This window comes from Gopherus evgoodei, chromosome 9 (assembly GCF_007399415.2).
Source record: "Gopherus evgoodei ecotype Sinaloan lineage chromosome 9, rGopEvg1_v1.p, whole genome shotgun sequence".
NCBI classification, from domain to species: Eukaryota; Metazoa; Chordata; order Testudines; family Testudinidae; genus Gopherus; species Gopherus evgoodei.
In genome coordinates, this window is record NC_044330.1 from 98318048 (window position 1) to 98390136 (window position 72089).

Sequence of the window (72089 nt, forward strand, 5' to 3'; positions counted from 1 at the left end):
CTCTTGCAGAAATCTGCAAGTTCTGGGGAAGGATGTATAACAGAGAATGATCTTCCCCATTACAGTAGCCAAGAATTTTGGGAGGTGTAACCAAGTAGGAAAAAAACTGTCTGGGGATTTGTCCTGCTTTGAGCAGGGGGTTGGACTAGATGATCTCCTGAGGTCCCTTCCAACCCTGATATTCTGATTCTATCTCAGACTCAGGAGGTCCTACCTCATCTTTACAGCAGTCAGGAGGCACCAATGCAGGAGAAGAAACAGAAAGCCCCTTCTCCCTTCCAGCAGTTTGTGGGGACTGGATTTTCAAGTTTATCAGACAGCTGCAGAGCTTGATATAAAAGACTAAGATGCTGAATGCTGTCAGCACCCTTTTAAATCCATGGGAGATGTGTAGCACCCAGGACCTCCCAGGCTTGGGCTCAGAAATAACAGACACTTAAAAAAAAAACAAACTATGAATTTTTTTTCCTACTAGGAAATCAGATCAAAGACATCATATAATGCAGAGGTATCCTCTTTACCTTCCAGAAATTTAGCCAAATGCTGCACACTTTGGTCCTTAGAAGTAATTCAGATTCAGTTGGTTAGTAAAACTTTGTACATAAAGTATTTCAGAGAGAATTTTCTGACCCACTAAAACAAAAATACTCAGGACCAACATTTATTCCAGCACCACTCCATCAAGCTACCATCCATCATTTGAATTTTCCAGAGACTTTTAAAAAGTGAAGTGGGAGAAAATAAGGTTACTTTAACAGCTATTTTACACTGAATTTACAATCCAAACGCCAAATACTGAGGACTTACAATAGTAGACACTGATATTTTTAATTTCAATTGTTCAAATATTTTTTAGTAGAAATGATTTTCTCACCTGCTTTTGAGTAATATCAGACTATATATTGATCTTTCATAGATCATTTCAGAAAGTTAAACACCTATGACACACAATTTGTATAAGCATTCATGAACATCACAATAGTGAATGTGTAACATTGGCATTACATCATAATAGGATCCCTTTCAGAAAATATAGCATCATAATGAGAAAATGAGCACAATTGCTGATATCAAGGGTAAACATAACATCTATTTTAATATGCAATAAATTCTGCTAAATGGCTGAGATTAATAATAGGTTATTGAAGATTTCCTCTCCATGGAGCTGGCTCAAATCCCCAGACAGCTGATAATGACTCAAAATGTTTTCCTTTTAACAGCCATTCAGTGAGTTTGACTTAGTCCAGCTGCCAGGTTGCCACATCACAAAAACCAGCACTCTTATTGGCTTCTTTTATCAAAGAGATCAATGTTTGGCTCAAGTATGGTGTCTGAACTGCCCTCTTTCAGACACAATCTGCCCAGACAAAGGTTGCAGTACATTGCTAGGGCAGTGTGGGAAAGCTTATACCACTTCTATGTGGGCTATAATGTTCCGTGTTTAAAGAGGACAGTTTCTAAAACTTCCTTCTGGTCTCCTTTTGAAAAGCATTTTTTAAAAATAATTTTCCAGTAGAAATACTGTTTAACTGGCAACAAGAGGGTCCATGAACCATTTTTACCTAAACGCTACCTGTTTAATATTGGAAACCTTGTAATAGTTGTCTGCTTTCCATGGAGAACACCGAATCAGTGTGCCAGAGGCAAAAACTAACCTCACATGGGGCCAAGCATACATATGGATATCAAAGAGGATCCAGCTGGCAAATAGAGAAGGGATGACATTTTTAGAAGTGTCAAAACCCATTTTAACCTTCAGATCTGAGATATGGTCGGGTGGCATTATGTCCACACAAGGGGCGTAGATACAAAGGCAATAAAATGAATATGCTAGTCTGCAGAAAGTGATGGTTCTTAAAGATGTTCTTGAAGGTAAGCACTGCCAAATTACACTCACACAGAGTGCTTCATTGGAAGTACTTCACTAATACTTGTGACCAATATAGCATCAACTGATGCCTACATTCCCCAGCCCTCCTCATTATACTAGAAATTCCCCCAGTGGACAGAGAAAGCTACCTATAACTTCTTATACATGGACAATATAAAGATCTCTTAATTTTGCGTTCTTTGAAGGTGTAGCAGGTGCATCTACACTAGCACACTACACATCTGTTTTTCACCAGGGCTACCAACACTGAAGACTAGGCATAGACATTTTTACTGCCATATCATCTAGCCTTATCCAGCTAGTAAAAACACCAATTCAGCTGCACATTCTGAGGTCTAATCCTCAGGGAAGAACAACTTTTTAGGATGAACCTCTTCATACTTGAGAATGCATTTTATGTATGGGGAAAAAAACCAGGAAGAGAAAGGCTTTGAAAAAGATTTACTTAGCAATGTGCTGTACAAAAGTCCCAGTCAATAACGACATTCCTTTAAAGACTATGTGGACTGCATATGTGCACTGCTTACAGCACCTCCTGAAGAGGAGTATTACAGTAGTAATTCCACAGGCACCGGTCTGTGACTGGAAGCTGCCTGATTTAGGATTTAACGAACCACTCTGTTTATTCTTTTTTTAATTCTCTATAAAATTGCAATACATTTCACACTTCTAAATTTCTTGGTAGTTTATCATTTTATTTAATATAAGATGTAAATATTGGGAGCTGACTACAGCAGACTTCCATGAAGCTAAACATGCAGAACGGTGCACAGTTGGGTACTGATACACTATTAATGGCATAACATTTTATCCAGCTTGTATCTGCTCTTCAAAACAATGAAGATTTCATTCACAGAATATTTAATACATTTTACAACTAATAGGCATTGCTCTTTATTGCACATCCAGGGATGCAATCCTGCACATCTAATGTAGGCAGTGCTCCTACAGAAACCAGTATGTTTTGTCTCAGAAACAACTTCACATTTTAGTCCAGATGAATTAGATTTGATGTAGGTTTTAATAAAGGCTTATGAAAAGTGCTTAAATACCACGGGGATGGGTGCTATAGAAAACCCTCAAGTAGATATATAAAAAGAATCATTTTAATTCAATGTAGCATGTTAATCATGCAGAAGGATCATTGTTAAGCAATTCAATGCATGTCCAACCTGAACCCTACTTTCTTACATGGTAGTGAAAAGAACTACTAACCCTAAGTTTAAATAATTATTCCACTCTACTTTTTAAAATATATCATTTAATAAATATTCCTTAAATATTTTAACTGTCTTGTATTTTGTTTCTTCTCTCACATCAGTTGTGGCCCAATCCTCCGCCACTGAATTCAATGGAAGCTTTACTACTGACTTCGCTGGGCAAAGGATCTGCCCCTTGGTCACAATGTATGCAGGATGCTAATAATCACCACCCAGTAATCCATAGCCACACCAAGAACAAAGAAATTCACATTTTTCAGAACCTGAAATATTTAACTTCAAAGTAACCCTGAATTGCAGCATCTTTTCAAAATTATCTGAGTGAAAGGGATCCAAGATGGTAAAGTAATTCCTAAACCTTGCCTCCTCCCCCCTTTCTCTCTCTCCTTTTTAATAAACCCTAACCTGCATCTTGCTGAAAATGAATGAACCCAATCTCTTTTAGTTTTGGTCTGTTGATTTTATAGATCTCTTATCCTAGGCCTGATTTAGGAGATCTTTCAATGAACATACCAGACACTGTAGTAATATGTGCTGACCATTAATTTATAATCTTATTTCTTATGAGAGCTAACATGAATCACTCTGTAAACTAGGGGTTATCCACCTCAGCATGTTGCAAACCTGCTATCCCAAAAGGTGAAGATCACTGTACCATTGAGTAAGAAGGGTAGCATGAGATATTTTGTTTAAACACTTAGGTCAAACCCTTCTCTGCAAACCAAGCCTTAGAAAATGGCCTTGGAACAAGTGTATTCCTCAGGTATAGAGCTGCATGCTGCACATATCGCCTCAAGAACAAAAAGAAGCTCAGTCCTCCTGCATTACCTCCCCCTCGCTTGGCTTCACCACATCCCTTCAGCTTTCTTTGCAGAGACAAAGAAGGGTAGTGGTGGTGGTGGGTAGAAGTGATCTTTGGAAAGAACATGACCAGCCCAGATGTAATTCGAACATTACACTGCTCTTATTCTCTCTCCCTAAATTTGTTAACTACTACAAATCATTAAAGCTGACCATTTACTTCTACTGAACTAATACTTCCTTGCTGAAAATAAAATAAAAAGTCTGGGATTATTTTTTATAAATAGGACAGGAAAACTGGAAAAAGACATTTATTCTTCAGACAGTTTCATTGCAGATTTGTCAGTGACTTTCTCCCCGGAATACGAAATGTTAAAGTCTTTTGCTTTATCGATGGTATCCTGAATATTCAGTAGGCTTTGGTTCAACGCCTTTGGCAGCAGATGCATTATTTGAAGTGCAGTTGCAATTAGGGCAGTGATGGTAAGATGGAGTTCGGTGATGAGATGATCTTGACATTGAAATGGCAGAGGCTGCTGCAATCATAGGCATTGAGAACCATGGGTTACAAAATGGCAGCAAACTAGCCCAATGAGCCTGCATAGCTGATAAGTCTGGATACATGTTTGGGAAGGCAGGAAGCCCCATCACAGGTCCAAAAGGACTATTTGATACAGGAGGTATGACATGATACAAAGAAGTTGCAGATGTAGTTGTAGTGGAATCTATATCATGGGTGCTGACTCGAGTATGGCTGTTATTTTGGGATAAGTGGAATGGAGCCAGCTGATTCAACTTCTCACAGTCTTCTGCTGTCACATGTTCCGATGGCCTCAGTGAAGCTGCTGGTGATGAAGCGTATCCATTTCTGATTCGGGCAGTTGCTCTGGCAAGTCCCTTATTTACTGTAGGCTTTCTTAGTGCACATGTTTGCATGTTTTCCTTTGGAGCAACAAGGTCATTTTCCTCCATGGAAGCAGTTCTGAAAGCAGACTGAACATCTGAACTTCTTCCCTCATTCTTTAGGCAGTTTTCACTGAATTCCTCATCTAATGAGAAAGCAACCGGTGGTGTATTTTTTATGCCAACTCTTCTCTTACATCTTACAAGGAGGTGGGGAGAGCCTCGCTTAAAATTCGGGTTATGGTAGAACTGTAACTAAATAAAGCAAGTGAAAAGATTTAATCAACTCTGTGAGGATAAAAAAACAAGAATCAAGTGTACATTCTGGCTAAGATTTTGTCTACATAAAACAGTCAAACATTAACATTGAAGGGACCCTGGCAGGCACTTTAGGTCCCAATTTTAGTCTGTGAAGATTTGATGAAACAAACAGAAGCATTCTCATAACATTTAAAATCCATCCTTGAATTTAAAAACATTCTTCTGCAGCATTGTGTTTAGCCCTTAAACCAGGAAATGGATATGAATAACTTAGCTTCATGTTAGAAGCCAAATGAAGTGCAAAATGCAAACATGGCAGAAATGGTGAAATGTAAATTTGACATTTAAAGGTATTATTAAGAATACAGGCAAGGACATTTTAAAGTAATATTTTTAATGGATTATGTCCCTTTAACGGTCTACCCTCAAAAGAGAGTTTAAACAGTAAGGATGGATATTACCTAATGATAGGAGGTTTTCAAAAGCACTTACGTGATTTAGAAGTACAAGTCCCATTGACTTTTAGTAATTTAAGTGAGGGCCATAAAGATTTAGTCAGTAGCACATGGGCCATATCCACCTTTCTAGCATTCTGCAAATGTCAGGAGGGAAAGAAGGCGGTTCAGATCTAGCACCAGGAGGAAGCCAGTAACCAGAGAAGAGGTAGGAGGGGGTGGGAGGATCTCTCTCTGTTTCACTGGCTCAGGCAGGTAGGAAAAAGCCACACTGAAATGGTCACTTCAGAGCAAAAACCAGTAACCATATATATTTTACACTCTTATTGTTCATGAGAATACCTTGAGAAATTATGGCTGTCAGCATATCCTTCACAACCCTAATTCCTAGAGAGTCTCTTTATAACAAGCATAAAACAAAAAACTTATTTGTACATGCAAAAAACCCATTAACATTTTAAAAGTAATAGCATCTTTAGTTTGAGAAACTATATTGACATTTTACCTTGCTAAAAGCAGATGCTGCTTTTTCTTCTGCTAGAAATTCAGCTAGCGAGGCAGACCTTTGAAAATCTTGTCGCATTTTGCTAAAGCCATAGAGATTAAGCTGACGAATGAAACTTTTCATGCAATCAGTTTCAAAAATTCGCAGAGGTCCTCTCCTTTCCAGCACCTCCTTTTTAAAGAGCTCTTCATCAATCACTACACAATTTCCATCATCATCCCACCAAAGTGACTTAAATTGATCACTTTCAACAATTTTCCATAGTTTCTTTGGAAAGGTGAGGGATAAAAAATCATTGTCTTCAGTGGAACTATCATCACAGAGAAGACGTGGTCTTTTTATCCAGGGTCCATCACTCAAAACTTGAAAGGCATTTTCTTCTATTATAGACCTCAAGGCAGAGTCACCAGTTGCTGTTTTATCACACAGTGGAATAGCAGACGAAATTGAGACAGCAGAATCAACCATTTCATCCTGAGCTGAAACATGTGGAGTTTCTGCTATAGAAAGGTCCATCTCCAATCCTCCTTTCTCGCTTTGACCTTTTTCAGCTATAGTTATTTATGCTATTAGTTGAGCTTCATGCTCCTTGACAGAGGTATATTAAAATGATGCTAGCTTATAGTGAACTTCAATAAAGAGTTCTAGAACATCATAATGATACCTGTGGTGTGCGGCTGTGACATAATAAAACAATTGGTTTCCTAGCAAACTGAGGTAATAATGGCCAGGCAAGTTATAGCATTTATATTTCATTTACAAGAGATTAGATCTAATCTATAAAGGGTTTGTCTCTTGATGTAATTAAAGCATGTACTGACTGGACACAGAGCTACTGTCCCATCCCCCTAGAGGCAGTCATTCCACAAAAGGGAGGAGGGAAGCTTGTACTGTTGCTATGGTTGAAAATGGAGAGAAATTTGTCTGATGAGTCTTTCCATTGGGCCTCTTTCACTAGTGCAAGAATTGCCACAATGTGTGTTCTTCTGTCAGACCCTGCCTGCAAGAAAAACAAATATGAATACAAGTATTTAAATTACATAAAAACTGTATATAAAAATTTCAAAATGAGGATTTACAATTCCATTTAGCTGCAGCAAAGGAGACCACCTCCAGTGGTCTCTGGCAGAAGCCTTTTTCTGCTCCAAAGACTGGAGAAGGAGGTATGGATAAAAACCAGAGGGACAGAATCTGAAATTGGCAGAGGTTGGTCATCACTGTCCACCTTTCAAGTGATAACAACAATTTTATATCAAAAGAACTTTCCTGCAAGCACTTGTCACAGGGATAGCAGAGAGAGAAAAAAAGGGAATAATGGAGGTTGTCTGCTAGAAGCTGACTTCTCACTGGTTCTCCCTTTTGGTGACACTGGGAGAATTCAACCTATGCCTCTCCACTGCTGCTCTGTTTCAGTAGGGTAACCTATTGGACAAATGGAAGCTCCTTTCCTCGCCGAGTCTCTCAAGTAGGAAGTGTGAGAGCAGAGCATTGTCTCTTAAGTCTAAAGGACAACGATGGTGGGGTATTCATGGGTTAGAAGGCTGCCTCTAAACCCTATTTCTGCTGCAGTAGAGAAAGAAAGTGGACTATATTATCGTCCGCCATTAATTGCCCCTTACAGGAAAAAAATAAATAAATAAAAAGGAAGAATAAAGGAACAGGCCACTACGTCCCATGGAGGCACGTTGGGAGCATTTGCTTCACTAGCACTAGCATTAGCAGAACGAACATATTTCCTACTTCTGGCACAATCGTGGCTAGTAGCTATGGTGAAGAGATGGAATTTCCACATTCCTTTAATTCCTGCACCAGTAATTTTTTTCAGAAACACAATACTGATGGATATCAGAGTGTATACTTACCATTGAGCTGTAAGAGCAAACAGAAGCATCTCCTCGCCAAGGAGAACAAGCTACAGTAATATGAATTTCAGATTAAACTCACTGTCCCACAAGTATCCTCAGTAAAGATTAAAAAAGCCTGTCATCCAAAAAACTCACGACAATGTCAAAATAAAACAGAAGCCTTTATAGAATTTACTATTTTAAAAATGGCACAACTCATTTTGAAGGGTTTAATAAGTTAGACTGACTGGTGTTTTACACATAAGATTGGGTAATGATGCAACAGTACAGTTTTGATATTTATGACAGCTAACCAATAGCTGCAAAACTGATAATCCACGAAGTCTCTAAGCATTGAAAACAAGGTATAGATTTTGCACATAATATAGGAGAAAATAGTTTACTGAACAGCTGAAGTAAGGGGCTAATGATGAATAAGTGTGTTGCTTAACAGTAAAATGTGACTACAGAACTGGAAAAAGCAACAAAGTTAACATTTACCCCCCAAGTCAGTGCAAAGGTTGTGATTATTTACACAATAATTTACATTAAGTCAAATCATGTAAGCTGTTACACATTCTATACAATACAAAAGCCTTCAAGTCTTGCCTGAGGAAAGAAATGCTCCTGTGCCTCTGTAGTTACAGATAGTGTTCATGTCTGAATAGGAAAGGCATGCCAATATATGCCTAAAGTAGCAAGAGAGGCCAAGTGTATAGTTAAGACATGAAAGACATCCTCTGTAATAGTCTATGCATTTCATACAGGCTTTTTAAAAAAATACCTTTACATAATATTTATACTGTACAGAACTAGAATTTGAACAGAATATATTACATTGCTAAAATGTTTGTATAAATACTATACAGCCAGGCACATAACCAATCCACTAGGAAGGTTCACATATTAGACAACCACCTATCTTCATGGACAAAAGAACACCATAACACTAGAAACGCAATACTTAGAATGCTTAAATGAGATGTAGGAAAATATGAATTTCAGTTACGGGAGGTCATGTTACAGAATATTAGAAATTTTCAATGCCCAGTTCACTATAATTGATGTCCCCATCTGTGTATTGGAGTAATTTCCCTGGTAATGACTTTATAGGTACATTTTTAAAAAAGATTGTTTCCACCTGTGAATCTTACTATAGCTAGTGTTCCCACTGATTTGCTACCATGAGATTTTAAGCAAATATGGAAAACTCTGAAAGAAATCATATTTTAAAATCTCCAACATCCCTAAATTACAAGCCACTAACTGACAAATACCTATCCTTAAAGAAATTAGAACAAGGCATGAGATGAAATACATTTGGCTGTTGATTCACAGTTCCAGTTTTGTTGTCAGTTGTCCACATTCTAAATGATTCTTAATCTGGCATGTCAATGCTTAACTTGGGAGGTGGAATAACATACTTTCCAGGACTCTGCGTAATGACCACTCCAGTCTTTTTTCGGAACATTGGTGCAATTTTGGGGGGTTCTGGAACAGGTGTTTCTTCCAGTTCTTCATTATCTTCATGATGGAGATCGTAGGAAATATTTCCATATTCTCTCAAGAATGGGAAAAGTTCAAGTAGGAATTGACAGAAGTCTTTGCGAATTCCAAACCACCCTGGACAAATAAATATTTATTAATAGTTTCAGTTTTACTCCAGAAGAAAATTTAACTTTAACAGTAAAACTCTCTCATTTCATTTGATTTAATTATTCAGACCACAATCTTTTATATAAATAGATATTGATAAGTATTGTTTACAGAAAGTTACTTACAATGTGTAATATACATAGTATACTCTAATAGCAATACAAATTCAGTTTATGTCAGCCTGCAGCTATGCCAGCATATATTGAGATGCCAACAGATTTCACAAGCTAAGGAGCGTCAGATCAGCATGTGGATGGGAAGAACATAATGGGAGCACCAAGACACTAACAAATGGTGCTGGTGACTCAGTAGATGGTGCCCTTCCATTAATTAATACCGCAGCATGGTGTACAAGGGTATTATGCCTGCTAAAGCCAAATCTTTCACATGAAACACAGCCAACGTCCTGACTACTTGCCATTAAAGATCCCATGATATTCTTCTCAAGAGATGTTAAGCTTGGTGACCAGTTACCGTATTTCACCTTGGTAACTGCATTTCAGTTGTGGAATTAAGTATATTTGCTTGTTAAGCACTTTGGGTCCATTTGGGATGAATGGGGTTATATCTCCTAACCTGTACTCATAAAATAAGATCTACAGCCCAATGCTAAGATCTACAGCATTCAGCCTTCTTGCAGACTGAGCCAATTCTGTCCTCAGCTACACCGCAACTGCACTGTGGTCACAGATACAAGTGAAGACTGACTTGGGCCCTTCAGTGCTCCACACTGTCCTTAGCAAGTCTGGGATGGCAAATTTAGGATTAATGGTCAAAAAAAGGAATGAAATGAGATTGGTTAAAAGTTATATAACTAGCAGAAATACAAAGTTAGAAGTCTGATGCTATTCAAAGTAATCATATGTCAGACAGAAGTCTAAGTACATTAACTAGATCTTGGAGAGCAACCTATGCTGGAGATGCTTGGATGAAACAAGCAGCTACAGGCATTGAGAATGTACTAGCTGAAAAGAAATTAATCAATATTGTCATGATCAAGTCCTCACAAGGCACTCTTAAGTCATATTAATAGAGAATATGAAGCTAAGATATTCCTTATTATAGGGCTAAATGGGGTTAATTATTAGTGGTATTATTTAAGGACTGACAGTTTCTCAGAATCAATACACGAATAGCTCAAACACCAGCTGAATATGAAAAAGCTACCTATGATTTAAGAATAGGTTAAAAAAAGTCTTAGTGTACATTGCGATTAAAGAGACCAAAAACAAGAGAAGCCAGTTTACAGTAACATTAATACTAATTCTTTCAACTGAAAAGATCCCAAAGGGTTTTTATAGTCTATACACTCACTGCACCATTAAACAAAGCTATCCTTGTAGTGGAAGTCACAACCAACTGGTACACAGCACAGCAGTGTGTGATTAACGGAGAAACTAAACACTGGCTAAGGACACCAGGACAAACCCACCTTCTTACAATAAATGTTATGGGATCTTCAGAGTCCACATCAGGAAAAAAAAAAACAAAAAAAAAACCCCACCCTCCACAGCCTAAAAAGCATGGAACCCAATTTACTGTGGAACGATTGAGGGCTGAGTTGACCCTCTTGGGATTTAAAGTTGTGGTTCTAAGGGGTCAAAAATCAAGCTTTTAGATAATTAACAACAACAGAAGATATTCGAAACAAGGGATACATACACAACATGTGACTCACAAGGAAAAAAAAAACTGTTTTAAGCTGCAAAGTTCCTTCTGACTAAGCATACTGTGTTCATCCCTGTTTAGTTTGATTGGTGTCCACTAAAAAAACACCAAACAAAACAGACTCCTTTGATGTAAAATGTAAGCCATACTTTCTACTCTACTGAAAGAGACCCCTACAAAATTCCTCAGTACCCAAAACTGAAAATTTTGCATTAAAATTGTCTCAAATACTTCTCATTCCTACCCTTTTGTCTAATCTCTCTCTCCCTTTTTTTTTGGGGGGGGGGGGAAGGGGCGGGGAGAAGGAGATATACATATAGCATGTAAGTGTTATTTCTGAAAAGGATCGATAAAAAATAGGCTAAAGCCTGGATTAAATATTTGAATTCAACATGAGTTTTTTCCATCTAATACTGCGTATTTCTAAATACTTACAATGATTTCCTCCTTTCTGTCCAAACGTTGTAGCCATTAAAGTTATCAAAGAAAGCCAAAGAGGGACAAAAATGGGTATATATGAGAATGCATTATGTCCATCCAGCCTGTGCACTAGTAGAATCTAATGAAAAAAGTTAAGCAAATGTCAGTTTGATTATAACACACATCCATGATCTTAAGACATTTACATGCTGGACCCCAATCCTGCAAGTTACTTTTTACTAGAATATCCATCCCTCCACTATGCAAAGTCCCACTGATCTCAACTTTAACAAGTTTCCAATGCTTGTGTGAATATACATACAGAGAACATGAAAAGGTGGGAGTTGCCTAACCAACTCTAAGAGGCTAATTAATTAACATGAACTGTTGTCAGCAGGAGAAAAAAAACGTTTGTAGTGATAATCAAGATAGCCCATATCTCCTCACTATATGTTCCATTCTATGCATCCGATGAAGTGGGCTGTAGCCATGAAAGCTTATGCTCAAATAAATGTGTTGGACTCTAAGGTGCCACAAGTACTCCTGTTCTTTTTGCGGATACAGACTAACACGGCTGCTACTCTGCAATTTAATTGAGAATCACACACACATAAGATCACATTTTTGCTTACTTCAAATGTGAGTAATGGAACAACGATTGTCATCCAACTGATGGCCATTGTTATGTGTGTTCTCCTCTGCTCAGCAATAACGTCCATTGAACGCAAGAACAGGACAGACCAAACAATGTAATAGAGTACTACCAGACACAGGAAGGACATCAAGATCCACAGAGGAACACAAACAACCTAAAAAAGGAAGATAATTGATCATTTTTCCTCTCATCGACGAGTTACTCTGTATTAATTTTGTTTTTTAGAAAATAAAGAAGTAAACATATTAAACAAACAGCTGCAAGTAATTTGTTGTAAATCTATAATGCTTTGTCATTATCATACAACAAGAAAGTATTGGTCATGGTTCATGAACCTAAGTACTACATCAACTTTGTTGGGCTACTAGATAAGCTTCTTAAACCTGCATCTAGACTGGACCTTTAACAATTAGCTGAAACAATTTAAACCACTTCAGACTAATTCAATTTCAGTAAAATTTAGCTGGACATTATAAATGGGGTCAGAGTGCTTAAACAGAGTTTAGAATACACATATGGTAGGTCCCTTTGCTGAAAATTCTAAACAGGGTTCTTGTCTCCTTTTGAATTCACTCTTGAATCTAAAGCAAGAAGAGGAGACCTACTACCAAGTTGTTAACTTTCTTTTTTGTATGCAATGTAGATGTAGCCATGTCAGTCCCAGGATATGAGACACACAAGGTGGGTGAGGCAATATCTTATATTGGTTACAACTTTATTTTTTTACGTCTACTTACAAAAAACTCATATATAAAAATAGTGTCTCTGAAAGCCACTTTTTGGAATTTTAAATCTCCATATATTCTTTTTATTAATGCTTCCTTGTAACTGGATTTGAAATAGTTGCAGGAATACTGGCTAAACCAACCAATTATTTACCAGGCAATATTGTTTACATGCAAAAGCATTCCCCTGTCTCATCACCCATTAACTCCCTGCTTTGTCAGGTGTTCTCCGGGGCAGTTTTTCTTTCCAATGCAATTTCCTCAACAACTGATCAGAGATTAATTGGAGTTTGTAGTACACTGTCTCACTCCCCCCTGCAAAATGACACAAGCAGTCTCTATCTCCACAGGTTTCCATAGTGAAAACAGCCATTTCAGTGAATGATTGCTGGATAGGCAAATCAACAGAAATGAGATCATGGACTTGTTAATGCCATGGCAATAACATTTTGGACAGGTGTTCTACCTAAAAAGAATAAAAATGAAACAACAGATTATAATAACCAGGTTTTCAGTGGATAGAAACCTAGGTCTGTGCGCAAACATGCATGCAAGCTGAATATGAATTTCAGGCACTTAGATACCCATTTATGTAAGCCATTTCTCAGGGGTTTTTTTTGATCGAATGTGTACAGAAACATCCATGGAATAGCATGAGTTGTGTGTGAAGAGTACCTCTAGCCATTGAAAGTTTGGCACTAAAACTTCGTATCTACTAACATACTTCAACAAGAGCAAGACTTTAGTGCTGTCTATAATAAGTTACTGCTTTCCAACAAGTCTTAATTTCTACTTTTCTGTAGTATAGGGAGACGATATCTCTGAGTAGCAAGGGAAAGGAAGTCCCAGATCATGAATTCTATTCATGCGCACTTTATAAGTGGTAAACTACTTACCTTCATAGTATCTTAGTTTACCCTTCTGAAAAAATATAGGTAAATACTTACCTCGAGGGGCTCAATAAATGTTTAAGACACTTGATTAATATGGTGCTCTGATGCCTTTTGGCACTGGATACCAAAAATATAGTTCTCACTTTTTACTTTGGACATATTGACATTATTATTTACTTGTTAAAAACCCACACACTGCACTTACGCTGATAATTTTTTAATTAAAAGTGTCAATGGGGTTAATGAATAGCTACAATTTGTTACTTCCAATTATACATTATCATCACGTGCTTCACTTTATTGTGCAATTTGGTAGCAAACAACTTACTTAAAAGCATTTTTCTTAGCAGACTACCATATTCAATGTTTGCATGAAGACTTCAACATTTAGAAACAACCTTAAAATGGAGTAAATGGAATTTACTTACAAGCCATGGCCATCTGATGATCTCGTCTAGTCTGAGTGCAATAAATATGAACTGGAGAATATTGACAGAACACAAAATTTCCAACTACAAATAAAAAACAAAAATACATTAGAACCACTTCATGACACTATAAAGTAATACACAAGACACTCAAAAAGTGAACAACTTTACGACTCATGATATAGTTCTCTAACAATGAACACCACTTATATCTATACTAGATGTTATGAATGATTAGTCACATGTTCTTTCATCCACCCAATCCATTCCTTATTTCAATTATAAGTTAGTTACTGTTTTTTAAACTAACATTTCCTTTGGTAGTTGCACTGCAGCATTCAGCTAGTGCAAGACATCCAATGTGTGAATCTAACTAGGAAGAGACCAGTCTAGTTTCACGCTCCTGCATAAAATGCAAAAGGACAATATGAATAGTGAAAAGTAGGAAAAAAACCTGATTTTAACTTCTAAAAAATGTAAGATGTGTTAATTCCACTAAGGACACATTTCCTTTATGTAGCAATATAGGTTAAGTACTAGTTTCATTTAAAAAAAAAAAAAATGAATGAAAGCCACTACACTTTTCAAGTGTCCCACTAACCTCTACTTCATGTCCCCAGCAGAGAAGTAAAAGTTGTACTTTAAAACTAACCCTAAATTATATTGAAAATGTGACACCTTTTTGGTTAGCTCAAAAAGGATCGAATAATGAAATACCACCTGACTTGGCAGAATTCCATTTCCCAAAGTTCGTGGGCCACCCCAAATAGGTAAGAATTTGGTTAAGGGATCAGAGAGAAAATTACTCTTTGAAAATGGCTAACTGAAGCCAGTGAATTTAAATAAATTTTCTAATTTAAATGCCAATATCTAAGGGGATTTTGAGATATATTTTCCAGAGGTCAGACAGTATGTGCAACTTCATATTGGCTCAGTTATCTTAGTGGGCATTCTGCATAATCTATGACCTCTAAAACGTAAGTGTGACACTATGTATCTTTGAGAAAAGAACCAAATCTCCATTAGCCATGCACAGGTAACATTTTATTAAAAGTCTTGCAGACTGGATTTCAAGTAACTGTACTGGAACTCCACAAATGAGTAGAAAAATAAGTGGAACCAGGGCAAGAAGAAAAGTTACAGTACAGACTTCTGTGACAGAGCTTTTATAATTAGGTTAATAGGCACCACTTGCCAAATTCAGCTGAATGTTTGGTGATGCTAGAGTCAAATTTAAAGCTTTCCTATGTGCCTTAGATACATAGTATTTTAAAAATCACTGAAGCACAACATATAGCAGAAAACTTCCCCAGCCTACCATGCATACACAAGGGCTTATCGAGTAGTGGCCACCTGTGTCAAGGCATAATCAGTTCCACAGTGGGATCAAGCAAACTGAAAATACTTCAACTGTCATATAGTTCAATAGCTGCCGTATTTTGAACAACTGCCTCAGTTACATTATTTCAGCCAACATAGTACCTATTTGTGCACTTGGACATGCTGGATGTTAACAGTACACGAAAAGCCTGAGCTATAGAGTGAAGAACAGAAGAAGTAAAACCCTTGAGAGGGACAAGGAAAGACAAACCAAGAGAGCATGAGAATAAAAGGAGGTAAAAGTAGTGGAAAAGTAAATTGGGCAGTGGAGTTTTGTAATTTATTCTGTTTGGGAGATAGTTGTGACCTTTTAGGGGTGAGTGGATTTCAATTTTTCTCCACCAATATTTATCAGCTGTGCACCCATCCTGCAAATCAAGTGGTAATCAAGCATCCAATGGAAGATGACTACTTTTATGCAAATTTTACATTAAGGTACACTAAAAATAGAATTCTACAGAATGAAGTTCTATTCGCAAATATTTTTAAATATGCAGTTTTCAAGGGATCTAAAAATTAGTCCACCAGTTACCTAGAAGCAACAAAAAGAGTCTTGTGGCACCTTATAGACTAACAGACATACTGGAGCATAAGCTTTTGTGGTGAATACCCACTTCGTCAGACACATGTGGTGGAAATTTCCAGAGGCAGGTACCACCACATGTGGAAATTTCCACCAGATGTGTCTGACGAAGTGGGTATTCACCCACGAAAGCTTATGCTCCAGTAAGCCTGTTAGGCTATAAGGTGTCACAGGGCTCTTTGTTGCCTTTTACAGATCCTAACTAACACGGCTAACCCTCTGAAACTAGTTACCTAGAAAGTCACTTTCCTTTCTCTACTTTCCAGAAAATGGCAAATTCAGTATATCCTAACATGCTCTGTTGAGAGAAGTAGTCAAGTCATCTAAAAAGGTAAGGGACTTTTTGTACGGTCCCTAGGGTATTAAAAAATAGTTATCGCCTTCTGAAAACAGTGCTCCAATAATTTCCTCCAACAGGCAATTCATTGAACTAAAAAGCTGAGTTTGCTGCGGACGTGCTAGCATGCATGCTGCATCTCAATGTTCTCCATAAACTTAGTAAATTTAGAATTGTGCTCTCATATTGCTAAAGAGCTTCTTATGTATAGAGTGTGAACAAGCTAGCCTCTTACTCCTACAGACAGCACCAGTCACGCAAAAGACACTTCAGCCTTCACTATACAGACCTATGAATTAATAAGTGATTTCAGCAGGTAATTTTGTCTAGGAGCACTTTTTACCAGCACTAAATTCACTTCAGAGATATCCATAATATAGAAACACTTTTGTAGTTCATTGTTAAAACAGATTCAATAAAGAGTGACAAGTTCAGAACATGAATGTTGTAATTTAATATGTTCTTAGTAAAGGACAAGTAGAAAAAGTGAAGTGAGGAGAATTTTTCATTTTCTGGTTTCTCAGTTTCGGTAAGCTACAAATATGACAGATTGATACACTATTTGGTAAAACACAAACAATTAATATGGAATAAATTCTGCTCTTCAGATTCAACAATCCTAGTTATCAGCACTATAGAAACAAAGCCTCACCTCCAGAGATCTGTCGTGTCGGAAGCCCCACACACAAGCTGCAACTGACACTGGAGATACAAAGAACAATGGCATGAAGACCAGAAGCCAGAAATGAGTTCCTCTTTCGATCCTGTCACATACCAGAACTTCGAACATCAGAAGTAGCAGGTGAATGCCTACTGCAATTAACATAGCTTTGAACTCCACACAGGTTTCTCCTTCTGCTCTAAAAAAGGGTAAAGAAGAATCAAAATCTATTGGCCTTAATTTAAAAAATTGTCAGTTATGAAGCATCCTACCACGCAAATATCCCAAGTCATTTTGAATATAACAGTTCTAAGTTTCTTGTGCTAATCACTATCTCTTAAGTGCCACGTACACATTTCGTATTACATAAATAACAGACGCTATTCGAGAAAACAAAAATTCTTACCAAACTGCAGTGAAAAGTTGAAATACAAAAATCTAACACTTTTCATGAGAGGAAAGTTCTCACAAAAAAGAAATCAATGTTAAGAAAACCAAAATGGAATTTTTCAGCTTGCTCCCTGGATAGCACAGGAGCAGGACAGATTGACAGGACAGCAGCAGGCCAATCTGTTATGTGGTTTCTGCTGAAACTATTGATGGATCAGACACATTTCCAGACAATGTTCAGATTCTGTGAAATCAGCATTTTCCAATGGAAAATTATTCCATCTGAAATTTTGTTATTAGCTCTATCCTCTTGTTTGCAGGGAGAAAAAGAAAAATGCCTTTTATATTTTTTTAACTAAGAACATTTTCTACTTCTCAGATGTACCTTCTGCTAGAAAGAGCAACTTCTAATTATGAGCTAATACAGTAGAATCTCAGAATTACAAACACCAGAGTTACAAACTGACTGGTCAAGCACATAACTTATGTGGAACCAGAATATGCAATTAGGCAGCAGCAGAAACAAACAAAAAAGCAAGTAACAGTACTGTGTTAAACTACTGTGCTAAATTACTAAAAAAATAAAGGGAAAGTTTAATAAAGATTTGAGAAGGTGAGGAAACTGTTTCTGTGCTTATTTCAAATTAAATTTAATAGTAGCATTTTTCTTCTGCATGATAAAAAGTTTCAAAGCTGTATTAAGTCAATGTTCAGTTGTAAACTTCTGAAAGAACCATGATGTTTTGCTCAGAGTTATGAACATTAGAGAGTTATGAACAACGTCCATTCCCGAGGAGTTTGTAACTCTGAGGTTCTACTGTAATACACCAAGAGCTTATATTTTTGATCTCAATGAGGAGAGGGGATCCCATGAACTCTTGAACTTACTTAAATTAACACATTTCCATCATGAAAACGAAATATTAAATTATACGTCACAACAAGTTTTTCTTGAAGCAGACATGCAGATATAAATTGAATAGTATAATCTATAAAAATGTGGATTTTGTGTGCATAGTTATATGACAGAATCACTTATTATTTATTATACACATTTTTATGGAAAGTGACATCTACAGGTTACTACTATACTACCTTAAAAGTTCTTAGTTTTATTTTTCTCTGTAGCATATTCAGATGAACATTATATCAAATGCATAAATATGGACTCATATGAACTCTTATTCTTGATTATATGAATTTCAAGTCTTGACAATCAATTTGGAAAACACGAGACAAGCTGAAAGATAGCTGTGACTCTGGCCTAAAAGTAATGAAATGAAGGTTTCTTGTTGTACAATTGGTTCTTTTAAAGGGACCATGATTATATTATACACATACATTAAACTATTTATTGAGTGTTTGTCTTCATAAGAAACAACTAAAATGGTTTGCAAGTATCACCTGGGCCACAATTTAAAATGCTGCTTTTTATAGTATTCGAATTTGTCTAACACTCCCAATGAAAATAATTTTCTCTTATACTTAAATACTCTTCTACAGTCTTTCAGGGACTACGTAAGTATTATTAATTATTTATATTACCCTAACAGTACAGGAGAACCAGATGGTAAAACTGACTGGTTTACCTTTATTGTCCAACACAAAGTGCAAGCATCTGTTTTGAAAAAATAAGCATCCCCGTTACAATTCAATATGTTTTAAAAATCAAAGGTATTATCAGTAACAGGGAGGGAATTTTATGAAAGCAATTATTTTTGCCATTTGCATATTGGCTGAATGATCACAGGAATCTTATATAGAGCCTTACATCTCAATCCTTAAACTGAGTTTGTGGATGAGCAGGATCTGCACAGAGTCACACTAAAGCCAATGGGCTCCAGCATATCTGCTGGTAAAATGAGGACCTCTTTGTTGTATATATTTGAGTTTCTACCAATGTATATTTTAATAAATAGTAAATCTGGATAATTTTATTCTGACAATTGAAGTCTGAAAAAACATTTAGTAATCTATTCTCATCACACATGTGCATAGCCTACACGTTTAACACCAAGGAGATTAAACACAAGGAGTTCAAACACATTTAGGGCTGATCTAAACAGTTTTTATAACAATTTAAGCATGCTGGTTTATAAAGTGATCTAGTTAGCATAATGCAACCTGCCCCTTCCAAGTGTGGATGTAATTATACCAGTATAAAGATGCTTACATCAATAGAGCAGATACAAGAACAAACTATACCAATATAAGAACCTTTATACCTGCATGACTCTGTCCACATTACATCAGCTTTAAAACCAATATACCAACATTGGTACAAAAACTGTGCAGACAAGCCTGTGAAGTTTTAACTCATATTTCCTAAATGAACTATCAGTACAGTATAAGGATAAAGAGTCCATACATGCATAAAGCTATGTGTCCATGTATTATGTGTGTTACAGTGACTAATTTTAAGCAGCATCAAGCAGGTTTTATTGATTACCATATAACTTCTTATATAGTTATCAAAAGCACACTTAAAGATTTTGATTCACTATGAAAAAGGTAAACATTTCTTTCTTCATTGAAAACAAGTGTCCTAATCTTACCGATATTGTGGGTTTCGTGCCCATACTCCTGTTCCCACTGAGGCACCAACAATGACCATTAGCTTCCATAGCCATATTGGAGCAAAAACAGCCCAATAACTCCACTGAATTTTGTCATCCAGACGGAGAGAGAGCAGAACAGAGAACAGCAGCAGACAGGCATAGATAAGAAATTTGCTATTAAAAAAGAAAAATACAACTTAAAAGTTATGACAAATTGTTTTACATACTTTCAGAAAACAAAGGAAACTCAGTTCAGTCATTTCTGTGTACAGTGCAGACAAATAAGGCACTTTTGAATCATGTCATTACTTAATACAACAGAAAATGTATGGCTGTTGAATTTCGTTGGGTAGATTTAATCAATTCTGAAGAGGTGCATTAAGTATTATATTTATGATGAAACATTCTTATATACACCTCTTTCATCTATAAAATAATTACTTGAAGGGAACACATCAAAAGCATTCTTACAAGACAAGCGTACAGGATATGAATGGACTTTTAAAAATACTTCCCCTCCTACAATACTGTTCCTGATTAGTCTCATTAAATACGCAACTTGGTTAAATTCCACAAGCAGTATGTTCCTGGTAAGTACATTTTGCAATACAAATCAAGTAATAATTGTAGTCCATATATTCATTATGGTTATTTTTAATTTTAATAAATCATCTAGAGTGTAAAAAATTAACTCAAATAAAAATGAGTTTAGTTTCCTAATTAGGTATGCCTAATTTTACAAAACACTTGGTTTTGCTCTAATTTATCAAATTTATCATTGAAAATTTAAACTGTGGTTTTCTAGAAGATAATTTGATATGCAAAAGTTACTGTCTCAATGATTTAAAAGATTAAAATGTATGTACAATAAAGGAAATTTCACCTAAAAGTTGTTTTTAAACCACTACATTTTATAAACTAGTTAATAATGAAAAACTGTTCTCATCCACTCACAGTGACCTGTCACCATACCGCCAGAAGTCAGATAAAATTACATATGTAAAAGTCATTTGCTACTACAGGACAAAAATAATTTGCACTTATAAAGCACATTAACCTGAGGAGCTCAGAGTGCTCTACACACATGTAATTAAGCTTCAACACCACCTCTCTGCAGGAAATAATAATACATCGTTTATAGATTGGTAAAGTGAGAAACAGAGAGATTAAGTGATTTGCCCAAGGCCACCCAGTAAATCAGCATCTGAATCAAGAATACAATCCCTAGTCCCACAATATAACCAGTAAACCGCTCTCCTTTATTCCCATAAAATCCTAATAAACATTCACAAGATCAGCATCTCCAGTTCAAGGACAAGCCTCTATTTAGCACAAGTGTCTCAGCTCTGAAAGTTTATAAAATTTTTCTTCTCTTCTTTTTGAAATGGCAGACATGATTCAGCTTTTAGCATCCCTGCATCAATACATTTCCTGAAACATTCATTATTCTGTACAGTTTGTACAACCAAATGCAGTTCGCTACAATTATTATTGTCATTAGTTAAGGACCAATCGTGGAAATGCTTCATGAACTCTGTGCTCTGGGATTCTCTTGTCCCCCTGACGGTCCCTAACGCATTACAATTGTTTGTGAACTTTCTACATGTTTAAGACATTTTATAATGGTTAACTCTGAGAGACAAATCAGACGTGAAATATTGTACACACTCTCCAAACTCCTTTAACAATTACACGTGTTTGTATTCTCTTGGTCTCAGAGAGCAGTGAATGGAGCTGCACAGATCTTCCTATTACAGCCTTGCCACACTCTATAGAGCCAGAGGTCCAGAGTCAGGAATACAGCAACTACAGCCTTTTCTTCCAATGGACTCCCATTTTGGCCTCATCTAGATTAGGATTTAAAGGTGTGATGTTAACACATTTTCAATCTAGCATTCAAAGGGCACACCACGCTTAAAATGCGATAAAATGTTAAAGACGGGTTTGGGGGAAGAGGGCAGTAAATTCACTTTCTATCTTAAAGCATCACATCAGACAGAGGCTGTAATTTAAAAAAACACTATCAATCTAAAATTTGGCCAAGATTTTTTAAGACTGAGTTTTAAAGCAGTTTCAGGTACTATGTCTACAAGACTGTGGTTTTACAAATACATATTCCTATTTTTTAAAGTCTCTCTCTTCCATCAAATCAAGATTGGATTTCTTAATAGAAGACATGCTTTAGTCACACAGAAATTACTGGCCTCAATACAGGGGTAACTGGGTGAAATTCTATGGCCAGCGTTTATAGGAAGACAGACCAGATGATCTACTGATCTCTTCTTCTGTCCTTACAATCTAAATCCCCTATTGCTGTGAGAATGACCCACAGAACCAAAAGAAGTGACTTAGGCTACGTCTACACTACTGTGGTAGAGTCAACCTATGCTACGCAACTCTAGCTACGTGAATAATGTAGCTGAAGTCGATGTACCTTAGATCGAGTTACTGCGGGGTTTACACCATGCATGGGTCAACGGGAGAAACGCTCCCGTCGACTTACCTTACTCTTCTCATCAGGGGGTAGAGTACAGGGGTTGATTGGAGAGTGATCTGCTGTCGATTTGGCAGGTCTTCACTAGACCCGCTAAATTGACTGCCAGTTGATCGATCTCAGAGCTTCAATCCTGGCTGTAGTGTAGACCTGCCCTGATTTACACAAGAGGGAAAAAACAGTGAAACTGCCTGTGCATTTACAGACAGGGTGGGTGAAGTAATATATTTTATTGGACCATAAGAACATAAGAACGGCCGTACCGGGTCAGACCAAAGGTCCACCTAGCCCAGTATCCGTCTACCGACAGTGGCCAATACCAGGTGCCCCAGAGGGAGCGAGCCTAACAAGCAATGATCAAGTGATCTCTCTCCTGACATCCGTCTCCATCCTCTGACAAACAGAGGCTACGAACACCATTCCTTACCCATCCTGGCTAATAGCCATTTATGGACTTAACCACCATGAATTTATCCAGTTCTCTTTTAAACGCTGTTACAGTCCTAACCTTCACAACCTCCTCAGGTAAGGAGTTTCACAAGTTGACTGTGCGCTGTGTAAAGAAGAACTTCCTTTCATTTGTTTTAAACTTGCTGCCTATTACCAAGTTCTGATGGTGAGAAAGACAAGCTCTGGAGCCACAGGAGAGCTCTTCTTCAGGTCTGGGAAAGGAACTCCTAGCATCACAGCAAAATGGAAGGTGGAACAGATTATTTAGCAAAAGTAGTTAGCACGTACTGTAAGAAACCATTCAAGATACAGTAGCCCGTTAACAGCTCTGCAGTCATAGCCTCCCTGTAAAATGAGGGAGTTACAGAGATTGTTGTAACAAGCCATGAATCCAGCATCTCTGTTCAGTCCATGCCTTTTAGTGTCTAGTGGAGAAATGAACTTAAGCTTGTCTTTTGACGGTATTTTGTGTACAAAGGTTAAATTGAAACAAAGTAAAATTCAGACTGAATTTTAAGTTTTAAAATTAGCTCTGTATCTTTAACTTTGGTTACTAAAACACTAGTATTGTAACGGAAAACAAGCAACATTATTTCAGAGAGTGACATTATGCATAAAAAAAATAAACTGAGAAGGACTCCTCTGAATCTGGAAAGTACGAGAATACAGTATTCATGAAACATTTATACCAATAGTGTAACTCAGCTATGCAAAATGTGGTTTTTGCATAAATTTGCATCCATGCAGACCTATGCTACAACTCTTGCTACAAAACTATGTCAGAATGCTAGGGCACGTCTCAAGCGTGGTTTAGAATTAACAATAAATAACTTGTTTTTATACAGCACTTTTCTTTTCAAAAGAACCTTGTAAAGTGCTTTACAAGTTTATACCAAAGGACCATTTCATTCATCCCTGAAAAGCATAGTTATTTTTAAAGCAATGGCTCTAGAGGCCCCCCATCATGTCCCATTTATGCAAGACGTTGTACACTGCCCATCTCTACCCTAAAGAGTTTACAGAAAGCTTTTTAATGGTGAACAACGCTACACAACAGATTAGCATACAAAGTGAAAAATATTGTATCTAAATGAAACAACATTGAAATGAAATAACCTACTGTGTTATAGGTGAAACCTCGTTTTATTGGGGTACCAGCAACAGGGCTCCAACCGTGATTTAAAGAGTCCCAGGCTCTGGCCGCTGCGGGAGCCTGGGCTCTTCAAATCACTGGCCGAGCCCCACTGCCGCAGCTCCGGGGTAGCGGCGGCAGGGCTCCAGCGATGATTTATAGGGCCTGGGACTCCCCGCAGCAGCCAGAGCCCGGGCCCTTTAAAGCGCTGCCCGATCCCCACTGCCAGAGCCCCCGAGTTAATGTGCTAGACGCAAACCTGTGTTATATCGGGTCACATTATATCGGCGTAGTGGTGTATCTCCAATGAACACATCTCACTAGGTTTGCACTGCACAAATCTAAGTGATGAATAATTAGGGCGGAGGCTGCATTTCCTCAGGGACACCCTGCCCTCCCATTCCCACGGCACTCTCGCGGACATGCCTTCAAGCTGTCGGAGCGATGTCCCGCGCCCTCAGCCAGGCTACACCACGAAACCATGCTAGCCGCGGCCACGCTCAGAAACACAGCTGTGACTGCACACGGCTCGGCCCCTACAGGCAGCGCTATGCCGCATGCTGTGTTGTGGTACCCGACTGGGCCCCAAGATATTAGAGAGACAAGGGGGGTGAGGTCCTGGCTTTCCGTGGACCAACCTGTGTCATGAGAAAAAGCTCGGGAGCCGCACAGAGCTCTTGGGAAAGGTCCTAGGTCTGCGCAGGGCCGCCGGGCTCTGTTGCCCCCGTTTCCCAGAGGTGAAGGGCACCTCAGACGAGACGGGAACAGCTCCCGGGACAGGAGCACGGGGTGTGTGTGTGTGGGGGGGGGGGGGGGGGGGACAGAGAGGGAAGAGCCCGGATTTAAGTCAGGCCCCGTGAGCCCCGGCCGGGCCTTGCCGGGGTACGGTGGCCTGACGGCGCCACATGGGCCCTTCTAACAGGCTCCAAACGGAAGCCCCCGGCCCGGTCCCGCTAGGCTGGCGGCGGCGCAGGGCCCGGACTCACCTCGGATTGAAATCCTGGAACAACCCCCGCAGGTTCATGGCGCCCCGACCTTCCGCCTCGGCCGCTCTCTACACGGGACGCATGGCCCGAGCGCCGCGGGTGCCCGGCCCCGGCGCTGCTGCCGCTGCCGCCGAACGAGCCAGTTCACCGACCAATCCCGCCCCTCAGAGCCATCGCCCGGATCGGAGCGATGCAGGCAGAGCGCATGCGCATTTCTTCGGCGCATGCGCAGCAAGGTCGAGAGGCCGTGGTCCCATTTCGCCTCTCTTCCCCGGTGAAAGGACAAGCCCTCCCCTCCCCCACTTAATAATCACGGCGGCTTGCGCATGCGCAAGAGGTAGGCGCATGCGCGTTGAGGGAAAAACACTTGAAGCATTGTCTTGGTTGGAGGATGGAGGAGATCATGGCAGGACAATGGAAAATACCAGAGGAGGCTGCAGCAGTGCTATAGGGTTATGTTTAATGAGTGCTCAGAAACTTAAGCTAGATCAGTAGGTGACTTGTCTCTTCTTTGCGCTCTAAAGCTCAGGCTGGGTTAGCTTCTGCTGTCTTAGGCCCCAGTCCTTCAATAGGATGCATGTCGGCAGATCTCTGCTCCAGTACAGAGCTCCACTGAAAAAAAATGGGGCTCTGAGCAGGCGCTCATGACTTTTCTGCTTGCATCTCATTGAAGGACTTGGAAAACACCTTATGTGCTAGCCTTCAGTTGGAGGAGTTGGGATGCTTTTGCTAGTAGTCTCCAGATTTAGACAGTTAGGGGCAGGAAATCTGGTGTAAATACGCCAGATCTTTGGAATTCACTTTGCTGATTTGTCCAAAAGAGCCTAGATTTGTTGATATTATGGGTACTTTGGGAAGCACATCTGGCATATGAAAGGCATTTTGTGAGCCAGGTTAGTTTAATTTTTTAAAACCAAAATATTCTGAACAGAATCTCCTTTATGCCCAGCTACTCCTGGCTTTCCCTTGTTCTTATTTGACTTAATACAGCCTAACACTCTAATTAATCATAGTTCCCAAATATTGATGTTCTTTAGATGATAACTTGGGTCTACTTCTAGACCTTCCACTTTTCAGAAGGAGCACACTGGCTGTGTCTTCAGTATGCTTTCACCTTGGCAGATGGTGATACTGACCTTTGTTCTATTGAACTGGCTAAACTTACATTACATTTATTAGTGTTTTACTTTAAACTCTTTACCACTCTCAGCTTTATATGAAATGTGCTAGTTTTCATGGCCTGTATTCCAGTCCACACAGAGCTAATTAGCATTTTGGGGCAGTCTGCAAAACAAGACTTTGTTTGCCCCGTTGACACAATGTAACCATTTTCTGTCCACTCTTACATCTTATGTACAGGTCTGGCCTAAGGATTTTGGGGACTGCCAGCAAGGTTAATTCTTTGGATACTCTGCAGTTATAACTGAATACTTTTACAAAAGAAGTTTGTGTTTTGTAAAATATTTTAATTCCCAAGCCTCCAGATGCAGAATTGAGGCCCAATAGTTTGTTCCTTTCAAACCTAGTGATTGGTTTACATTCATTTTATGTTGTCAGGGCTGCGCCAAGGAAAAAGCCTATGAGAAATGTGCTTATACTTAATAAAAGAAAGCTGACATTTTTCTTTGTATTTCTAGTTTTCTCAAAATAGGGAGCTTGCTGCTGTGAACTTGGTGGAGTGCCTTGCTCTACAGCAGTGGTTTTCAACCTTGTTTCATTTGCAGACCCCTAAAAAGTTTCGAATGCAAATGTGGACCACTTTGGAAATCTTTGACCTAGTCTGCAGCTCTGAGCTTGAAAACCACTGTTCTGTGGTAACAACATACTTTTGCGGAATCCTTAGACATAGTCTGCGGACCCCAGATTCAAAACCACTGCTGTAAAGTGCAGAGGAAAGCAGCACTGTGGTAATAATCATTCTTGGCATATATATAGATCGCAAAGTATTTTACAAAAGTGAGTAAATATTATCTTGATTTTTACAGGAGAGAAACTGAGGGACAGAGAAGTGGCTGAAGTGGTGTATGATGACGGTTAGCAATCCTACCGCACCATCTGCTGACAGCAGCACCCAGGACACAACAGTGGTGATGAGCTGAGCTGAGCGGGCTGCATACTTGCCGTGGCATGGCTTCTGTGCGGAAAAAAGGTGCAAAATGATTGTCTGCTGTTGCTTTCATGGAGGGAGGGGAGACTGATGACATGTAACTAAAACTACCTATGACAATGTTTTTGCCCCATCAGGCATTGGGAGCTTAATCCAGTATTCCAATGGGTGGCGGAGACTGTAGGAACTGTGGGATAGCTACCCACAGTGCACCGCTCCGTAAGTTGATGCTAGCCACGGCAGTGAGGATGCACTCCACTGACTTAATGCACTTAGTGTGGAGATATGTGATTGACTGTATAAAATCGATTTCTTAAAATCAACTTCTATAAAATTGACTTAATTTCGTAGTGTAGATATACCCTTACTTAGGGCTTGTACCCACTAGCCCTTATGTAGGTATAATTTATGTCGCTCGAGGTTATGAAAAAGCCATCCTCCTGATGGATGTAAGTTACACTAACTTAATTACCAGTGTAGACAATGCTGTGTCGGTGGGAGACCTTCTCTCGCTCACATAACTACCACTGTGACAGGATCCCTGAGGTGCAGCCTGGGACTGTAGGACCACTGTGCCCCCTAAACTCTCTCCAGCCTGGGCTGTCTCTCACAATGTCTTGCTAGTGACCAGCAGCAAACCTCTCCAGGCATTGTGATCACTCAGCACAACCGCATGTGGAGCTAGATTGCATGAATGCTCCCAGAGTCACTCATGACTCACACAGAGAAAGGCACCAGAGCCAAACCCCTCCCAGCACTGTGTATCAGGAATATACTATCTTGCACTGCTCAAGATAGGTAGTGCAGACTTATTAATTGGTTCACTACTTCATCAGAGGAAAGTGGCTATACACAGCAGATATGCCACACACTTCATACAAACTCACTGGTAAAGATAAACAGTAAAACAAATTTGTTGACTACAAAACATAGATATTAAGTGATAGGCAAAAAGTCAGAGTTAGTTACCAAAAGAAATAAAATATAAGCACTCAATCTAAACTCTCAACCCTATTAGGCTGGGCAACAACTAGACTAAGCAGTTTTTCTCACCCCACTGGATATTGCAGTCCTTAATACAGAGATTTGTCCCTTAAATCTGGGATAGTCTCAGTGTCTTTTTTGCTTTGCAGCGTAGGTAGGGGCAAGAAAAAAGGTCCAGCATGTGGCCACCGTGTCTGTTTTGTAACCTCAGTCCCATGTGCTTGGGGAGCACAAGTCCAGGCATGTCTGGGGGCATTGCTGAGTCTCCAGGCAATGTTGAGCAATTCCCCTAGTATAGCCTCATGCAGGTGAGTCATTGAATTGTAGCTCCCTTGCTGGACAATGGTTGTTGATGGTTGTTTGACACCCCGCCCAGGTGTTGGTTACTTTCCTTGCTGTTGCCTCTGGGGAGCTAATATCTGGCTGATTCCCCAACTTACAGCACGTTTTAGTGACAGCCGTTCAACACAATTCTCATAACTTCATATGCATTAGTGATATACATATATGGATAGAGAAATGACTTTCAGCAGATCATAACCTTTCACCTGATACTTTACAAGGCATGCTTTATATGTAACATCACCGTACCAGACAGATGAGGAATATGAGGGGTTACAGGGTGCTCTCCCAAGATACAGAATATCACAACCGCCTCTCACAGAGGTGGATTTATTATGCCAACAGGAAAGCTCTCTCCCATTGGCAGAGAGCGTCTGCAGTAGCAGCACAGCTGCACTGCTGTAGTGATTTTAGTGTAGGCTCGCTCTTAATGTCACACAGCAAGTCACTGGCAGAGTAAAATCAGAACATTGGTGTCAGTCTGGTGCTCTTTTCACTGGACTATGCTGCCTCCAAATGGAGTGGAGGGGCAGTGTGGAGAAGAGAAGGCTGAGAAATACCAGCATCCCTTCCCAGACTACGCAGTCATCAGTAGCCCCTCTCCTGCTGACTGTCCGAGCTGAGATAGGGGGTTTGGTGTGGAGCGGAATAAGGGAATGGCTGCTCCACATAGCATATTTTCCTCTTAGAATGACATAATCTGAGCTGGAACATCCTTTGGAAGTTAATGCTGCTCATGATGCACAACCTTCCTCCCAACTAGTGTTCAGGGAGCTTAGGGTTACAGGTGGCAGATGGGAAAACCATGGCAGCACAGCAACTGAGACAGCTCTGATGCCAGGCCTGGGGAGCATGCATGTAAAGGGAATTTTTCACCATATATTTTTTTCCCCTTCTAATCTCAGGTCTGTGGGAGGCTTGAAGACCATATTCCCTTGCACCAGTGCCATCAGATCAGTCCCTCTCAAAGAAGCATGTAGCTGAGCTGCATAACTAGAAATGCCATATGATTTTTGTAGTGTCATCTCCACCCTCCCTTTAATATCTGAAGGAAATATGGAATTCATGTTAGTAAATATAGTTGACTTTGCAGTTTTGAAGAACCTTAAGATCATTGTAAAAATATTGCATGGGGGGCCTGCAGTTTTTAAAAGGGATGTAGAATCAGCTTTGATCTTTCGAAATGCCTTGTATTAAAAACAAAAACATATATTTTTAAAAATTCCATAACTTGGTTGTCTTACTTTGCCCCATTGATAGATTATGGAATGTTTTGCTGTGTAAAATGTAGTGGAGACAAAATTGCCGAATAATGGAAGGAGGAGATAATGTTGCAGAATAACGTCTTTTATCAGACACAGCAAAAAGACCAGAGGTTGTTTTAATAGACAAGACTTAATTGACTGTCTGCCTGATAAGATTTTATAATTTAATTTGAAGGGCCTTCAGTACCAATCCCCAGTTAATCTTGCACTGATTCAGTGAGAATTACATTTCACTTTTGGTCTTACTTTCCCACCTGTACTGTAATCCTAAATCCCACATGGCCCCTTAAATTTACCTTATTTTCCTTCCCCTCCCTACACATAAGTCTTTGCAGTCTTGTCACGTTGTGTTCAGTCCCTGTGGGCTATAATGCAGCACTGAAAGTAGTTATATGAATTTTCTTCAAATTGAATGTGAGCTATCGGGTAAAATGAATTTTTATACCATTACCTAGTGCTCTTGGGACAATTTGAAGGTAATAAGCAGCTTGTTACAAGACAGTAATTGTGGCTTTTTAACACATTTGATCACTCTTTTTTTCTGGAATAAAACTCCAAACCCCATTAAATCCACAGTTGTAAGGCCAAAAGTGTCATAAACCCCAGTCCTGCAGTGAGATGTTTGTGGACTGAGACCATATTTTGTAGGAAAAGTTTAGACTCTTACTATAAATCAAATATGCAATTGATACTACTTTGTTGCTAATGGAGGACTGTATAGCTTAGTGAGGTAAGATAACACTAAATTACTAAAAACTTGGAACTAAGGCGTAACTAGACCCTTAAAGTCCCAACCCTACAAGGTGATTCACAAGTGGGGACCCCTGTTGAAGCAGAAGGCAACTTATGGCAGGTGAGGAATTGCTACACAATCTTAAAAAATCAAAGAAACCTGCAGTTACATTGTATTGTATTTTAGGGATTTATGGGGCAGGACCAGTGTTTACTCACGCAGCCTTTTTCCATGTAGTCAAAAGTTTAATTTTTAGTAAACGTGGTGAAAAGAAGATGATGGAAGACTACAAAGCCAATGTTAAACTTCCTGCAGCTGAATTTATAACGTGGCTCGACTCTGAAAAGGACTCCCGTAAAAATGGCCTCATGGGGTTCCATATTTATTGTGTCTCAGTTCCAGGGCAAAGACTCACAAATGGAATAGGAATAGGATGGAGGTTCATTCTTAGACTTTAAGGCCAGAAGGGACCATCGTGATCATCTAGTCCAGGGATCGGCAATCTTTCAGAAGTGGTGTGCCGAGTCTTCATTTATTCACCCTAATTTAAGGTTTCACGTGCCAGTCATACATTTTAACGTTTTTAGAAGGTCTCTTTCTCTAAGTCTGTAATATGTAACTAAACTATTGTTGTATGTAAAGTAAATAAGGTTTTTAAAATGTTTAAGAAGCTTCATTTAAAGTTAAATTAAAATGCAGAGCCCCCTGGACCGGTGGCCAGGACTTGGGCAACGTGAGTGCCACTGAAAATCAGATCGTGTGCTGCCTTTGGCACGCGTGCCATAGATTGTCTATCTATGATCTAATCTGACCTCCCCAGTCCTGCAAACACAGCACGTACTTAACTTAACTCATGTGAATGGCCTCATTAGAGTCAATAGGGCTATGCATATGTTGAAAGTTAAGCATATGCATATGTCTTTGCAGAACCAGGATCTAGGTCAGGGCAAACTTTTTGGGCTGAGGGCCACATCTTGGTGGGGAAATTGTATGCAGGGCCAGGGCAGGAGGTTGGGGTGCGTGAGGGAGTGCGGGGTGTGGGAGAGGGTGCGGTGTGCAGGAAGGGGCTCAGGGTAAGGAATTGGGGAAGAGGAGGGGTCTGGAATGTATGAGGGGCTCAGGGAAGAGGGATTGGGGTGCAGGGGGGCTCGGAAGGGGTGCAGGAGGGATGCTGATTGCGGGAGTGGGCAGGGAGTTGGGGTGCGCAGGGGTACAGGGTGCAGCAGGGAGCTCAGGGCAGGGGGTTGGGGTGTGGGGTGTACGAGGGAGCTCAAGACAGGGAGCTGGGGTGCAGGAGGGGTGCGAGGTGCAGGCAGGGGACTTAGGGCAGGGAGTTGGGGTGTGGAGTGCAGGCCGGGTTCGAGCTCCGGCCTGGCACTGCTTATCTAAAGCGGCTTCAGGGTGGCAGCGGCACGCACTGGGGTCAGGGCAAGCTCCCTGCATGCCTGCCCTGTCCCCGGCCCTGCACTGCTGCAGGGCACGCTGCGGCCTCTGGAAGAGAGTGGGGGCAGAGGGCTTCCCATTCTTGGCCAATGGGAGCTGCGGGGGGTGGTGTCTGGAGACAAGGACAGTGCACGGAGCCCTCTGACCCCTCGCTTGGGGGCCGCAGGGACGTGGTGCCAGCCGCTTCTGAGAGCAGCGCAGGGCCCACGGGGCCCTAGGGGACAATCCCATGGGCCAGATCCAAAGCCCTGAGGGGCCAGATCCGGCCCATGGGCCGTAGTTTGCCCACCCCTGATCTAGGTGTTACTTGTAACAATAGGAGGTTAAAAGTTTCCAGAAATAAATGTGGGGTCAGATTCTCAGTTGATGTACACCACTGTGTCTCTGGACTTCAATGGAGCTACGCTGATTGATGCCAGATGAGGATCTGGCGTGTGATTTTTAAGTTGACAGTGTCCCTCTGAAATTAATTCCTGAACTTTCTTATCTCCGTTGTATTTTGTGCCTGAATGCTGAATGGCTTGACTGGGCTTTAATGTTTCTCTAAATAGTTCCTCTTTGAAAAAATAATGATTTATCTTTCTAATCAGAATATATTATAGCCCCTATTTTCCTGGGAAAAATTATGCTTATAATTGTGTCTTTTCAGATAATGAACATGTTAATTGTGAAAGCTGAGAAGATTTAAAAAATAGTTCAGAGTAATTCTTTCCTGAAAAAGAGACTTTCCTTGAAGGGTTAGGATCCTTTTCCAAACAAAAGGATCTGCTACTGTAATTTACCTTCATTGTTTTTTGCTCTTGGAGAAATAACTGTGGTACCTCATTTTAGTTTTATAATACATGAAAGCAGGACCGGCGCTAGGGGTTTGAGTGCCCTAGGCGGACGGCAATTTCGCCACCCCGCGCGCTGGTCCCGCGCTCCGGTGGAGCTACCGCAGTGGTGCCTGCGGATGGTCCGTTGGTCCGCGGCTCCAGTGGAGCTGCCGCAGTCGTGCCTGCGGGAGGTCCACTGGAGCCCCGCGAGGAGCCGACCATCCGCAGGCACGACTGCGGCAGCTCCACTGGAGCCGCGGACCAATGGACCCTCTGCAGGCACCACTGCGGCAGCTCCACCGGAGCTGCCTGCTGCCCCCTCCGGCAAAATGCCGCCTACCAATTATTCTGGTGCCCTAGGCCATTGCTTAGGCTGCCTAAATGGTAGCGCCGGCCCTGCATGAAAGGACAAATACTCATGTTCATAAGAAATGTAACATCTTAATGTGTGGTGGGTGACCTTTTCCTACTAATGACCTTTTCACTGTTGAATCAGCATGAAGGGATTTTATACCATCCTAGAGGGTTTGTTGAGGATAGCCAAAGCTTTCACACACACACACACACTCTCTCCCCTAATTTGGGGTATATATAAAATTTCTTCACTTTCCAGGAATTTGAGAAAGGTGTTCAGCCCTGTGTTTTGGTTGTCACACTGTATCATGTATAGTAGCAGAAGGGCCTACGCTATGTGGAGTGAAATGACAAAATCTTGAGCTAGCATTATCCTTTTATATGATCTACAAGGAAAAGGACAAAACAAATAAATATAGTATCATTGGGAATCCTGTCGAGACTTCGCACCCTTCACAAATGTGACTTGTGGGACTTGGTCTTCCATCTCCATAAACAGTTTGTTTTTGCCTGGGCCATGAATAGATAGATTACTAATAACAAAAGCATTGTATGTGTGAGACAAAAATTCAGGGTATCTTCAGAGGTTCAAAATAATCATTATTTATGAAGGATTTTACATTGTTATGGTTTTTTCAAGATGTAGCCATGTTTTCAAAATGAGCAGTCTGTGGACAATATTACTTTTAAAAACTACAATTAAATAATAGTAGCAAACACATCCTTGCATTTCTAGGAAGCAACCTGATTTAACAATTTATAAATGAATTAATTCTGTTCTAATTCTTATATTACTTTCTGCTAAAGAACATTGCAATTGTGAGATAATTAATATGATGCTGTGTGGAAAAATTGCCATGCTTGAAAGAATTTACAAAACAGATTAGTTACAAAAACTCCTGGGTGCACAAGTTTGCGCACACACACACACGCACACAGTTGTTAGAAATTTTTTTTTTGCTCAGTTGGCTGAGTGCCTCTTCTTCATATGATTGATGTTTCTTACCAGATAAAATTTAGATCCAACCATCTATTAAATAATTATGGAAGTGTGATCTGTTGTTACAGCTGAAACTGGATGGTAAATACAGGCAACTAATCCATTTAGGAAAGTCAGGTTTGTGTCCTGCTATTCCAAAAGAGGAATTTTAGAGGATTACAAGAGAGATTGCAGTAACATTCTGATTTTCTGCCACATATGCTAGCCTGATGTTTAGAGAGTGATATCCCCAGAGAAGTGATGAAAAATGATGGTTGCATTGAATCAGGCAACAGGTCAGTATTGGCCAGTGTTTCCTTATTGGAAATAAGTCACTTTTCCAAAGCGAAAAAGCATTTTAAATAACATAATCCAAATTAATTTTGACATTACTTTTAAAAATGGATTTTTTTGGGGGGGGAACGTCATTATAACAGGTATTTTTTTGGTAAAAGATTAGCAGTGAATGTAAAAGAAATGTAACCAAGATGCAGAATAGTTAAAATACCTATTATGTATTTCTTTAAGTTTTCTCCTGTAAAAAAGATTAAGACGTTTTAGGGGAAGGGGCCATGGCTAAACTTTAAAAAGTAGAAGCTTTCCAGGTGATTAGACCTTAGAAGTTAATGCCAGCCCAGTTTGGGGAAAAATCAATTGTTTATCGATCAGTTATTTTGTCAGAAGCTGGGAATGAGCAGCAGGGGATGGATCACTTGGTGATTACCTGTTCTGTTCATTCCTTCTGAAGCACCTGGCATTGGCACTGTCAGAAGACAGGATACTAGGCTAGATGGACCATTGGTCTGACTCAGTATTGACGGTTCTTATTCTTGGAATCAGTTTTTACATATATATAATATGAAATGTCTACTGAGTCCAGATTTGCATATTATTTATGGATAATGATCTAATGTAAATACACAGTATTGATGTTACCTCGTTACATGGGTATGGTTTTACATTACTCTTTCACTGTGCAGTCCCAAAATTGCAGATTTTTTCAGCTAAGAAACAATGGAAATACACAATGAAATAAGTCAAGAGTCTGACCAATATCTTCAGACCTGGCTGCCTAAAGCTGGTCTCCTCTATCTGTATCTGGACACCTAAATAAGTGGCCTGAATTTCAAAAGCACTAAGCTTTTAGCCCGTCCTACTGAAGTCAACCCAGGACAATTAAATCCAAAATTTTGCATCAATGTAAGGTTAATGTTGTAATATATAAGCAGCAAAGAATCCTGTGGCACCTTATAGACTAACAGACGTTTTGGAGCATGTAGTGGAAATTTCCAGGGGACAGGTGTGAGTGTGTGTGTGTGTGTGTGTGTGTGTGTGTGTGTGTGTGTGTGTGTGTGTGTGTATATATATATATAATGCAAGCAAGCTAGAGATAACGAGGTTAGTTCAGTCAGGGAGGATGAGGCCCTGTTCTAGCAGTTGAGGTGTGAAAACCAAGGGAGGAGAAACTGGTTCTGTAATTGGCAAGCCATTCCCAGTCTTTGTTTAATCCTGAGCTGATGGTGTCAAATTTGCAGGTGAACTGAAGCTCAGCAGTTTCTCTTTGAAGTCTGGTCCTGAAGTTTTTTTGCTGCAGGATGGCCAACTTAAGGTCTGCTATAGTGTGGCCAGGATGTTGAAGCGTTCTCCTACGGGTTTTTGTATATTGCCATTCCTAATGTCTGATTTGTGTCCATTTATCCTTTTCCGTAGCGACTGTCCAGTTTGGCCGATGTACATAGCAGAGCGGCATTGCTGGCATATGATGGCGTATATTACATTGGTGGACATGCAGGTGAATGAACTGGTGATGGTGTGGATGATCTGGTTAGGTCCTGTGATGGTGTCGCCGGTGTAGATACGTGGGCAGAGTTGGCATCGAGGTTTGTTGCATGGATTGGTTCCTGAGCTAGAGTTACTATGGTGCGGTGTGCAGTTACTGGTGAGAATATGTTTCAGGTTGGCAGGTTGCCTGTGGGTGAGGACTGGCCTGCCACCCAAGGCCTGTAATTTAAGTAATTTTAAAAGTCAGGAAATACAAAAATGAATCATGGCTCTGCTGATGTCTGGCAAAACTCCCACTGACTTCATTCAGTAAGGACAAGATTTCACCCCAAGTTCTCCTAGTAACCTTAACTTGCCGTGTTGGCTGGCCTCTCTTCATTTCATTGAGACTATGGGATTCACACTTGACTAAGACATGCATTACCAAATCCATAGACTATTTTGGATTCAGTGAATGCCGTAAATGTACAATGGTCCAAATTCTCTGAGATATTCACAAATAACTTCAAGGAGAGGTAGTTTGAATGTATAAGTGAAATGTGGCTAAGATCACTATGAAAACTGTAACTTTCACATTTTCTCATACTGGAGTATTTAAAATGAAAACTAAGGTTAATGTCACCTTTTGTATTTAAGTTTAATTTTTTAATATTTTGATGTTCCTATCTATTATTTGTTTTATTTTGCTTGTTTGATGTAAAGGAATTTATTTCATACACTTCCTTCATCCACATTAAATAATAATGAGGATAGGACAGTCAGAGAGAGTGACTTGGTTTCCCTGGTAAGCTGGGCCAATTAAAACAAAATGCATTTTAATGAAGCCAAATGCACGGTTATACCTCTAGGACCAAAGAATGTAGGGCTGCATGTGAGGACCATATTCTAGAAAGCCATGATTCTGAAAAGAATCCAGGTGTCAACAACTGAACATGAACTCATAGTGCAATGCTGTGGCAAAAAGGGCTAATGTGATTCTTGGATGTATTATAAACATGGGAGCAGTGAGTAGGGTTGTGATTTATTCCTCTGTATGTGATATTGGTCTGACTAATACTGGAATATCTGTTCCAGTTCTGGTGTTTACATTTTTTAAAAGAATGTTGAAAAATTGGAGCGGGGACAGTGAAGAGTGAAAAAAATGACCCAAGAACTGGAAAAAATGCCTGACAGTAAGAGACTTAAGAAGTTTAATTTGTCTAGCATATTGCAAAGAAGATTATAAGTACCTTCATGAGGAGAGAATATGAGGTACTAAAGGGTGTTTTAACCTAATGGAGAAAGGCATAACAAATCAGTGGCTAGAAGTTAAAACCAGACAAACTCAAATTAGAAATAAGACACAACCTTTTAACAGTGAAGATGATTAACCACTGGAACAAACTATCATGGGATGTTGTAGATTCTCCATCTTCCAGTCAAGACTGGATGCCTTTCTGGAAAACATGCTTTTAATCAGACAAGTTATTGGATCAATACAGGAGTAACTTATGATCTAATGTTCCATTCTAGTGTTAAAAATTTATGAACGCATGGGCAGTGGCCAGTATCATAGGCTGGGGAAGGCCCCATCCACGCTGTGCTCCTACACTCCCTTCTTCAGTTCTTGGTGCTCTGCCCTGGCCCTTGCTGGCTGGGGCTGGCCAGCCTGCCACAGGGACTCGGGGCTGCTGGCACTGGGGCTGCACTGCCTGCCTGGTGCTCAGGGCACTCCGCCTAGCTGCCAGTGCTCTGGGGCTGGAGGCGCTGCATCTGTGCTGCCCAACACACCTAGCACTGATGGTGCTGGGGCCATTTTGCATGGCTGCCCAGTGCACCAGGGTTGGGGCCACTGCTGCCTGGCACTCTGGTGCTGGCTACCCAGTGCACCAGGGCTGGGTTGCTGCAGCTGTGCTGCCTGGGGCTGAGGGTCACGGTGGGGTTGCTCTGGGCTCCTTTGGGGGAGGGGGGAAGGCCTAAGGCATAAGGGGTGGAGCCAGGAGCTAGCCTCCCTCAACAGACGCCCATGTTTGAGCGCTACCCATATCTTTTAGCTAACCAAGTGGATGCTAGTAAGAAAAAAAAACAAATAATTTTAGATTGTAGTATCTTTAAAAGGATGGGAGATAAAGTACATGTGCAAGTTCTTCAGGTGCTGTTAAAGCCAATTTAAATAAATGGGACTAGGCCAATTAACAGCAACTAAGACTCTAGACCAGTGATTCTCAACCTGCCTCCCATGGACTGTATGGCCCTGAGGAAGTCACCGGTAGTATTTATATTGTTTGTATACAGCCCACATAACACAGAGGGAGGTGCATATGTGGCCCACAATGGTAAATAAGTTGAGAACCACTGTTTGATGGGGTTTGAGAGCCCATGCTTATATCTGACAATATGCATTATTATGATTTATGTTGTTATTTACTAAGTGCTACAGGAGTATGTAGCACTTGAAATCTTTCATCCACTCCTGTGGATTTCCTGAAAGATGTCAGGGGAGGGGATAGCTCAATGGTTTGAGCATTGGCCTGCTAAACCCTCCAGGGCTGTGAGTTCAGCCCTTGAGGAGGCCACTTAGGGATCTGGGGCAAAATCAGTACTTGGTCCTGCTTGTGAAGGCAAAGGGCTGGACCTTTCAAGGTCCTTTCCAGTTCTAGGAGATAGGATATCTCCATTATAAAATAATAATAATAAAAAATCTGCAGAGGTGCTGGAAAATTGCAGGTGTGATCCATGTTTCTGTGTCTCTATTGTTGATGCGCATTTGTGCTGCTGCCAAGACATCCAACCACACATCAGGAAGCCTAGCTTTCTCCGGTACACATTCAGCTCTGATGAAGTGGGTGCATGTGGAAGGGGGAAAGAATGCAAGGATGGGGAACTGGAGAGAAAGAAGCAGGTGCAAGGCCAAGGGTGGAGAAAATGCAAACAACAGTGATGGAAGACAAGAGACAGAGAAAAGTTACAGTGGGGTGTGAGAAAGCATTGTCAGCCACACAAGATAGAAGGAGGGTGAGGAAAAAGAGAGTGAAAAAGTATACCATGAGAAAAATAGATAGGAAAGGAAATTGGGAGACAAATAGCAACAACGGAGAGAGAATCTTAGCACTGAAATGGCTGGGAAAGGAGCAGGCTGCAGGTTATTAACAGGACAGACAGCATCTTTGGATAGGACAGCATGGTTCCAGCCACTCCTAAGGCACCCAAAGAATTGCCAGCAGTGTTCCATCCATTTTTGATCTGAAAACATCACTTGAAATGTCAGTCTTGATTTGCATGATGGTTTCCCAAAGGCTCTGTGTAACTTGTTTCGAAAAGAAAACAATCATGCACAATGTAATTGGGCAAGACTAAATGACAGGAAAAGAGCTATTGCAAGATATAAAGAAACCAAGCAGCAGAGACTGGTTGAGGATAATGCCCACAGATTGAAAAGTTTATTAGAGAATGTTTATAAATAGATGATACAGAGAGTTTGAAAGGTCAGTTATTGGTCATCGGGGGTAACATACAGAGCATAGGGGGATGCTAGTATTTTGGTATTGGACAGCACATAACATATAGTCTGCAGTGCCCCCAATGGGGGGACATAAAACAAAAACAAAAACAAAACAAAAATAAAATTAACAAGAAATGATCTTAACTCGAGAATCGTTCATAATTTAAAATTTAAAAATCAAATAAAACAGCGCTTTGAACCTATTCATGAAAGGCAGACAGAGTAAATCAAGGAGATACCTCTTCCAAAGTCAGGATATTTGGCTGATTGCCCATGAAGTGAAATAGTTTCCCCAAGCTAGAAAAGAAACCACAAGATGCAGAAGAATATGCTAGAAAGGAGCCAGCACTGAAGTTCATAGATCTTATCCTGTCTAGCCCAGTCTGCGTGTTCCTAAAGATCTTCAGCTTTAGGGCAAACAGGACCTATCCCCCGCCCCCAACCCCTAACTAAACGTTCCCAAAATAAACATATCACAAATTAGAAGCCATTGATGTATCAGCAGATTTTGTTTTCCTTTTCCAGTTGTTGGAGTCTGGCTGCTCAGCAGCTGGTTTCATGACAGACACGTTTGCTGACATTCTCCTGCTTGTAAAAGTCAGACTCTGCAGCAGGGAAACTGCAGCCTGCACTGAGAACAGGATCAAGCCTGCGGATCCTGTCAAGAAAGCAGCAGGACCTCCAGAGGGCATCCAGACAAACGCAATGTGTGTGTTTCCCATTTGTCTTGTGCTGCTGCATTCAAATGAGGATAGAAACCGCAGAGCAGCAGACAGCAAGTACAGACATAAAAATAACGAAGAGTCCGCTGGCACCTTGACAGCTAACAGATTTATTTGGGCATAAGCTTTTGTGGGTAAAAAACCTCACTTCTTCAGATGCATGGAGTGAGGTTTTTTTACCCATGAAAGCTTATGCCCAAATAAAGCTGTTAGTCTTTAAGGTGCCACCGGACTCCTTGTTGTTGTGGATACAGACTAACACAGCTGCCCCCTGACACAAGTACAGACATGTTGTTTTGCAGACCCCTGGGTCTGAGGTGCCCCCTCTGAACCCAGACAACTGAGTGGGACCAGTGGGAAGAAACCACTAGACTATGGAGACGTCTAGGTCTAGTGGCACATGTAGGTGGGGGTGGGTTCCCAGTGCTAGCAGATCTTCTTCTCTGCACCCCCCCCACACCCATGTTAGACTGCAGGCGGGCACAGTCACCCCAAGGAGGCGGGTGGGCGTCGCACATGCGCCGGTGGCAGCCCAGCACTCTCCCCTCCCGGGGTCTATGTAAGTTTGCTCCCAGGAGTCTTGTCCCGTCTTCCCCAGCTGGAATGTTCTGGGCATATCCTTCATCGGCTCCACCATACTGTCGCTCTTTTCCCTCGCCTGGGGAGATGCAGTCACCAATGTCTGCTGCGGCCGAGGCCGTCTTTGTGGCTCTCTTTCTCTTTGACATTTTATTAATTCTCTGTGTGATGCTCTGGTACATTTGCAGGGACATAGACAATGACTACATCTGAATACAGATCCAGTGGGATGAGCGCTGGGACCCAAGCCTGGCAAGGTAATGCGGGCACAGAGCCATAGACAGCCTCTTGCTCTCGCTCAGGGTTGTGGAAAGGGGGGTTATCTCCAAACAGGCGATTGCACCATTTTGTAATTTGGGAGCAATCGCTAGCTAAAAACCTCACACTAAACAAACGTATTGTAATTAACAAGCTGTGGGTAAACAATACCCCTGAGATGTCACAGGCAAATGACAACCTTGGTTTGCTCTTCCTGGCTAATGGTATTTTTCCCTTCTTCTTTTCCCCCTTTGAACTGTAAGATGCCTTTACCTGCTTTGATATTGACTTAACACAAAAAGGCATAACTTATTTAATAAAAGTTTTTGTAAAGTCTGCATTAACTTCTATTCACAATTCGGGGAGTTCAGACTTAAGATGCATTCACAGAGCTGCTTTGGGGTGTGGTTGATGCAGGATGTGTCTTAATTTCCTCTTGTAAAAACAGAAAAATACCATGCAGCTCTCTAGTAGTATGTGGAGGAGGGAGCTGATTCTAGCATAGTCTTGATCCATACAGATCATTTGCAGGTTAGTTTAGTAACCTCAAAATTTGGCTGATTTACACCTTATCACTAATGTAATTAGTCTTTCCTCACCCCTTCCAAGGGGTACAATGCTGTGTAAAAATAATAATAATATTGAAATAATACAGAAGTGATCACAGGTTGTGGTTTAGTCCACCAGAATGTAATTTTACATTATAAGCTTGCTTTGCTTTTAAAACACTTTGTTTGCATTTACTAGTATTACATTTTTCTATTTTGTATTATTAAAATATTTCCATTTATTACCATAGGAAATTTTGATGTGAAACAGAACATAGGCTAGCTAAAATAAAATTGCCTGGGTCATACTAGAAATGGTCCTTTTCAGCCACCACACAATATTTGTTATTACCGACATAGGTAGTTTTTACTTTACCAGTGTTCCAGCACCTCAGTCATATTGTGCAATCAGAGACTGTTCCTCCAGAGTGAACCCCTATACTGGCCATTCTGTCAGACATTAAACCTTCACATATAAGTGTCCCCCAGGTGCAAGCAGCAGTATAAGTCTGGGGCTTTCCGAACTTTGCATTGTTTTGCAACATCTTTGAGGAGGAAAAACAATTTTCTTCCACACCATATGGGTTGCAGTGGTTTCACATTTAACTTCGTGACATTGGACCCTTGTTAATTTTTTTATCCTGCACCAACTAGTGTCACCTGACTTATCACCACTGAAAAGTTAAAAATTTGGTACAAAAGAGGGCACGTAGTTGTGCTCCATATCACTTAAGGCTGTTTTTACTTTGTATAGCATGTATCCATTTGTCTACCCCCTTTCAGAGGTCACCAGTCTTCTCTACATGGAATGGACCAGAAACAGACAGGTAAGTTCTGTGATCCTAGAACAGGACTTTTTAAGGTGAACTGGAAAATTAGAACAAAATTAAGTTGGTTTTGTCCTTTTATGATGTATAAAGATGGCATTATAAATATTTTTCTGCCTTTTTAAAAATATTTGAAATATCCAGAGCTTGCTTCCTGTTCTTTGATGGAGAAACTTACCTAGATTTCTGAAAGACCTGAATAGTGATGTTCACATGGCTTCCTTTAGTTGTCTCCAGACTGGCTTACTGTATATACGATGTGGCCCATGTGTGATTACACCTTCAGATCATCCAGAAGCTACAGTTAGAGCAGAACAGAGCTGCTTGATTGCTTAATAGCACATTCTCATGAGACAAAGTGACATCTGTGCCCCATGTTTTGCACATCTTTCTGAACCATTTACAGGTAATTGAAGGAGTTGTTTTTAACTTATAAAGCTATAAAATAATTAAGTCTTGAGTTCCTCAGAAACCTTCTTCTTCTGCTATACCTCAGCATTTGAGATCAGTGGAGATGCTCAAGCTAGACTGGGACCAGAAAGTGTTCAGACCACTACAAGTTGCTGAACATGTTGACCGCAGTCCAGCAGAGCACATAAGCATATGGTTAACTGAAAGCACACATATAGTACAACTGATACTTACCATATACAACTTGTTAGCAATACAGGAATTATAGGTTTTAAAGGTTGAATGGGGGAGTGTTTTAATATTCCTATTCTAGTATAATCTCTAAAAGTATGAAAAAGTAAAATGATTTAAAGGACTGTATATCAAGATTTCTGTGGGGAAATCCTCGGGGAAATCCAGAAAACAAAAACAACATTGTGTTAATTAAAACATATGCCTTCCATATATAAGTCATTACAAGTGTGTGGACCATTGCATTTCAGATGTGACAATATGAGCCACCTGAGTTTAGCAGACTATCACTAATACTGGGCATTGCTGTAGAAAACGCTTTTTAGATTATGAATAAAACTGCAGCTTCAAAATACATTTTAGCAAAAGAAAATTCATCAGGATATAGTGACTAATTATCCCTGAAAGTGGCCACTTGTTCCCACTATCACTCAGACTGAGAAAGGATAATCAGATCATCAGGAAACTCCAAAGGAATCCAGATGGAATAAAACAAGGGACTATCTGTTTTTGCCTTAACCACAGAAACTACTATTTTATATTTAATTTTTCTTTTCTGTGAAGTTCGTTGAGCAATAAAATAACTCCACAACCTGTGATCACTTCTGTATTATTTCAATATTATTATTATTATTATTACACAGCATTATATCCCTTAGAAGAGGTGGGGAAAGACTAAATACATTAGTGATAAGGTATAAATCAGCCAAATTTTGAGGTTACTAAACTAACCTGCAAATGATCTGTATGGATCAAGACTATGCTAGAATCAGCTCCCTCCTCCACATACTACTTGAGATCTGCATAGTATTTTTCTGTTTTTACAAGAGAAAATTAACACACATCCTGCATCAGTCACACCCCAAAGCAGCTCTGGTGGATGCCCCCTAAGTCTGAAATCCCCAAATTGTGAATAGAAGTTACTGCAGACGTTACAAAAACTTTTATTAAATAAGTTATGCCTTTTTATTCATCTTACAGTTCAAAGGGGGAGAAGAAGAAGGGAAAAGTACCATTAGCCAGGAAGAGCAAACCAAGGTTGTCACTTGCCTGTGACATCTCAGGGGTATTGTTTACCCACAGCTTGTTAATTACAATACGTTTGTTTAGTGTGAGGTTTTTAGCTAGCAATTGCAATCGCCTGTTTGGAGATAACCCCCCTTTCCACAACCCTGAGCGAGAGCAAGAGACTGTTTATGCCTCTGTGCCTGTGTTACCTTGCCAGGCTCGGGTCCCAGCGCTCATCCCACTGGATCTGTATTCGGATGTAGTCGTTGTCTACGTCCCTGGAAATGTACCAGAGGATCACATAGAGAATTAATAAAATGTCAAAGAGAAAGAGAGCCACAAAGACGGCCTCAGCCGCAGCAGACATTGGTGACTGCATATCCCCAGGCGAGGGAAAAGAGCAACAGCATGGTGGAGCCGATGAAGGATATGCCCAGAACATCCCAGCTGGGGAAGACGGGACAAAACTCCTGGGAGCAAACGTACATAGACCCCGGGAGGGGAGAGTGCTGGGCTGCTACCGGCCCATGCACAACGCCCACCTTGCTCCTTGGTGTGACTGTGCCCAATATGATCAAACAAATCTGTGCCACACTCTGGTTGCCTGGAACAGAAAACACTTTGGTTGAGTATTGCTGTCACAGGGATATTGAGTGCAGGAGCACTGATACAAGGAAGAAATGCAGTGAGTGGAGGGGGATTGGAAAGACAAGTTGCAAGGCTGAGGTAGGTGGCAGGAGGCACTGGAACAAGAGGAGCTAAAGCAAATGGCTAGAAGACGAGGTGAGAGAGATGATAGAAGCTACAGCAGGGAAGTAACAGGATAGTAACAGTTTCTGGCTTCCTTTGTGCTTAACCCACTGTGAATGTAAGTACCATATATTTTTTAGAAGACTTGCTTGTTTCTCTGATTTAATGAGAGAGAACAGGGAAAGGTTGATCAAATGTCAGTTCCAGAACTGAACGGTGGATGGCTAATGATGTACGAGTATTGACAGAAAAATGACAGGGTTGATAGTTCTTTTAATATATCAAGATTCAAGCTTTGTTTCTTTCGTGGCAGTGTAAACATTAATATAAAGATGGCATGTTGTAATTGGACTGGTGACATAACCTTATTCCCAGATTCTGGACCTTAGCGTCCAAAATTTGGGGGTTAGCATGAAAACCTCCAAGCTTAGTTACCAGCTTGGACCTGGTACTGCTGCCACCACCCAAAAAATTAGAGTGTTTTGGGGCACTCTGGTCCCCCTGAAAAACCTTCCCTGGGGACCACAAGACCCAAATCCCTTGAGTCTCACAACAAAGGGAAATAATCCTGATTCCCTTCCCCCCTCCAGGTGCTCCTGGAGAGATACACAGACACAAGCTCTGTGAAACTACGCAGAGTGAGTCCCCCTCTCCGTTCCCAGTCCTGGAACAAAAGCACTTTCCTCTTCACCCAGAGGAAATGCAAAATCAGGCTAGCAATCCAACACACAGCTCTCCCCTTGATTTCTTCCTCCCACCAATTCCCTGGTGAGTACAGACTTAATTTCCCTGAAGTAAAGAAAAACTCCAACAGGTCTTAAAAGAAAACTTTATATAAAAAAGAAAGAAAAAATACAAATGTTCTCTCTGTATTAAGATGATACAACACAGGGTCAATTGCTTAAAAGTATATTGAATAAACAGCCTTATTCAAAAAGAATACAAATCAAAGCATTTCCAGCACTTATATTCATGCAAATACCAAAGAAAAGAAACCATAGAACTTACTATCTGATCTCTTTGTCCTTACACTTAGAAACAGAAGACTAGAAAATAGAACTACTTCTCCAAAGCTCAGAGGAAACAGGCAGACAGACAAAAGACTCAGAGACACACTTCCCTCCACCCAAGGTTGAAAAAATCCGGTTTCCTGATTGGTTCTCTGGTCAGGTGTTTCAGGTGAAAGAGACATTAACCCTTAGCTATCTGTTTATGACACGCCCCCCAAATTGCAGACAGTGGGGAAGCTCACTGGCGGCAATTTCCTTCTAGAACTTGAAAATAAACAGATTAATACAACACATGCACCTTTACATATACTACTAAGTATATAACTAACAGACTTTTACATTTTAAGAACACTTTTTAACTACTGGATTCTGGGAAACTCTCACGGGAGAGTGCATCAGCAACTTTGTTAGAAGCTCCTGTGATGTGTTGAATTTCAAAATCAAAATCTTGGAGAGCTAAACTCCACCGAAGAAGTTTCTTGTTGTTCCCCTTGGCAGTATGAAGCCACTTTAGTGCAGCATGGTCAGTTTGTAGTTGGAACCGCCGTCCCCAAACATATGGGCGTAGCTTTTCCAGGGCGTACACAATGGCATAGCATTCCTTTTCACTGACTGACCAGTGACTTTCCCTCTCAGACAGTTTCTTGCTGAGGAACACGACAGGATGGAAGTTGTGATCTGTTGCTTCCTGCATGAGTACTGCTCCTATACCACGCTCAGATGCATCCGTGGTTACTAGGAATGGCTTGTCAAAGTCCGGGGCCCTGAGTACAGGGTCAGACATGAGCGTTGCCTTAAGCTGGGTAAAGGCTTTTTGACACTCATTAGTCCACTTAACGGCATTTGGCTGGGTCTTTTTGGTTAGGTCGGTCAATGGGGCAGCGATTTGGCTGTAGTGTGGTACAAATCGCCTGTAGTATCCGGCCAAGCCTAAGAAGGATTGGACCTGTTTTTTTGACCTTGGGACAGGCCACTTTTGGATAGCATGCACCTTGGCCTGTAGGGGGTTTATGGTTCCTCGACCCACCTGGTGCCCCAGGTAAGTCACTCTGTTTTGGCCTATTTGACACTTTTTGGCCTTAACAGTTAGTCCTGCCTGCCTGATGCGCTCAAAGACCTTTTTCAGGTGTAGTAGGTGTTCTGGCCAGGAGTCTGAAAAAATGGCCACATCATCGAGGTAGGCAACTGCGAATTCTCCCAGTCCAGCTAGTAGACCATCTACCAGCCTCTGGAAGGTGGCGGGCGCATTTCGAAGGCCGAAAGGAAGGACATTGAATTCATACACCCCCGCATGGGTGACGAATGCTGACCTCTCCTTGGCGGGTTCATCTAGCGGTACTTGCCAGTACCCCTTGGTTAAGTCTATTGTAGAGATGAACTGGGCACGTCCCAACTTTTCCAATAGCTCATCAGTGCGTGGCATTGGATAGTTGTCCGGACGAGTTACAGCATTTAGCTTACGGTAGTCCACGCAAAAGCGTATTTCCCCATCTGGTTTGGGTACCAGAACCACTGGAGATGCCCATGCACTGGTAGATGAGCGGATTATACCCATCTGTAGCATGTTCTGGATCTCCCGTTCTATAGCAGCTTGGGCATGAGGAGACACCCGGTAGGGTGGGGTTCTGATTGGGTGAGCATTACCTGTATCAATGGAGTGGTATGCCCGTTCAGTCCGTCCTGGGGTGGCTGAGAACAATGGGGCGAAGCTAGTGCACAGCTCCTTGATTTGTTGCCGCTGCAGACGTTTCAGGGTGGTTGAGAGGTTCACCTCTTCCACGCCACCGTCTTTTTTCCCGTCGTAGTAGACACCGTCAGGCCACTCAGCATCATCTCCCTGGACTGTAAACTGACAAACCTGTAAGTCTCTGGAATAGAAAGGCTTGAGAGAATTAACATGGTACACTTTAGGCTTTAGTGAGGAATTGGGAAATGCTATGAGGTAGTTTACAGCTCCCAGGCGCTCTTGGACCGTGAATGGCCCTTCCCATGATGCTTCCATCTTATGGGCCTGTTGCGCCTTCAAGACCATAACCTGGTCTCCTACCTTGAAGGAACGTTCTCTGGCATGTCTGTCATACCAGGCCTTTTGCTCTTCTTGAGCATCCTTTAGGTTTTCTCTAGCAAGGGCTAAAGAGTGTCGGAGGGTGCTTTGTAGGTTGCTTACAAAGTCCAGAATGTTAGTTCCTGGAGAAGGCGTAAACCCCTCCCATTGCTGCTTCACCAACTGTAATGGCCCCTTAACCTCGTGACCATACACAAGTTCAAATGGTGAAAACCCTAAACTGGGATGTGGTACAGCCCTGTAGGCAAACAGCAACTGCTGCAACACTAGGTCCCAATTATTGGAGAATTCGTTGATGAATTTTCTTATCATGGCCCCCAAAGTTCCATTGAACCTTTCCACCAGGCCATTGGTTTGATGGTGGTACGGGGTGGCAACCAAGTGATTCACCCCATGAGTTTCCCACAGTTTTTCCATGGTCCCTGCCAGGAAATTAGACCCTGAATCTGTAAGGATGTCAGAGGGCCAACCTACCCTGGCAAAGATGTCTGTTAGGGCCAGGCACACAGTGTTAGCCCTGGTGTTGCCTAGAGCGACTGCTTCTGGCCATCGGGTAGCAAAGTCCACTAAAGTCAGTATGTACTGCTTTCCTCTGGGCGTCTTTTTTGGGAAAGGGCCCAGAATATCCACAGCTACTCGCTGAAATGGGACCTCAATTATGGGGAGTGGCTGGAGAGGGGCCTTGACCTGGTCTTGAGGCTTTCCCACTCTTTGGCATACCTCACAAGACCGGACATACTTGGCAACGTCCTTGCCCATCCCCTCCCAGTGGAAGGACTTCCCCAACCGGTCCTTGGTTCTGTTCACCCCAGCATGGCCACTGGGATGATCATGGGCTAAGCTTAAGAGCTTCTCCCGGTACTTAGTTGGGACCACCAACTGTTTGTGCGGCTGCCATTCTTCCCGGTGTCCACCAGAAAGAATTTCCTTGTATAAAAGTCCTTGGTCTATAACAAACCGGGATCGATTAGAAGAGCTGAGAGGCGGTGGGGTGCTCCGTGCCGCCGCCCACGCTTTCTGAAGGCTGTCATCTGCTTCCTGCTCAGCCTGGAACTGTTCCCTTGAGGCTGGGGTCACCAGTTCTTCCTCAGACTGTGGACTTGGGCTTGGTCCCTCTGGAAGCGATGTAGGTGATGGGGTTGGTTCCGTTGCTGGTGAACCGCTCTCCGCTGGTGCACCTGAGGGTATTTCAGGCTCTGGCTGAGCCTTGTGGGTATGGCTGTCGTGTGCTTCTGCCAGTTCTGGCTCGCTGGCGCCCTCTGGCGTTGAGTTTGAAGATGTGGTTGCACTTGCTGGTGCTGGTTGCTGTTCCAGTTCCGGGCCTGGGACTGGAGATGCTGTGGCTGTTTCAGTGGTAGGCATGGAATCCGGGTCCACTACCTCTGTCTGGGTCTCTGGTAACACAGACGGGGCTTCTGTGGACGGCTCAGGAACAGGAATGGGTCTGGAAGCTTGCCTGGTTTGGCTACGGGTAACCATTCCCACTCTCTTGGCCCGCCTCACCTGGTTGGCCAAGTCTTCCCCCAGTAGCATGGGGATAGGATAATTGTCATAGACTGCAAAAGTCCACATTCCTGACCAGCCTTTGTACTGGACAGGCAGTTGAGCTGTAGGCAAGTCTACAGCTTGTGACATGAAGGGGTAAATTGTAACTTTGGCCTTTGGGTTGATGAATTTGGGGTCAACGAAGGATTGGTGGATAGCTGACACTTGTGCCCCCGTGTCTCTCCACGCAGTAACCTTCTTTCCGCCCACTCTCAAATTTTCCCTTCGCTCCAAGGGTATTTGAGAGGCATCCGGGCCTGGGGATCTTTGGGGTGATGGTGGTGTAATGAATTGCACTCGCATGGTGTTCTTGGGACAGTTGGCCTTGATATGTCCCGGTTCATTACACTTAAAGCATCTTCCATCTGATGGTTCACTGGGCCGAGGTGAGTTACTGGAGACTGGTGAGGTTGAAGAGTAGGGTATCTGTGGCTTTACTTGGGTGGTATGGAGGGTCTTTGGCTGTCCTCAGTTGTAGGGTTTATGGTCTGTGTGCCCCCTGGGGTAATCGTTCCCCTTGACAGTAGCTTTTTTGCTTTCTGCCAGTTCCATCCATTTGGCTCCAATCTCCCCCGCCTCAGCGATAGTTTTGGGATTTCTATCTTGTATGTACCGTGTGATGTCTTCAGGAACACCATCCAAGAACTGCTCCATTTGTATGAGGAGGTTCACTTCTTCCAAGGTTTGAATGTTGTTTCCTGTTAACCAGGCCTCATAGTTTTTTGCAATGTAGTAGGCGTGTTTGGGAAATGACACCTCTGGTTTCCATTTTTGGGTTCTGAAGCGCCGACGGGCATGATCTGGGGTTATCCCCATCCTGTATCTGGCCTTGGTTTGAAAAAGTTTATAGTCATTCATTTGCGGCTTGGGCATTTCAGCTGCCACCTCTGCTAAAGGTCCACTGAGGTGTGGCCTTAATTCTACCATGTACTGGTCTTCGGGGATGCTGTACCCAAGACAGGCTCTTTCAAAATTTTCCAAGAAGGCCTCGGTGTCATCACCTGCCTTGTAGGTGGGAAATTTCCTGTGCTGGGGAGCAATAATTGGCGCCGGGTTGTTAGGGTTGGCTGGCACATGCAGCCCAGCTTTTGCCATCTCCAGTTCATGTTTTCTCTGTTTTTCCTTCTCTTCATTCTCTTTTTGTTGTTTTTCCATTTCTTTTTGTTGTTTTTCCATTTCTTTTTGGTGCTTTTCCATTTCTTTTTGGTGCTTTTCCATTTCTTTTTGGTGCTTTTCCATTTCTCGGCGGTGGGCTGCCTCATCTTCTGCTTGTTTCCTTCGGTAGGCCACCTCTTCTTCTTCTAGTTTTCTTTTGTGTGCTGCCTCTTGGGCTGCCTGTTCTCTTTGGAAGGCTGCCAGTTTGAGGCTTTCTTCTTTTTCTTTCATCTCCATCTGTCGCCTGTGTTCAGCGTCTTTGATTTGTTCTTCGGCGTCAATCCTTGCCTTAGAAGTCATGGTTCCTGTTTTCTTGTGTTGGAGTGCCCTCCGATGTTTATCTTCTGAACTGCAGGCTCTCTGTTGCCTCCTGAAGTCTGCCTAGCAACAGTGCTTTTTTCCTTTTCTCTCTCTAGCTAATGTTCAATGAAGGGAAACCAGAAAAACCACTTTATTTGCATGCATATAGAGTGCTGGTATGACTCTCAATGGGAGTGCTATTGTGTGACAATAGACTGTCAATAGTCTGCTAATGGCTTCTTGCTTACTATGCAAGCCACAAACTGCTAGAGAGAGCAGAAAAAAAAATTCTCTCTGGTTCCCTTTTAAAACCAAACTGTTTCTCTCTGCTAAAAAACCCTTAGCAGAGAAAAGAAAAATATAATATTCCTACTGGCTTCTGGATTCTGTCTATCTCCCGCCACTGCCACCATGACATAACCTTATTCCCAGATTCTGGACCTTAGCGTCCAAAATTTGGGGGTTAGCATGAAAACCTCCAAGCTTAGTTACCAGCTTGGACCTGGTACTGCTGCCACCACCCAAAAAATTAGAGTATTTTGGGGCACTCTGGTCCCCCTGAAAAACCTTCCCTGGGGACCACAAGACCCAAATCCCTTGAGTCTCACAACAAAGGGAAATAATCCTGATTCCCTTCCCCCCTCCAGGTGCTCCTGGAGAGATACACAGACACAAGCTCTGTGAAACTACGCAGAGTGAGTCCCCCTCTCCGTTCCCAATCCTGGAACAAAAGCACTTTCCTCTTCACCCAGAGGAAATGCAAAATCAGGCTAGCAATCCAACACACAGCTCTCCCCTTGATTTCTTCCTCCCACCAATTCCCTGGTGAGTACAGACTTAATTTCCCTGAAGTAAAGAAAAACTCCAACAGGTCTTAAAAGAAAACTTTATATAAAAAAGAAAGAAAAAATACAAATGTTCTCTCTGTATTAAGATGATACAACACAGGGTCAATTGCTTAAAAGTATATTGAATAAACAGCCTTATTCAAAAAGAATACAAATCAAAGCATTTCCAGCACTTATATTCATGCAAATACCAAAGAAAAGAAACCATAGAACTTACTATCTGATCTCTTTGTCCTTACACTTAGAAACAGAAGACTAGAAAATAGAACTACTTCTCCAAAGCTCAGAGGAAACAGGCAGACAGACAAAAGACTCAGAGACACACTTCCCTCCACCCAAGGTTGAAAAAATCCGGTTTCCTGATTGGTTCTCTGGTCAGGTGTTTCAGGTGAAAGAGACATTAACCCTTAGCTATCTGTTTATGACAAGATTCAAGCTTTGTTTCTTTCGTGGCAGTGTAAACATTAATATAAAGATGGCATGTTGTAATTGGACTGGTCTTCACCAGTCAGAGTGCCTGGATGCTGTATTGTTACGGACTCCCATCGACATGGCAATAAGGTGCTGTGTTTCAGGCAACTGGAATTCATTAACGTCAGTGGAGTGGGATTGAGCCTCATGTTCTGTTTCCACACAGCATTCTAATCTCTCTCCTTTGATTCCCTACAGCTCCCCAGACATTAGCCTGCCACAGACATGACCACCACCACTTCTCATTTCATTCAGAAGATTTGGAAACCTTTCAGTTCATGCTGTTCCAATTTTCTTCCAGTTTTCCTTCTGATAAAAATGTAATTGGTCCCAGTATTGCCACTCCCCCTCAGTTTTTATGGGAAGGTCACTCACGGCCTGCTTCTTCCCCCATTGAGGTCAATGGGAGTTGTGCCATGGATTCCAATGGGAGAAGGAGCAGCAGGCCTCTTAGTGCTGCTTCAGTTTCCCATCTATTAAATGAAGATGGTGATAGCAACGGGCAGGGGGTTGCAATGAAAAACACAGTCTCCGTGCTACGTTTTAGTTACATTTATAACCTAATTAGTATGGAGTCCTTAGATACCCTGGTGAAAAAGTAATAACTACTTCAGTGCAACCTGTTACCTTAGTGGTAACTGAATCCTGAGCAAATGGAGCTATGCACCATCAGGGTTTATTCAGGATGTGCGTTCTTGCTAAAGCAACCTTCAGTTATCTTCTCAGCACAAATATACTTTGACACTGATAGGTGATACTTAATCCATTTTTCTGGCCAGCAAAAGTGTTTTTTAATGGGAAATATTCAAAGAAACAGTTCCCTGCTAGGGTGTGTCACTAACTGTGTCTGTAACATAACTCCAAGGGGAAAATAAAACATCATGGAGTAGCATCTGTCACTCCCCCAAACTGTACTTGATATGGTATCTGCTAATGCGTTGGCCTTTTGTTTTATTCATATTAAATATAGTGTTCATGGAAACTCCAGAACAAGAAAGGCTACCTAGCCACACAGCAGGTGCAGCACAGGAATTTGCAATACAGACTTCCCCCCATTGCCTCAATCCTGCTTCAGGAGGCATCACCTTTAAGGGTGAGAGCGTATAGTTTGTGCCATACATTTGGCTTGAGATCAGATCCTTGGAGTGGGGGCAGGGGTTTCTCAGGCTTAATGTGCTACCTTCACAGTCTCGGCACTTTTGGTGATGCCATGACCAGGCATCACAGATGTGAAGGTGCTGTTACAGGAAAAATCTGATGGGCTGCAAAGAAGATGGTTCTTATGGCCCATTATTTTCTAGATTTGAAGCAGGGGTATGTCAGTTCTTGGAGATATATAATTTGATGTCAATTATTTTTAAAGTGGCCAAGAGAATCTGGGGTAGGGATAAGCAGCTGTACCTTATGCCCACCCAATACTTTGGTTTCTATAAAGACTGACTTCCAGGCTGCCAGTTGTGATGATTGATTTTGGTGCTGGAGTGACACCACTAAGACATCAGTCATCATATGGCAACTTTCAGTGTCTCCAAGTGTGAGCAGGTGCATCTAGACTTGGTATGGTCAATGTTTCATTATCAGTTCCTTAGGCCATCTGGCCTTTACTTTCATCAGCTTTCAGTTTAGAAGATGTGCCTCATCCTTAACTGAGCAAAATAAGAGAAGGCAAAAACTGAAAGTACAAATAGGATAAGTTGAGGCTGACTTGTCAAGGTTGCTTTTTCCTGGGACACAATCTGCTTTAATACATTCCTACCACACCCTAAACCTCCATTTGTAAGATGACTGAACTACTATATATTTAAGAGATGGTAATGATATGGGTGTATACACAATAATTGGCTTCTGTGGATGATTACATGTAGAAATGAAGCTTCCATTTCCAGGAACATCATTCCCGGTCTATGACAAGACAAAAGGAGAAACACTAAACCCCAAAATGAAGTCAGGCTTTTCTCGCCGTTTCATGGTTTGAACGTTCCATGCTGAATTTCCATTAACAAACAATATGGAGGTAGGGCCTAATGTTGTTTTTTAGACATAGATGAATAACACTGGTCTACAATTTTTGAGAAGTCGTCTGCTTCAGAGATAAAATGTGATATTTATTATGTATTTTGATGTGCTGAATTCAAATATGACAATTAAAACAACTGATTGGCTACTGTTTCTAAGATATTTAAGTTTTTACATTTTATGTCTATGAATATTGTGTAGATAGTAGAGTTTTAATCATAAATTATAAACCTAGGTCTTTTCATGTGTTTATGGTTGCTTTACATGATAATATTTCACCTGTGCTGTTTATGTAACACTTTAAAAATCAGCAAAAGGGTTATATAAATAAAATTTATTATGAAACAAAAGGCAAAAAACTATTATGTACATAGTTTAGTCCTATTCAGTGTCTACTCGGAGCTTCTTGGCTTGTCTCTTGTATTCATTAAATGGAGCATCTCTTGTCACTGTCCAGCAATAGTCTGCAAGCATTGATGGGCTCCATTTGCCCTGATAGCCTGCCGGGAGATTCCACTGCTGTAGTCTGGAGCCCAACAGCTCTGCCTTACTCTTGGGTAGTTCCAAATCCCTGACAAGGTCATTCAGTTCACCTTGTGTTATGAGGTGTGTTTCAGAGGAGGAGGATGGGAGAAAATATGGGTCCTGTGACATTGATGGTTCAGGACTAGAAGTTTCATCCTCTTCCTCTTCCTCGTCTGACTCAAGTGAGAATGATTCTGGTGCATCAGGAACCGGCAGTCCTTCTCCGTGGGATACTGGGCGTATAACTGATGGAATGTTTGGATAATGCACAGTCCACTTTTTCTTCTTTGACACACCTTTCCCAACTGGAGGCACCATGCAGAAGTAACAATTGCTGGTATGATCTGTTGGCTCTCTCCAAATCATTGGCACTGCAAAAGGCATAGATTTCCTTTTCCTGTTCAACCACTGGCAAAGATTTGTTGCACAAGTGTTGCAGCATATGTGTGGGGCCCACTTCTTGTCCTGATCTCCAATTTTGCAGCCAAAATAAAGGTGATAGGCTTTCTTAACCATAGTGGTTATACTGCGCTTTTGTGATGCAAAAGTCACTTCACCACAAACACAGCAGAAGCTATCTGCCCTGTTCACACAAGTACGAGGCATCTCTGCTCACTTTGGCTAAACAGAAATGTGTCCCTATGCAAAATCAAACACTGACAAATAAGAGAGCACGACCCTGTATGATTTCTAGAGCTGATATAGGGCAATTTGTTCAGCAGAGTGATGTAAGCTTCGTTATGATTGCATCATCCGTGACTTCTAGGAATAACATGATGCAATTCATATCATGTATGATGCAATACCAGCTTCAGATTGCATCATTCATTGTTTTGCCTAAAAAGCAAGTACCGTCCAAACCCAGGCATAGATTTATTCATAGATCCAGTCAAAGATGTGTTTTAGTCATTTCTGGTTTAAATTGAGATCCCTTCCCTTTATAACTCACTTGTCCTCCGCCATTCCCAAGTCAAGGGTTGTATATACTGACCCAATAGCATATCTTGAAAACTAGAGCCAATCAACAATTTTAAGCATCATTTTCGTTCTCAGTGACCCTGAATTAGTAAAGTTGGACTACATTTATTTCAGAAGCATTTTGGCTGTAGAGCAGTGTTATTGTTCAAGAGACTGGCCAGTATGGGAGAGAACTTGCATTATTTGACGGATCTCCTGCTAAATTTTCATCCTGGCTTGTAATTTTGCACATCTAAATGAGGTATTTGTGAATCTAATTTCTGAGTTAGATGGCATTTGCAGGAGCAGTTTTGGTGGCCAGTTTTGAATTCTGGCCCTTGATTTCAGTGTCCTTTGTCAGAAGGTAATTGATTTTTGTGATGTTGGATGTACCGGGTTTAAATCCCACAATTTGCATTTGTGCTACTGAAAGCTGTGCAGCTAAATAAATGAGCACCAGTTTGAGAATGTTCCCAGTTTATATAGATGTAGCAATCTTGCAAATTCTTGTTTATATTAATCCCAAGTGATGCAAGATTTAAATCTTACTGCACTCGATATGTTAATGAACAAAATTGGGATGCAGTCTTCATGATTTGTGATATGAATCAAATTATGCAGTGAAAAGAAAGTACCATAAATCACAGACTGTTCTGCCAGTAGAATGCAAAGGAAATGTGTGACTTATACTTGTCACAGTGGCCAGACAACAAGATCTGACAAGGTGTCTCTACATTACTTACAAAAGATGTATCTGGTTTGTTAGTGATGTGCCACCACTTTAATTGCATCACTCATTGCACATCAGGAAATTGCTCACTACAGGAGGGACTTGACTGAAGGTAGCTCTGCTTAAGCAATGTGTTCATTACCCTTGTCATAAACAGATAGTTAAGGGTTAATGTCTCTTTTACCTGTAAACGGTTAACAAGCTCAGTGAACCTGGCTGACACCTGACCAAAGGACCAATCGGGAGACAAGATACTTTCTAATCTTGGTGGAGGGAAGTCTTTGTTTTGTGCTGTTTGTTCCGTTCTTTGTTCTCTCTTGGGATTAAGAGAAGCCAGACATGCAACCAGATTTCTCCAATCTTACTAAAACAATCTCTCAGGTTCAAGATAGTAAGTAATAGATAGAAAGCGGATTAGATTTGTTTGTTTTCTTTATTTGCAAATGAGTATTTTGCTGGAAGGATATTTCACCTTTGTTTGCTGTAACTTATACTTAGGCTGGGAGGGGGAGTCCCTCTGGTCTAGGTAAAGCTGAGACCCTGCAAACATTTTTCCATCTTGATTTTACAGAGATAATTTTTACTTTTTCTTTCTTTAATTAAAAGCTTTTCTGTTTAAGAACCTGATTAATTTTGTCCTTGTGTAAGACCCAAGGGGACTGGGTCTGAACTCACCAGGGATTGGTGGGGGAAAGGAGCGGGGGGGGGGGGGAGAGGTGAATTTCCTCTCTGTTTTAAGATTCAAGGAGTTTGAATCACAGTATCTCTCAGGGTAACCCAGGAAGGGGAATGGTTTATTTCCCCTTGTTTTAAGACCCAGGGGGTTTGGGTCTTGGTCTCCCCAGGGAAGGTTTTGGGGGGACAAGGACTGTACCAAACACTATATTTTGGTTGGTGGCAGCACTACAAGATCTAAGCTAGGAATTAAGCATAGAAGGGACGTGCAGGTCCCCACTTTCTGGACGCTAAAGTTCAAAGTGGGAAAGAGACCTTAACAACCCTAAAACACCAAAAAGTAAAAAAAAAAAGATAAAAATCTGCTAATGAAGACTTTGTGGATGATATAGTGGAGGCAAAGAATGTCTTCTTTACCGCATATGCAACCATAGAATAATAGTCATTAAATGATGATGCAGTTGATCATTTTAAGACCAAGACTTCTCCTACCTGTGCTCTATCCAACTTGCCTCATACTTGACCTATTGCAGGTTGTCTGCAAACCTAGGTAAACTGTGCAGGGCCTGCAAACAGAGGTGCATTGTGGAGGTGAAGCTGGAGAAGTGGATGCTGGGGCCATCCTATCAATTGTTAAAGATAGAAGATCATTGCAACGTTATTGTTAGGGTTGGTCTGTCAGAAAGACATCTCCCCTCAGGGCCTTCTGGAAGCAATCTAGTTCCACTAACTTTTGGATGGATAATCAGAACAGGCCCCTTCCTCTGACATGACACACACATCATAATCTCAAAGTACAGGTGGTAATATGCAGTACATAATATTGACCATATTTCCAGTGGTCTAACCTCCACCCCCAACCCAAACTCTGATCAAGACTTGGACCAGCTATGGGAGCTGAGCCAGTAACCACATGGGGTAGTCCTATAGTCTTCATTGTGGCATGAAATTCCAAGAAGGCTTTTGAAAAAAAGTCACCTTTGGGCAGAGACCAAGTACTGAGAAATTTAGTCCTAAGGAAGTTGTGGGTGTTCTATATAAGGACTGATACTTGATATCACATAGGGACCTGATATTGAGAGAGTACATAGATAAATAGCCTGTGCCTGCTGCTTTGAAGCCAATAGCAAATCTTCCAGGACCCTGTTCCTCATGATGACCAGCCATACTCTGGTACTGGACTGAAGGCGCAGGGCAAAGGTGGCTGAATGATAGGTGTTAGTTAGGCCACTGGCATAAGTTAGAGCAGCTTCATGGGTGCTCTAAATTATGGATGCCTGTAATGGCCTTTGAGCAATTTGGGGAATTGGTGGAATGTAGCACACTCTAGCCATGCCTCCTTCTTTGGCGTGACCTTAGCACACCTCCTGTATTGGAGACTACATCAGTTCTGTACTGACTGGGGATTCCACTATGCTGCAGGAATCCACACCTGACCAATCTAGCTAACTTTAAGACTGCTTTATTGGCCCATTGCTTTATTGGGCTGAGCTGGGATTGTTCATTTGGAAGCAGGAGGACCAGTGCTGCTGGTCCAAAGTCAATGTCAATATCTTCATTGACCTTAATGGGAACAGGGCTGGGTCCATGCTGTGCTTGTCAGAGGTCAGCCTTACTTAACTATAGATTTCATTACTTAGTCAGTTTGTGTCAAAACCTAAAGATGAATATTTTAGGTGGCATGGTTCTACCTTATTTTTTAAAAAAATAAGCATTAAAAAATTCTGGAACTAACATGAGATTTGACCCAACTCCCATTAATGGCACCTCTGACGCTGTAACTATGTAATTTGTTCATTGATATATTCCCACAGGCTTTCTTGAAGAGATTTGTTTTTAATCACCATTAAACTCTGGCTGCTAAAGATATTGCAGGGCTGATTTTCATATTTTTCTTTCCGTTTACACGTTGTGCTTATTTGTTTAATTGTCCAAAGTAATAGTCATCTAAATTCTAAACACAAACTAGCTAAAGGGCAGAATTTTTATCCTAGTTTATTGAATAAATAGAGTTTAAAAATGGCTTTTAAAATGGCAAAATACCACAAGCTATTTGCTGTTTTGTGAAATTATTGATTTTTCTCTTTAGGAGACATTTAATGTGCAATAAAAATGGCATATTTCTAAATATGAAAAAAAGCTCTTAATTGTAGCCTATTCTAATGTTAAGCCGTATAAAGTTTGCTAGTGGCAACATAATATAAGCAAAAGAAATAACATTGAATGTTATCTATGTAACTATCCTTGTTTTATTGCTGCATGTTGATACATCACACTTTAGACTGACTGTCCAGGTAGATTAAAATGTTTTCCTTGTAAAATTCACTCTCTGATCTATAATGTGTTCAACTCAACTGCAAAGTGATTTATACTAGAGACAAGTGGGGTGAGGTAATATCTTTTATTGGAACAACTTCAGGTCCTCAAGAAGAGCTCTGTGCAAGCTTGAAAGCTTGTCTCTTTCACCAACAGAGGCTGGTCCATTAAAAGATATTACTTCACCCATCTTGTTTCATACCTAGAGACCAACCTGGATACAACAACACCGCAAACAACATTATTTGTATGACTTTTTTGTGCTCGCCTCGCTAACGGGCATGCAGGGATCTTTAATAGGAGGTCTTCCTAGTCAGTTTACCACACAGTTCAATTACAGGACCCATTATGCTGGTATTTCAGTTCAGACTTTGATATGACTGTTGTAAATTTCCACTGACATTTAAATGGCACTGTCATTGCTGGTTAAGTTTAAATAATGCATCAGAAATGTTTGAACATCACTAAGATGGAAGTAAGTATTTCAAACCTTTACATTCTTTAGACCAGCAACTTTTTTTTCCCCAACGGAGCTTTCAAAATATAATCCTGAGTTTTTAAAATAAGTTACTTACCAGTGCATAGTTAACCTATTCCTTGAAACACCACCAATGTCTTGTCTCAGAGAAGGGGGAAGGTGTGTTCTTAACTTGAGTTAGCTACCAGGAGATAAAATCCTAATGAAGGCAAGGCAGTCTATAATGAGCAGGACAAGTTAAAGACTGACCTGCTAACTTTTGTGAAAACTACCAACTGCTTTGTTCTTACTCGGATTTTATCTCACACTGGCTAACTTGACTTAAGAACACACCTTTCGTCCATAACCCATCCAGTGAGGACAAGACCTGACCAGTGCTTGAATTATGGGGAAAAAGTAGGGGCAGCCTTGGATGTCAGGTGGCTTGCTTTAATTTAAACAGGAGTGAGAAGTAAGGGGGAGGGCCATAAGACAGATGTGAGGTAGCCTCTAAAAGTATGGGCTAATCCTGCAGACCATTTGCATGTGGAATGTAGATTGATTCCAATGTACATTTTGCATGTGAGGGACTTGTAAAATCAGGCCTCGTATTATATGCACTCTTCCTTGATAAAAAGCACTTACTAATTTTATGCTAGGTATTTCTATGACTGTATGTATTTTACTAGTACTACCAGTTGGAGTTCTCAAAGAAACCTATGGGAAGTATATGGCCAAGTCCCATTGACTTTCAACAGGACATGAGTCCCTACCTCCCTTGAATATCCCAGCAGGATTGGAACATTTAGAGTCACCACACAGAGCTAATGAGTTAACTTTAAGCAGTAGTAGGTTGTCATCTTTATGTGGACCAGCAGTAGTGGGGGATAAGATACTTTGCTAGTGGGGTTCACAGGCATTTGCTGACAGCAGAGGACTGGTAAGTCTCAGGAATCTTGGGTTTAATTCCAGACTCTGGAGCAAAGTGAGTTCCTTTCTCTTTTCCCCAATGAATCCTTCTTTTTCAGGCTTCTCATCCCAGTCTCCTTGCCCAGCCATTCCCAGTCCTCCCTCTAGCTGGCTTTATGGGGGCAAGAGGCCATGGCTCAACAGTCCTCCAGAGTCCTGAGATGGCCTTACCTAGAGGCCGAGTTACAGTCCCTCATTCCCCAGTGCTCCCCTGGGTTCTCTCAGCTAGAGATGGGGGAAGAAAAAGGTAGCGGGACGGTCCTCTCTCTCTCCACAGGTCCCAACCCAGGGGGAAGGGGCGAGGCGTGTCTCAATCCCCTTTTGCTGACACGCCAGACCAGCCTGTCCTGGGCCACTTTCTACCTCCCCACCCTCTCTCCCCCCAAACCCAGCAGAGAGTTCCCCGTCAGGCCCAACAGTTCAGATAGTCAAATAGGTACTTCACTTCTCAGCATCCAGTTATTCTCCCTCATCAGAGAGCAGAGGAAGGAAAAGGGTCAGGCTTCTGGTCAGGTCTGACCCACTTTCCAGACCCTTCTCCTGTGGCTTTCTGTCTCAAAAGCTGTAAACTGGCTTCCTCCCTATGAAGCTCTCCTTCACTGTCCCCTGCCTCTTTCTTTCTTTTCCTGTTTTATGGTGCAGCAGCCTCAGCATGTGAGGCTGCGACTGCCACCTACCGCAGTTTTTGCATAAGCAAAAAGTTATACCCTCTCACCCAGCTCTGTATCCTTAAAAAAGCAAAGTAATGCCTTTTTTAATGCTACCCTGCTTTCCTGGTACTCTCACCAACCCTTTCAGACTATCTGCTTTCATCTTGAGGCATCTCAGTTCTTCATAAAGAATCTCTCTGTGTAATTCCTCCTTCGTTGCCACAGCAGATGCTCAGCTGTTTCTTGGACTTTGAACGTATTGCACAACCCATCTTTGTGCTTGTTTAGTAAATATAAAGTACCATTCAGAGCACCGTGACCTGTTAGTACTCTTAATATAGTTACTTCGCTTCTTCTGTCATAGTTAGTAAGTGTATCATTAATGTCACTTTTCGGACAGATTTCATGGAACCTTTGCCTTTTTTTTTCTCTTTGGTCCATGGTTCTTGCCATTCCTTCTTAAACTCTCTCTTAACCAAACTTTTGAAGACCTTTTTACTCAGGGGGTTCTTTATATCAACCTCCTCATTTTTTAAGGCATTTTTCACTGCTTTATTTGCCATTTCATTGCCCGGTATCTCGACATGTGCTGGAATCCACATTATTATTATACCTCAGGGGTTGGCAACCTCTGGCACGCGTCTCGCCAGGGTAAGCACCCTGGCGTGCCAGACCAGTTTGTTTACCTGCTGCCTCTGCAGGTTCGGCCGATCACGGCTCCCACTGGCCGCGGTTCACTGCTCCGGGCCAATGGGTGCTGCGGGAAGCGATACGGGCCAAGGGATGTGCTGGCCACATCTTCTTGCCCAGCCAGGGTGCTTACTATGGCGAGCCGCGTGCCAGAGGTTGCCGACCCCTGCTATACCTAATTGTACTATTTCCAGAGTTAAGAACAATATTCCATTGATTAAGTCATTCCTGCTTTCTGAGGCTCCCTTTCTAATTACCATTATGCTTGATAAAGAGTCAGATAGGAGAGCAGTCAAAGTCGGGCGTACATCCCTTATCCAGGTCAGTGCCAACAGTATGCCCACCAACTCCACTCTCATAATCGCCACAAAATAGGATCGTTTCAGAGGTCTCTTAATTCCAAATTCAGGGATACAAAAGGCCATTCCCACTCCACTTGTGTTGTCATCTCTAGAGCTGTCAATATAGATTTGGTAATATTGACCTCATTTGTGACGTATAAACTCATACATTTTAGTTGTCATATTTGGCAGTCCTGCTCTTGCCTTTATTTTATCCTACAATTCCAAATCCACAACTGGAGAGACAACCATCCAGCTATAGTTTGATTTCCCATGACTAAAGATTTTTAATTTCTTCCAGTCCTTCCTTTTCACTCAAGTCTTTTTACCTGCTTTTTGACCCTGTAATCGTATGAGAATTTGTGGCATCCAATTAATTCTTGTCTACTTAATTCCTAACAGTCCTTGTCTATTTGTTTAATACTTCTATCTCCACTGTTTCCATTAAAGTTAGCTGAATAGGTTAATGCTAACAATTTCATCCTTAAATTCATAGGCATTTCTCCAGTTGCTACCTGCAGAGCACACAACAGAGTTGTAGCACTCGCACCACGTGTGATTCGCAGAGCTTGGGTTTGGGCTTGGACTAGCTCTAATTATTTAAGTCATGGTTTAGAAGCTGAATTGAGGGCTTGGCTTCCATAATATCTTATTAGTGCCCTATAGAGCAGCAGGAACTTGTTCTTATCTGCATCCCAATTGTTCCCAACAATGCTGTTAAACAGATTCATCCTATCTTTACATTTAATCTTGATATTATCTATATGACCCTTTCAAGATAGTTTGTTGTTGAACATAACTCCTAAGCATGTAACATTTTGAACTGGCTGTATTTTTCTGTATAGAGGGACAGGTTCCATTCTTCCCCCTGCTTGATGGTCAGTCCCCTTTTAAGCAGTTCCTCCATTTGGAACATGCTCTGCAGCTGCTCAGGGGCAGAGCCCTCTTGCCCCAGAACTGCTCCATCACTCCCTTAGCCTCTGTAAACCTCATCTCACTCTCTTCCAGCTCCTTGTCCCCAATCTTCTTCCCAGCTAATCCTAGTGCCCCTCATTATAACTCCCTTGTCTGATCTGTCTCTCTTTCTGTCCTGTTCCTCTGCTGCCCTTCAGTCACCCCTGGCTCACACCCATATTCCCCATCCCCATTGGCTCCGAGTTTCCCTCTCCTCCTACCCCCGTTTCCTTGACCCAATCTACTGTCCTCTCCCTCACCTAGGTCTGGCTCTTGTCCCCTCTGCATTCAATTCAGGCAGCTTTTCTCCTCCAACTCCCTGGGCCTAGCAGGGGGCGTCATTAAGAACACAGGAGAGGCAGGCTCCCTGCTTTCAGTTCTAGTGCCTGGATCTGGAACTGGCATGACTCATACCAGTCCAGAGCTGGAATTGCAGGAAAGTCATGCTTATTCAGCCCTGGTCTGGAGCGTGCCCATAGAATCTTTGGGGAATTAAGCTCTGGCAAGTCTCTGCTGAGCATGTGCAAACTATGACTTTTCAAAGGTTTAAAATTTGGCCTAATTTGAGTGGTTTTTCCCCAATGATGGCTAAAGGCACATTCTTGACCGAAAACCACCCTGCTGCTCAATTTCTAGTCCCTGCTCCAAAGCATGGAGTTGTTAAGGCTTTTAAAAATAAATAAATAAATAATTGCCAGAATATTTATACTATTTTTATTATATGATTTAAGAATCTGCTCATTTCCCATTGAACATATTTGTACATTTAGTCAAAAGTTCCAAATGATGAATAAACTGAGCAACAGAATAAATTTCGTCAATGTGCACAGTTATTTTTGCACAAGTCTATTGGACCATAAAACCCTAGTCCCAAATCCTGGAATGAGGATGGCTGAGGGGAAAAATGTTGCTTTGATCTTCTCACCCAGTCCAAACCTACAAGGTGCTGCCTAGCTGCTTCTGAAATGCTGAGCACAAACTCTCCTGTTGATTTGAGCGGTGATTGATGAGCTCAAAGTCTTTCAGAAAGTGCTTGGTTCCTTAGAGGATCAACTCTATGGGAGTTGCATGAGCTCTGCACAAGGCACTAGGCATTTTTAATGGGGCTGATAGTTATTATAGTAAGAAACTGAAAATGAAGATTAGCCAGCAAAGAATTCCTTTGCTGAGTTTTATCTCCATTTATAGTAAGAAGCTAGAACTAGGTTCTCTCTATCCTACAGTCATAGTAGTGAGATAGTAACTGTATCTGAATGTCTCCTGTATTGTATTGGCTATAGCTCTTGGCTATATTATGAAGTATTTAATTCAGTGAGTCATTTTTGGTTAAAATATTATTGGTGTGTAACCAATTGCTGATTTCACAATTAATACTCTAAACTGCTACAGCTATGTAAGGAAATGTCAGACACTCAGAGAATTTCTCATCTGTTCACAGATGTTCCACTTAAGAGGCCCCTTCCCTAAGATATACCGTGAACAGAAGGAGGTAGCGTAAATTCAAAAAACCACAAGGGTTTGACCTGATGGGATAAAAAGACAGTTCACCATTTTCATTCCTGTTACAATATCTTCATGAGACTTATTGCTGCTCCCTCTTATTGGACATGATTAGAAGTTTCATTAAATAAAAGCATAGCAGAACCATACTAATATGCACTAGGCCTAACCCTGATGTCCTCATTCTATCCTGCTCAGTCAAAACTTGCACCTTCCTATCCTCTCCTAAGCCTGCCACCTAGTAGCCATTATTTTGCATTTCACACTTTACAGTGCAATGGGAGGGACGACTGGATTTTTCCGGAGGATGGTCTTCTAGTGCTTCCAGTGCACAAAAAAAACCTTAGCCTGAAAAAAAACAAGTCTTGTGTACTTCAGTGCCCTTGTCATAAATTGCTAACTGAGAGGTTTTAATGTTTGAAATGGAGACTTGTTCGACAGAGAAGAAGGTGACCTCTCTATTAGCAGTTCTTGAATGCTAATGAGCTTATTTACTGTTCCTCTGAGGTAGTTTTAATGAGAGTGAAATTGGGGCTGGGTGGATTTCACTACTACCAAAAAATGGAGGTCCAGTTTTTGCAGTGATAGTACTCTGAGCATCCTGTCCATAACACCCCCTGAAATGGCAGTGGGAGTTAGTGAATGAGTGATTATTAGAGCAGCCCTTACTAGAGACCTGGATGAAAGGGATCAGCAGAACCATGAGACATCTTGTTTACACAGTGTGTCTTGCTAGGAGGGGATCAGTTTAATGTACCTTAAGGTTTACATTAAATTGACAGTTTCAGTGCTTTGGTTCATAATTTTGTAAAACTGTTTCCTAAGGGCTAGAGCGTGACCTGCATCCCCTGGGAGGCAATGAGAAGTGAGACTTCTGTGTGGGCTCCCCAGACTGAGCACAGGCTTACTCCCACCACTGAACGGATGCATGGAACGGAAGGACAGGAATAGGAGCAACCTTAGCTCCACAACTCCTCACCCCCTGCCCAGTCAGCACAGCTGAGCTGCTGCAGGAAGTGTCGAATTTGCCACTGGTAAAGACAAGGAGGAAACAGGCAATTGTGATTGGGGTGTGGCTCTGAGTCATAAACCTTTCTGTGGTGGTACATCTTACATTCCCGCACCCCCTTGTTCAAGGTCTGTCTGAAGTCACAAACTTTAAAAACAACCCAGGTAATAAATGTGGTTGGAAAAGATCATTCCACAAGGTAATCTGTGGGAACCTAGAACAATGTGAGGAGGTTTATAAATGAAGAACCTGTATAAAATTCACTTTAGTCATGGAGTAGGGACTATACATGAGATGAAGCCTTATACGTGTCTTTGAATTAGGAATATATTATCTAGTACCTACATTTATTTCCTAGTGCTTAGTTTCTGGGGAATTTTTGGCTTATGGAAAAGCAATCGCAGAAGTTTCTTATAATTTAATTATAAAAATGTTAATGACTAGTAGTCAATCTATGCAAATATATCTGATGGAGTGCCTTTGGCTGATCCAGAGTCTGAAGGTTTAGAAAAGTCTCTGCCTTCTTGTTATTCAGATCCAAAAGCAAAACTCATGAATCTTTCAAAAATAAAAATCTGATTGAGATGTTTATGCAGTATTACAGATGGAAGACCTGTCTAGTATGGATGAGGACTTTGAAATAAAGATGGGGATTGGACAGTAACACCTTTTTACAGCTGTTTTTTAAGCTACACTTATAATAATTCTGAGTTCTATGTAACTTAGTTTTGACTGAAAATGTATGTTAACTCATCCCTAAAACTGCTATATATCTATGGTGGATCACACTCCTCATACCTAATGTAAGATATATTAGAACAGATCACACCATCCATCTCTCAAGTCTGGCATCTGACTTCTGGCATTGGTCAATATCTGTATTAGAATAAGGTGACTCCAGCCCCACCCTCCACATGCTCAGAGGTTGAAGTTGTTGGCAAAGCTCCTATTGACCTTGATGCTGTAGGATCAGGCCTCTAATGTACAGGGCTCTGAGCCAATTATGTAATGTTGTAAGACAGGAATTCCCCTTGACACCAGCAGGTGATTGCTTATGACCTGAAGCATGAAGTTGGATTTCTCATATCATTATCTTGGCTTGTCTGTCCCCCCCCCCTCCCAAACTGTGTTGTTAATGGACACAAAATGATCTAGTGGTACTGGAAATCTAGTCACAGCAGTGGCTCAACACTGAATTCCACAGGTTGACAATCTGCTGCACGAGGAAGTCTTCCCTTTTGTTGGCTCCACATTTACTGTCCTTTTTGTTTGAACAGAGCTTTTTTGGGGGGGGGAGGGGCACGGGAGGGAGGAAAGGGGGGGTCCTGCGTTATGTGCAACCCATGTAAATGTGGGTGGTATTCGTTTTGAAATAGAGAAACAATGTCAATGTCTTCAATACTTGACCCCAAACTTGCAGAGAAGGATGCATAATTATAAATGCAGAGGTGACTTAGGAGAGCCTCTCACCCATTTATCACACTGCAATGAACTTTCTTACATGGTGTGTAAATTTTCCTTACATAAATCAAAGGGGAAAAGCCAAGTCATGCTGCTCTTCATTTAATCAGCTGAGGGATAAAAGATTTCTGCTAATCACCTGCCAGCACCTTCTGGCAGTAGAGGTTTAGACAAGTTTTTTTTGCTTTGATTCTTCATTTGGTAGGAAATCCGTGATGATCAATACCCTCCAGATATGAAAGCTGTTCCCGGGGGATTGATACATGCTTCTTTGAGAGCTACTAAATGAACTGATGCATAGTGCCAACCAATTGCTTGTGCAAACATGCCCTCTTGTGTGTGCTGCAAAAGCAAATTCTTTAGACTTGCTAATGAATCTAATGTTGTGTGTGGAATGATTGCTTCCAGCCAAACACAACTTCTATTGGAGTCAATGGAGGCCACGTTCAAGGACAGAATATGTACAGACAGAGTCAAATCTTCAGTCCAGGGCAGGATTGAGGCATGTTGGCAGAGCGTTGTGGGGAAGCTTGTACTATGGTTACCCAGGCTGCACCTCGTTGTTAGTGGTAACTTCTGATTAAAGGCCTGGTCTACACTGGGGGTTGGGGGTGGCATGGAATCAATCTAAGTTATGCAACTTCAGCTATGTGAATAACGTAGCTGAAGTCGATGTACTTAGATCTACTTACCGCCGTGTCTTCACTGCTGTAGGTCGACTGCTGACACTCCCCTGTCGACTCTGTTTGCACCTCTCGCCGAGCTGGAGTACAGGAGTCGACGGGAGAGCGCTTGAGGGTCGACTTGTCGTGTCTAGATGCATATAATTCAATTAAAATGCATTGCCAAGACTTTTTTTTTTCAGAGCTCTATACAGACTTATACATAGAATGAAATGAAAGAGCAATTATGGATGGCATTCTCTCATGTTTTGTTGTCCACTTTTACTATTAGGGAATGGAATGACCTGTGGGTACCTCTCTAACGGCTGATTTCAGTGTCTACAATCAATACCCCACCATCATCCCAGCTTTATTCTAGCATCAGAACTTTTGCATGCTGTTGCCGTTAAAAAAAGATTCAATATCCATATAACTTGTTTTTTCAGTGAATTTAGCTGCAGTTGATTGCTAAATATTTTCGATATAATCATATTAGGCAAACTAGGAAAGCTATATCAAGTACCACTTAACACATTTGCATTTGTAAGAGTCAAGCTTTATCGTAATTAGACATGTGGAGTAGCAGAATAATTCTTTTTTCCCAACAGGACTCTCTAGATGAAAATGACAGAAATGTCATCTAAGAATTTACTGTTCACGCATATTTTCCATTTCCCTAAAATACTAGAACATGACCTAAACTAGCTCTGTTGTTACCACTTATAGGCTGCACTTGTGTAAAAATATATTGGAACTCATCAAATGCATCAAATTATGTCCACAAACTAGTAGTATCTGGGGTACACTGTATAAAACAGTTTCCCCAGAACACTTGATTTTTTAATCAGCCAATTTCAAAGTAATCTCAGCCCCCCCCCCCCCAAAAAAAAACACTAAAAAGGAAGAGTAAGATCACTATAAATGCCAAATTTAGCCACATTTAGTCAACTTAAAAGAAAAAAATATATGCCTTGGTACAGCTGTTGGATTTTTTTTAAATCACACATCCTAGTGAATGACAGAATAACAGTAGATTCCTTTAGCAAGGGTTTCTAGTAACTGGGAAGGCTTGTTTGAAAATGTGTGTGTTCATGTTGTTCAGTTATGGGATGGTTTCCAGATTTATTGATGTATTTTGCTGCTACACTGGGCAGTTAGTAGACCTGGTTAAGAAATGGCTTCTCATCTTGGCAAAAATATTAGTTTTCATCACAATTTTTCTGACTTTTTTTTAGTTGTCTTCAGTCAAAAAATGAAATATTTCAGTCAGGTGAATTGTTTTTCTTCTTAACTGAATGTTTCAGTTTCTGGAATTTGGTTTTGTGTTGACTTTTTTTTTTTTTAAAAAAAAGGCCTCTAGATTGTTGAAAACAGACATTTCCCATAGAAATTTTCATTTCAATAAAATAGCCATTTTTCCATCCTAAAACTTCTAGATAGATAACTTTTGGCAGTTCTAGCAACTTCTTAAGGAACCAGTTACAATTCAAGAATCGTGAAACAGTGTCCTTCTAGGTTTCAGAGGGGTAGCCGTGTTAGTCTGTATCAGCAAAAAGAACAAGGAGTCCTTGTGGCACCTTAGAGGCTAACAAATTTATTTGGGCTTTAACCCACGAAAGCTTATGCCCAAATAAATTTGTTACTCAGTGTCCTTATACTTGCTCTGAAGTTGTCTTACTTTGAGCATAGATATGCATGCACTTCATGAAAGAAAGAACTCCCCCCCACAACCAAGGAATATTGTTATTGATCCCTGAGTGGCTTTGTAGGCTGCTATTCGACATACAGATCCATGTTTCCATTAAGTAATGGAAATATTTCATATCACACAATTCCACAAGAGGCAGAGTTGGGATGATGTGCCTGCCTCTTATCAGTCTATAGCTGAAGTCATTGAGTTTTTCACAGCAAGCTATTGATTTTGCTATCCAAATGCCATATGTCCTTAATACAAAAATCCTATGATAAATGCAGGGCTTTTGTGGCTTGGATTGGAGGCTGAATTCAAAATAACAGCATTAACACTTTTGTACTTGTGTCTCATAAAATTAAGGCTGTATTTTAATGCTGCCACAATAAAATCATAGAAGTTGGAGATTTTTCACTTGTTAGATTATCCAGTCCATCCTTCTGCAACAGCTGGATTGTTCAATAGTTTACATTTGTACCGTCTATTTGTAAAGACAATCAAGGCTAGTGATATGAATAATAAATAACATGCTCTTGTATGTTGCTATATATATCCCCTGCACAATTCAGAGTAGACATCATGCCATATTTCAGTCTCTTATTGGGCTAGTTCTTCGTATATCTCTAAAATCTCATGTGGCGACTACATGCAGTTTTACTGTTCTAACACAAAAAATTGTACAAACTTTCTGAGACATTCTTAGAAACTGATCAGAATTACCGTGACCTTTATTAGCCATGTGCAGCAATCTTCTAGATTTCAGCATGTTTGTATAGTGGTTTTGCTAGAGCACAGCTCCAAATATAATCCTATTAGTGAAATAATCATTTAATCTCTATCAACATTTTAAATATTGGGTCTAAATTCTTTGATCAAAATCACAAATTTTATAGCTTGGCTCCGCTACCTAAAAACAGGACAAAAAACTCATGGGGGGGGGGTGTAGGTATGGTTAAATGGTTGAGCTAACCCAAACACAGATTAGTTCCTGCGTCTAAGAGCAGTCACAGATGGCAATTATGCATTTAAGAGATACTACTGATGACAGAAACTTACATATTGCCTACTACATATAAACATGAATCCTGGCCAATAACTTCCAGCAAGTGTCAGCTTGATGTATCTCAAAATGACCCAGAAATGTGAATTTCTATTTAAAATATATAATGTAAATGTTAACTGGCTGTAGCACTGTGATTTTTTTTAAAAGCTGGGATTGAAATGAAATATGTCTCCAAGGCAGCTTCTCTAAATATTAATTCTAATGCACTTGATTTCTTCCTTCCCCAAGGTTGTCATTTGCACGAGGAGGAAATAATTGTTATAATAACATTAAATATTCCCTCTCCCAGAGAAGTGTTGCTATAAGACCTCTGAGAATCATGGGTGGATTAAGGATAAATGGGGTCCAGATCTACTAATATACTCACCATAATTGTTGGGGCACATATGCTACATCTCCAACATCTACAATTCAGAAAGCAGGAGAAGATGACCAGAAGGTAAAACCAGGTCTCCTTTGGGCTCCTTATGTTTTTAGAATCCCACTATGCATACCTGCGAGCAGCAAGTCATACATTAATATATTGAGTGGAGCCCTTCTTAATGCAAGAGTGCCATCTTGTGATAGCAGCAAAGAATCCTGTGGCACCTTATAGACTAACATGTTTTGGAGCATGAGCTTTCGTGGGTGACGAAGTGCATCCGATGAAGTGGGTATTCACCCACGAAAGCTCATGCTCCAAAACGTCTGTTAGTCTATAAGGTGCCACAGGATTCTTTGCTGCTTTTACAGATCCAGACTAACACGGCTACCCGTCTGATACTTGACATCTTGTGATAGGTATAGGAAAGAGAACGCAAAGCAGTGCCTCTGGCACCCTTGCCATTAATAGATTATGCTCCTAGCATAAGAAGTCCCCTATGGTAACACATTGTAGACCTGAGTCACCCTTGGGGCTGAAGAGAAAACCATCCCTAAGGGAGCTGAAGGTAGTAGTGTACCATCACTCTCCTCCTCATCCTCCTCCAGGGAGAGTGATGCTCCGGCTGCAGAACTGCAACCTCTCTTCTGGGCGGACTTCCTACTCTCAGCCTGAAGTCTGGTGGTAGAGATGAAGCCGTTCTGTTTCTCTGTCAAAAGATTGGCGTAAGCGAGAACCACCCATTCAAATATCA

General features: G+C 41.2%; 2 protein-coding genes across 2 annotated transcripts; both read right to left on the minus strand.

Annotated features, from left to right (window-relative positions):
- Positions 1 to 4207: 4207 nt before the first annotated feature.
- Positions 4208 to 7962, minus strand: LOC115657428 (heat shock transcription factor, Y-linked-like). The gene is made up of 2 exons (XM_030575285.1): positions 6037 to 7962; positions 4208 to 5070 (listed from the first exon to the last, which is right to left on the minus strand). Exons 1-2 carry the CDS (start codon positions 6550 to 6552, stop codon positions 4300 to 4302), a joined length of 1287 nt encoding a protein of 428 aa, XP_030431145.1. The 5' UTR covers positions 6553 to 7962; the 3' UTR covers positions 4208 to 4299.
- Positions 7963 to 8043: 81 nt separating this feature from the next.
- On the minus strand, positions 8044 to 25461 carry TMEM185A (transmembrane protein 185A). Its single transcript, XM_030575286.1, has 7 exons — positions 25297 to 25461; positions 20232 to 20408; positions 17278 to 17485; positions 14326 to 14409; positions 12257 to 12433; positions 11640 to 11763; positions 8044 to 9503 (listed from the first exon to the last, which is right to left on the minus strand). Exons 1-7 carry the CDS (start codon positions 25332 to 25334, stop codon positions 9259 to 9261), a joined length of 1053 nt encoding a protein of 350 aa, XP_030431146.1. The 5' UTR covers positions 25335 to 25461; the 3' UTR covers positions 8044 to 9258.
- Positions 25462 to 72089: the final 46628 nt, after the last annotated feature.

Bases quoted from the DNA above. Each gene is read 5' to 3' on its own strand.
- LOC115657428 (XM_030575285.1), bottom strand. From the start codon at position 6,552: ATGGACCTTTCTATAGCAGAAACTCCACATGTTTCAGCTCAGGATGAA. The intron at 5,071-6,036 runs GTAAAATGTCAA...TGCTTTATTTAG, and splicing joins CAGCATCTGCTTTTAGCAAG to TTACAGTTCTACCATAACCC.
- TMEM185A (XM_030575286.1), bottom strand. From the start codon at position 25,334: ATGAACCTGCGGGGGTTGTTCCAGGATTTCAATCCGAG. The intron at 20,409-25,296 runs GTGAGTCCGGGC...CTTTTTTAATAG, and splicing joins TTCCAGGATTTCAATCCGAG to CAAATTTCTTATCTATGCCT. The intron at 11,764-12,256 runs GTAAGCAAAAAT...TTTTTTCATTAG, and splicing joins TTCCATTACTCACATTTGAA to ATTCTACTAGTGCACAGGCT.